A 61,410-nucleotide genomic window follows, 5' to 3' on the forward strand; every position below is an offset into this window, starting at 1 on the left:
CAATGAACGACTCCCAGCGTTCTCGTTCGGCCATTCGCTCACTGTACCACTCGTTCACGTCCCATAAAAGAGAAATGAGCTTCGCATCTAAGCTCTTAGCCGGTACCTCAGTTTCAGCATGCAGTTCACCCACGAGAGCGAGCATATCTGGTGCTTGCATATTTTAGTCGTTGCTTCGGTCTTTTGCCGGCTTTAAACGAAGCGCGACAAATTGCAAATTGAACAGAATATTGAGCTATCAATAGACACCATAGTGACGTAATCGTGGCACATCTTCCCAGCGTACGTGTTCGTGCACGAGTGGGCCCATTTTAGGTACGGCGTGTTCGACGAGTACGGCAATCGAGACGACAGCAAGTACCCCTTGACTTACTGCCACCGTGGAAAGGTGAGTAAAATAAGCTGTAGAGGCGTACCTTTACTACAAATGACTCCATTTTCGCGTAGTTGACAGCAGGCGTTATCTTGAGAGCAATGAAAACCTAGCACGCAAGTTTTGATGTAGCCTCACCCCTCCTATTCCTGTAGATGATTCCCACTCGCACAAATTTTAAAAAGCTTAAATTTCACTCCTAAATTTTTATTTTCGTAGCTAGTTCTAGAAATATTGTTCCTAGGTTTGTATTCTAAACTTTCAGGGCGTCCAAAGTGGACACAATTTACACCTAAGATTTCTGAAACAGCTGTATTATTACGTTGAGATGCTTATCAACTGGCCTGGGAGGTTTCAACCGCCGGCCAAGTAACCTAATGTATTTTTACAAAATTTAGACATCAGATCTTGCGACAACGCAACAGTTCAAAATGGATGACTCGATGTTTTCAAGTAGCAAGTTTTCGTAACTTTTAATAAAATTTTAAGTCCATAATAAACTCTTATATCCATCACTCTAGAACTTATATTCATTTTTGATTTCTGTACACTCTCCGATTTTTTTCCTCATGATACTGCGCAAAGCGGCCGAGTACGTGCTCAATATTCTTCTTTTTCCCGGTTCGTCGAGTCTCGTGCGATTTTATCGCCACCAGCTAAGCGTGCAGTGATGCATCTCGTTTTTAATTTAGGCATATTACCATTTATTTTATTTTCCTCCCCTTTTGAAATCACTCTGCCAGGTGAAGCTAAACTCCTGCTCGGACCGGATCACTTTCACGGCCCGCACTGCAGAGGGGGGCAGCTGCAGAGCGGACGAGAAGTGCCGCCTTTCCAAGGACTGCCTCGTCAGCTTTCACGGCCCGAGCGGAGACCGCATAAAGTCCTCCATCATGTTCATGCCTTACGCCGCCAATGTGAGTGCAGCTGTGGGCGCGCTGGTCGTTGGTCTACTTTAAAAGTGACACTAAGGACTGCGCCACTTATCTTGGCTTAGTCATGGCTTAGTCTTAGTCTTGGCGCCACTTATCTTGGCTCGATTTAAACTCGTGGCTTCTAAGCTTTACAAGCCATCTTTAGATGTGAATGGCGGTGTGTCTGAGCATTTGTGATCCTCTCCCAAAAGTCCTTGTCGACGGGCCGCAGCTTAATCGCGAAATCAGCCGGGGGTTATATGGCACCCATTTTTTCTTTTCACCCCTTTCTTGGTTATAGAAACCGCTCTTAAAGCGTATGTAGTGTCTTTTCCTCAGAATGCGGCAATAAGTCGCTACTGGCGAAGTTCGTTCTTTATTTCGACATATAGGCTTTATTTCGCCATATATTACCCTTTTATAACATAACTATATATGGTTGCACAGACACCGATCGCCATTGTTTCAGTTTCGCATTGTTTCGCAATTCATTCATTGATTACAACAACGCTGAGGCAGAACAAAAGAGGTTTGAGGCAGAAGACTGACAATCTTGATCACTTTCCTTTGTCCACAGGTGAGCCGATTTTGTGACAACAGAGATGGTATTCGACATCACAACCGATTTGCTCCTAACAAGCAGAACTCCATTTGCAAAGGGAAATCTACGTGGCAGGTGATCGCCTCAAATGCTGACTTTCAGATGTGAGTATGTTCTTAGTCTAATGCTTCGTGCACGCTCTCAGTTCCAATGTGATGGATGTTTAGCGCGGCTTGATGGCGCAGTAACTTTCCGTCGCTTCCGTATTACTGATATGCAAATTCGTAACCAGAGAGCAGCGAAGTTGCAGATCTGTGACGCATAGTTTAACCAAAAGCACCTAAGATACCGTTTGCCATGCGAATGTTTGTTGCTAACTGATCGTATTTATTACTGCTATATCATAGTTCGACGTTTTTCTAAACCACAATTGAGGCAGCATTGTTTGTCCCTTCCCACAAAAAGTCATGGCGCGATGTACCTGGTGAAGCGTTACCGCATCCAAGGGTTCTCTTGTTTTTGATAACCAATAGACAATTAAGCGTTATGGTCTTTGTTATCATAGGTTCAAAAAACATAGGTTAGTATAAACATTAAAGCTATGAATATCATCGCTATAAAATATCTACATAATATAGGATTCGATCAACCATTAATTTAAGGAACGGGTTTAAAAGGTTTTCGTTCTCATCTACAGGCTTCCCAGGCGTAACCTTTCCAAGCGCATCCAAGTGTCATTCAAGGAGGTGCAGCAAAGTAATGACCTCGCTCCGCGGGTCGTGCTTGTCCTGGACGTTTCGGGCAGCATGAATGTGAGAATTTCCATCCTATTTCTTAGCGAAGCGAGTTGTCATTCTGTAGCCCTAGCCTATTTTATCTATTTCTTTTCGGCCAGTCGGCGTGCATAAATTCAGGGGGCAAAGGAGGAGCATCATTTTTCCCCTTTAATATTTTATTGAAGCTAGCTCAAATATGATTGCGCTGCGGTGATTATTGATAGAACTCCTGTCGCTCGCCGGTTTCTTATTTTTTTACCCCATGTGGATATCGTCTGACGGTCGCTTTGAGACGTGCTTTTTAATGTTCTTTTGCAATTGTGACACCGCAAGTTTTCTTGTCACTTCTCTCCGAGATGAGCTGCGACACTTACAATTTAAAAACAAGCAGATATTGATATGACTGCTATGATATAGCTAAGTTATTGTTATGAGCAAATATTCGCACATCTTGCCACTGTATGCTTCCTACAGTCTATTTTGCAGTCTTCTGTCGTGTTACAACTTCGTATTGTATATCTGCTGCAGCGAAACGGTTCAGTCAAGACCCAACCAGCCATGCAAGGCACAGCTGGGACACTGCCTCGTGGGCGGTGTTCCGGAAGTGGGAGAAGCAATGCAAGGGGACTTGACGGATGCAACAACGACAGAAAAAGGACGGGTGTTCGTTGTCCGCGTCCGAGCAGAATCGACGTGAGCAAATAGCCTCTACATCCACTCTTCACCTTTCCATCACGCCCCCCCCCCGCTCCCAATGCCTTTGTTACCGTATTCAGTTCTCTGCCTTAAAATTGAAATTCCCGTAGTGATCTCCTCATCACTAGTTCGTCGCGCTCAGTAAGTGCCGGATCGGATTGAGTCAGTCTTCCTTTGCTGTAGTGCCTGGGCGCAAATTTCAGTCAAGTTTGTTACAAGTCGGACTAACAGCGAATACAAAAAACTGACAGCCGGTTTTTCACCCTTATGTAAGGTCACGCTTCCAAGAGCGCAGCAGCAACGGCCCGATATTTCGAGACCGTGCTTTCACCTTTCAGTTATACTTCCAGCATTTGGGTGACCGCGACTGCATTGATGCGTAGATGTCATGGCGGTCGCAGTGAACGTGTCTGGATAGCCTAGTGTTGCCCTAACTTCAATGTTTCAGCACCAAGGCCAACGTCACTGTGGAGTCTTTATCAAGTTGATTTATATCCCTACAGCTACAAGAGCGAAATCAGTGGCATATTTTTACAAACTGTTAGCGGAGCATGCTGTGAACGTCTGGCAAAAGATTACCGCAGACCGGTGCACACCTAATGAGAACCATAGTATACCTCTCTGCAAGATCCTTGCTCATTTTTCGGCGGCACTCTTTTTTTTTTTCTTCATTATAGGAGCACAGTAGCATCGAGTTTCTGAAAGAAGCAGCCACCCGATACGTTGCTGACATCGTGGACTGCTCCCGGCGGCTGGCCGTCGTTACATTCAGCTACGGAGCCAAGTTGGCCACACAGGCTGATGCCTGTGAATGCGACCACAAGAAAGGGGTTCGTGGACGCCATACAGAGGCTGTGCGCCAACGGGCCGACCTGCATCGGGTGTGGCGTCAGAAGAGCTCTGAAGGTACGTTCACCGCTTCGGCCTTGTGTTATTGTTCTGCGGCTGAACTACAGAGCACCGCTAAATGAATTACTGGTTAAACTAAGCTACGGCTTGCTAGAACACTTTGCGGGAAGAACCCTTCATGTGTTTCTTTCCTCCCTATCTTCGTTCTCTTAATTCCTCCATTTTCTCATTCTTTTCTCCTTCTATCTGTCATTTGTGCATCCGCTCAGATTGGCTTCTATCGATGTCAGAACTACAATGGAGTTCTTGTTTTTTTTTCACCGTGCAATGCCGCATTGGTTGTGGCCGCTGTAGAACTCCCGTCAGCCACTCAGAGGCAGCTTCCGCGCCTCTGCTGCTGTTTCATTGTCGCTTTGTTGGTTATCGTATTTCCGGCAATTGCGATTTGCCGGCGCTCGTGGGCATCGACTGGTCACAAAGCATTTTAAAGTTCAAACACCACTTCTCATGAATTGGGTCGCGGATTTTATCTCGTCCGTACATGAAGGTCAGAGTCAGACGTCCTCGATTTCTTACCGTTTCTTTGTTCCTCAGAGCAAGGACAACGAGCAAGTAGCGTACGCGATCACGGAGCGAGGTCCGGCGGTGTTGAACTGTCAGCCGCGGTTCAGTGGGGAGAACGTATTTATCCCCCCTATTACAACCCCACAGGACAGATTTCATATGTTCATCTTGCATCATCTGACTACATCCACTGCAGGACCGAAGCGTCTCCTTTATCCTTCCAATTACACATCTCTTCTGCCAGTTGCAGCCGACTCATACCCACAAACTTCCTAAACTCATCCGTCCTACTGACTTTCTGCCACCCCCTGCTACGTTGCCTTCCGTTGTAATCAACTTTACCCTTGACGCCAATCCGTTATTATTGCCTTCGAGTTACATGCCCTGCCGACGCCTATTTCTTTTTGATTTCGACTAGGATGTCATTACTAGCGTCGTTTGTACTCTAACCACTAATGATCTTGGAGTGCGTGCCAAATTCAGTTCACCACGTTCTTGTTCCTCTAGTTATATCACCGTAGCGGTCCAGAGCTGCGGTCTCTACCTTCTCTAAGCAGATGTATTTCTTGTCGAATTCTATTGCTTCTCTGCCTATCGTAAAGTGTTACCCTATTCCGCAGGTATTGAACATTACTTTAGATTTATTCACAATAATGTTTAACGCGACCATTTCTCTGTCTAGGCCCACGATCATGATTTGCAGTTTGGCCTCTGATTTATTTTGCGGGGCAGTGTCATCTCCAAACGGCTGTTACTAAGGTACTCGCCTTAGACTTTATCCCCAACTCCTCCGAATTCAGTTCTCTGGATACCTTTTCAAAACACCCAGTGAATAGTTCGTGAGGTATCTCGGCTTCTACTGTACACTCTAACTGTGCACTCCGCTCTAACGTCCACTCTACTGTACCCGTTTATAGCATTCATATGCTGAACAATAAATTGATTGTGCTTCGTTAAAGCAGAATATATGTTCTTGAGAGAGATCGGGAATTTAAGTTGTGCGAGGCAGCCGACCGGAACACCAGTATAGTTAACCTCCCCACCTGTCCTCTACCCCCTTCGGCGCACTCTCTCCCTCTAAAATCAATGCAGGATATATTGTTATTCTCGGGCCGCGAAGGTACGAGAATAAGTACAACTGTTTGGTGCTTTCAGTTGTTGACCACGGATACCGAGTCTCCGGAAGGCGCGGTCATCATCCTGATGAGTGATAGTCAAGAAAACCGGCATCCCAGCATCTCGGCCATGCTGCCACGAGTGGCCAGGTCAAAAGCGATCGTCACGACACTGGCGCTAGGCGTGCAGGCCGACGACAGGCTCGAAGACCTCGCAACCGCAACCAGGGGTAAAGCGTACGCCTTCCGCGACCTCGGGGGTGACCTTGCACTCGGAATTGAGACTGCCTTCATCGAAGCCTCCACGGCGCAGAGCGACCACGCTCCTCGGACTCTATTGGTACGCTAAGGTTTTGATATAAAGTCATATCTTATTGATATCATGACCCCAAATCTGGTTCCAGAAGCATGCAAGGCAACCTTGTCAAGGAAGAAAAAGATATGGTATGCCATATGGTATAAGGAGTTTAATTCCCAATGCGACAGAGGTTATAGGGGGCACCGTAGTGGAGGGCTCGTTATTAATTTCTACCAGATGAGGATCAATAACGTGCATTTGCATCGCACAGTACACAGGCGCCTTGCGTTTCACCTTCATGTAAACGCGGCCTCCGCGACCGGAATCGAACCAATTGGCAACGGCGGCTGGTAAAAAGGAAATACAAGTGGCATGGCAATCAAATCAGGTGATGTGAGATTATTAGATAGCCATCACATATTTATTTTTCACTGCGCCAGTCCCACAATCGGGAACGATGCTTCCGGAGTGATACCGTGATCAATGCAGTATGAGGTAATTTACGAAGTGTCGGAATTTGCTGCAGAAAAAGCACTTAATGTGCTTTTTCTTAATGTGCTTTTTCTGCGCACTGTAGCGTACGCTACAGTGCGCCAAAATGCACTTTTTATAGATCACCGGACAAGAATTTTTAGTTTCTGGTGGTGGTGTGAGATTTCTCGGTGCTATTATTCATGAAATCTGTGCGAAGTTACCACCCCATCACACTGTACGAATCACTTCATCGCATATGCCGTTCACTACTACTACTAAAATTACTTACTAAATTAACTGGAATTAAAGATTACTAAATTTTCTCTTTTCGCTATTCCACTCAACCATCTTATAGAAGAGGGACGTTATGCGGCACTAAAAACTGTTCCTTTTTGAACTGGCTTATATCTAGTTCCATGTTCTTTGTTTTCGTTCGCACTAAAGATAATGCAAGACGCACAAACCTTCCACTTGTCATCAACGAGGCAGTTCCTACTGGATGCTGATGTGGGAAATGGAACTTGGGTGTATGTGACACGTCCGAGTACTGAAAATCTCCCAATGGAAGCGTGGCTTGTTGACCCCGACAGAAACAAATGCGAAGCCTGCCGACACAGTGGACATGGGGCTCGCATCACCTTGTCGATTCCGAGTTTGGCGCAGGTAAGCTGCCTAATTGTGCTTTTTCTCTTTGTGTCGCGATCCAGGAGCTGCAAATACGTTCGACAAACGCAGTATAAAAGGCGGCAGTTTTGTTATTGAACTGAGCCGTATACACGGACACCTCTTCAGAGCTACACCGCAATTTACAAATCATTGTACGGACCGGTGGGGCATCCTAGACGTGTTATTGAATTATTGACGTGTTATTGACGTGTTATTTGTTATTGAATTGAGCCGTATACACGGACACCTCTTCAGAGCTACACCGCAATTTACAAATCATTGTACGGACCGGTGGGGCATCCTAGACGTGTCTGCAGTCGCCTAAATTTGTATACACTGCTCTTAATATTCAAATCACAGGCGGTACAAGAACTTTACCGCGCTTCATCCCCACGATGATCCCGATGTGTAGCAAGCGTGTAACAAATAGTTATTACAAATATCCTGACACTAATTTTGTAATCCATTACGCGGATCCATAGAATGCAGCATGCTTTCCATGTAGTTGCTTGTTTTGGTTTTGGGAGGTTTACCGTCCGAAAGCGACTTAGGCTGTGAGAGACGCCGTTGTGAAGAGCTCGGTCAATTGCCATGGAGGAAAAAAAACTAAGGAGGGAGCATGACGTCACGCTGCCAGCGTTCGCAAGCTGAGTGTTTTGAAGTCGTTTTCTCCCTCAGTTTTTCGCTCTCCGAGCCGGTCCTTTATGTTTTGATTCCGGTATGTTTTAGTGCGCGCGTATGCGCGACCCGCGGCGCGGGCGTCTACAGCAAGGAAGTTGATCTACAGTTACCGCGCTAATCGGCGCATGCGCGCGCGCAACGGGGCTAGACTTTACCGCACGCTATCACGTGGTGCGATCACGGGGGGGACACACTCTCTTTTTTTTTGCTATATCTTTACTTGTTAAGACTAGGCTTCAAGGTTGTCGCCGGACGCTCCCTCCTCAGTTTTTTTTCCTCCATGTCAATTGCGGCCACCTGGGGTTTTTTTAACGTGCACTGCCACCACACAGTACGCGCTTTCCTATTCGTGTCTTTCTGACCGAATAGCTGAGTGCTCTGCAGGCTCATTTCGCAGTGCTGGCTTTGTTTTCCGAAGGTTGGAGCGTGGGAGCTTCACATGAAGAGTTCCAGCTCAGCTGACATCAAGGTTTTAATCCAAGTCAACTCCAGGGTCAGGAAAGACAGCACTGAGCCGATCCGGGTCACTTGTGAAGTCGGAAGCATGATCGTGAGCAGACCTGAGGAAGCGATCATCTACGCGAAGGTCACCAAGGGGAAGAAGGCGGTTCTCGACGCCGTCGTTCTTGCCGAAGTTTACGGGCCGAACAAGCCACATAGATCTACACTTCGCCTCTACGACGACGGAAACGGTAAGAGCGATATCTGGAGTCTCAGCTGAACATTTCCTACTCGATTCGGTGTTACACCATTATACAGGCTCTGAATCTAAAGCGTTTGTGGCGGTAGTGAAGTTCCGTTTGAGTAAAACATTGCACGATTGGTTTGCCGTGGACAACTGCACCCAGATTATCTCCAGAGTGAGCACTTTGTCACCGTCGTCGTGTTAACGCAGTCACTTTTGTCTGCCCTCTCGTGGGAACAATTGCACGACCTGACAAGTTCTCAGCTACAACGGTGAAACAACTCGCGAGATTCCGCTGTCAACTTTTTCTCCGTTTGTCGTTTGTTATACACGACTACCAGAATAAACGTGAATGATCTTCCGACCTGCGTCTCGGTATTGTTTTTTCTGAACCTTAGATAAAGGCAATTATTTGTGATAATTCCAAAAATGCGAAATTTGAACTTATTGGGACTATTGCTCAAATACTGAATCGGTAAATCATACAATCAGACAGTCCCGCCCAAGAAGTCCAGTACATTCAGGCCAGTTCATTTGAATAATACAGTCGAGTTAGTCCTGTCCAGTAAATCCACTCATGTAAGCAAGTCCGGTAAGTCGGGTCTGCCTGGTCAGTAAGTCAGCCCCTGATTTTATTGCTTTCTTCACGCTACCAGAAACTTGTCCACAGCAGACATACGGTTATGCTCGTATTTCTCGTTTAAATTTTGTTTCTTTGAACGCCACGTATCGGAACAAGCAAGGTGGCCAAAATTAAACAAGTGTTCGATTTACGGCGTATTTATCTTTTCTCTCTGCCCTCTTTTCTATTCTACCCTTTCTTGTTCTTGCTTAGATTGTTAAAGGGACACTGAGGAGAAATTGAAGTTGGCTTGTACCGCCAGAATACCAGCTCCTGATTACAAAAACGCCACTCATACTGACAACAAAGCTATTGTAATGTAGAAAAGAGCAAGAACCAAATACAGGTATCGCCGCCACAGGCCAAACTCGCAATTACAAGCGTGATGACGTCATCGGACAAAACAGTGTTGCTAGAACCAATAGTTCTAGCAACACTAGGATACGAGATTTCACGAATCACTGAGGCGCAGCCAATACATGCGCAAATCTTCTTGACGTAGCCAGATGGCGCCACGTACCCCGCAGCTACGCGCGCGCCTGCAGCATCGGGACCAATCAGCGCCTGCTCACCGGCGGTAGGCCGGCTCCCGATATTACGCTAACGGCAACAAGGTACACGGTATGCTAAAGGTGTCTATTTGCGAGAACTTCGCTGACGACTTCGAGAACGGGATCCATCGTAACGCTGGCAAAACGCCGTTGCAAACGTAAACAAAGCGACGGTAGCGACGGCCGCAATAGCCGATAGATGCCTTCAACGTGCAGCTGGCTGTAGCTTTCTTTTCGGCTGCTGCTAGGCCGCACTGCTGGCCGCCAGAAATCACGTAGTCTGCGTTACGTCATGTTTCACGTCACTTAGTCGTGTGTCGTCATAAGAGAATCCCAAGTTTGAATCAGAGCGGCGGAAAAAACTTCGAATCCAAATTTCTTAGAAATAAATGCATCGTTCGCTGCCGGCCAAGTGGCAACAAAGCCATGAAATGCCGAACTATCGAATTTTGCTTCAAAAAAAAAATATATATATATATATATATATATTAAAAATATCTAGCTCTACTCACGGTCCCTTTCAGTCTGTGTGACCTGGGGATTAATAATGCTTACCGGTGAGTCAGTAAGCGGTCCTTTTCCTCACATAAATAGTACAGTAGTGACGAAGCTCGACATTATGACATTGGTGAAAACAGCGCGAAAGAAGAAGCCCGAAGGCGAAACGAGGAAGTGACAGGAAAGAGCCTGTCAGAATGGACCAACTAGCCCAGCGAAAAGTTCTGCTCGACATTACTTCAGTTCGTCTGGGCATAAATCTTTGCGAAGCCGGCTGCGTTTTAAAACAGGGGTTCGAGAATTGCTATCACTCATGATACTGAGTTACCGGGCTTTGTTTTCATTTTCTCGTTTAACTAGACCCCGATAACCATGCTGACGACGGCACCTACAGTGGCTATTTCACAAAGTTCACCGGCAGAGGAAGATACGCAGTCACGGCACACATCACGAACCAGAACGGCACTCGACTGGCCTACCCATCGGCTGGCTCCGGTAGCGTCTTGGGAACTACGATGTCTTTTGCGTCCAAGAGTGAGTTTTCTGTTACTAGTTTCGCTTCTACAGTTAACGGAGTACAGGCTGGAGCAGCAGTGGTGGGGGGGCGCTAGCGTCGGTGACGGGAGCGGTCGCATACCGCGTCGGCTCCGTGACAAATCGCAATCAATTGCGATACACCAACTTTTTCCCCTGCAAGCCTGGTATTATCGTCTCCAGGAACCTCAGCGGCACCCGTCTACACCACGTTTGTTAAGGTGGGGCCAATTTTCGACCACTTTTCGGTCATTTGAAGCTTTCGTCACGCCGCGGTGGTGCTAAGCCTAACGGTGCCGGGGCCTGCGATGGCCCCGGTCGGGGATCCCTCGGCTCTGGCGGCTCCAAATCAAGTCACCGGATACGACCCGCAGTCCTTGCAGATCGTAACAATGGATACCCATCAATCCGAGGATACGACTGAAGGCGAAGATCCTCTACCAACGGAGGACGACTACCTACAAGATATTGTCACGTTGTAGTGACGGCAGTCCAGCGGTCAAGAAGACACCAAGAAGTCTTGTAAACGAAGCTCTTTATTTGGGCTGACTTGCGCCCGCAAAAGAACTGAATCACTCGGCGGCGGCGTAAGCAACAAACATGTTCGTCAGTCGTCGAACTACGAATGTCCTCCGCTAGCGGCATCGCTCAATTTAAAGCCAGCAAGGAAACTTCCAGATAGCAGGACAAGATCATCTACAGTAATCTCGAAAAACCTAGATGCAGCCTTTCATGGCTGCGATCAATCGAGATTAGACTGGTCGCTTCTCGCGTCACGAACAAAAGTGATAACAACCCTTTCCTACAGCCTTGAGCGTGAACAAACACTACAATGATACGTGGCAATATGATCCGCGTCTGGCGCGGAAAGAAGAACGCGGCAGCGGCATCGAGGGACGCTGGTGCTGGTGCCACCCAGCAACAGGCACCGGCTAGCTCTGCGCATACGCAGGGCGGGAGTGCGCTGAACGCAGCCTCGAAGAGCTCCAAGCAACTCCGGTGGCGGCCGCAGAACACGCCGTTGTTGTGCTGAAACCAAGAATCGCGGTCGACCTCAAGGCAACGTTTGGTCCTGGACAAGCCGGCGCTGCAGTCCGCAGCATCCTCGGGGACGACGCAAATGCTGGACTTGCGGTGTGGCCCGTTTGGGACCAAAACGTCCTTGTATGTGCACTGAAATCAGTCGACGCCGCGGAGAAGCTACTCCGGGATATTGTGCTGCCGGTAGGGGAACGCGAGCTACCGTTCCGGGGACACCCTAAACTCTCCGGTGCGTTCTGTCGAGGCGTCGTGACTGTTTCGCCAGACGAAACGTCTGAAAGCGTTAAAAGAAAACTCAGTGCGGAACAAAATGTGGTGTCTGTGCGCAAGCTAGGGGGAACCCCGGTTGCGGTGATCACCTTCGCGGGGACCAAGGTGCCACGGACGGTGTTGTACAGCTACGAACGGCTCCCTGTTCGCCTGTACAAGAAAACAGTGCCAGCATGCCACCGCTGTGGCACAGTGGGCCATCGGGCCGATGCGTGCCCGCGACCGCAGCCGGGACGCTGCAAACGCTGTGGAGTCCAGGTTCCCGATGCCACTCCTGACGGGCCGGCGGAACATGACTGTGTTCCGAGCTGCCTCATCTGCGGAGGCGGCCACCCTACCGGAGCTCCTGGCTGTGCTGGGCGGTTCCGGAAAGCCATCAAACCGAGCTCCCCATCCGGATCGAAACCGAAGACAAAGACGGGGCCCAAGCAGGCTCCTCCGCCCAAGGCCAAGAAAGCGCCAGCCGATCAGGAAATCAAGGCCAAACCCGGCACATCGAAACCTGTCAAGTCCGCGACCCAGGCGGTGCCCCCGGTCCTCAACGCCAGGGACTTCCCGCCCTTGGCACCCGTCCAATCACAGGTGAGCAGTTGGAGTAGGGCAGTCTCTGGGCCACCTACCCGTCCCTGCCCTACCCGTCCCTCCCCTACCGAAACCGCCCTACAGCAGCAGGTAGAGGAGCTCAGGCGCCAGAACCAAATTCTAGCGCGCAAAATTCAGGAATTAGAGGCCAAACAGGCCGGGTCATCCGAACCAATGCAAGAAGCTGAGCCAGATGACGAGGATGACGGATCATCCGTAACATCTTGCCTCACTAGCGTCTCGCGGCAGAGCGGGGACACGGTAGTTGGATCAGCTGGTCGCGTCGCCGGCCTAGAGGCACTGCAGCGCCAAACCGAGCAACTGGAGGAGCAAGTGGCGGCCCTCCCGAATCAAATCATGTCAGCAGTCCGCGAGTCCTTCCAGGACATGTTCAAGGCAGCTTTAACACAAGCAATTCCCGACCTTATGGCCCAGGTCACTGACTCGGTCCTTAAAGCCGTGCAGCCCTGGGTCAGCACCCAAATTCAGAACGCCACTAGCTCCGATTCCCCTCACCTCAAACGTAAGACAGCCTCCCGCCAGGCAGCGAAGGAACACGGTTCAGGCTCGGCAGCTGTTGGGTCGGTGCGGCCTCTCGCTGGGGTTGCGCTGGCTCCCGGCCAGAGCTAGACCGCTCCCCCGTAAATAAATAGAACAACATGGCTAGCACATCTAATAGGAATGATAAAAACCTTGAAAAATTCCAAATCATTCAATGGAACTGCAGGGGTTTCAGGGCTTGGAAAAAACGGTCACACCTCCAGCTCTACCTGCAGTCCCTAGGTGACATGCCGGCACTCGTTGCCCTGCAGGAGCCCGGCATAGACGCTAAATTATCAGGCTACAGCACCTTTCAGGGGGGCCCCTCTACGTGCATCCTGGTGAATAAGGCTTACACCGGGGTTCAGGTCGACTTAGACTTGAGTACCGAGCAAGAATATACAATGGTCCGGGTACTGCCTCTCAGACGCCGCGACCCGTCAATACATATCCTCAACATATACTGCCCTCCGCATAAGCCGAGCGTAACTTTTAATGAAATCTTCCTTCGCGCGATAAAAATGGCAGCCAAAGAGCCTCTAGTGATCGTTGGAGACTTCAATGCTCCCAGCCTTCATTGGGGCTACCACTTCGAACAGGCAAGAGGACGTAAGCTGGCGGAGCTCATCTCCACCCTCAGCCTCACGTTGCTCACGGACCCGGCGTATCCCACCCGAGTGGGGAATTCGGTAACCTGCGACACGTGTCCAGACCTTTCTCTCGTCAAAAATGCTAGAGCGGCTGCTTGGGAGAACTTGGGAGATTCTCTAGGCAGCGATCACCTCCTTCTCCGGATTACACTTATGGCGAAGGCAGCGCGCAAAAAATGGGGTCAGGCCAAGCTGACCGATTGGCACAAATTCCGAAATCGCACTATCCCTCCCGTACTATTTTCCGGCGGCTACGCGGAGTGGGCTAACCACATATACAACATTCAGAAACAACACGTCACAACACTACAAACCACCGAAGAGATCCCCGCAGTGGACACCCACCTCCTGCATTTGTGGGAGGCGCGCCGGAGCTTAACTAAACGGTGGAAAAAGCAGAAAACTAACCGCAAATTACGCGACCGCATAGTCAAACTCACAGAGCAAGCTGCAGCGTATGCTGCCGAACTCTCAGATTCAAATTGGATAGCACGCTGCGACGCCGCAGCTCATCAGATGAGCTCGAAGGGGACGTGGCGTCTCTTTCGCAGTCTAATCGACCCCTCTCAAACGAGAGGGGAGACGCAAAAGCAGCTCCGGCGGGCTCTGCAAGGGTATCAAGGTACGACGGCGCAACTTGCGGACACTCTGTGCGACAGATATCTTTGTCGTACGGAGGACCCGCCTGGGCCTGAGTACATGTACTCTGGCAGGCCTAATGAAACACTTGATGCCCCTTTTGAGTTGCACGACCTTAAGGCGGCCTTAGCAAAAATGCGCCGGGGTACGGCTCCGGGACGGGATCACATAACAGTGAACCTGTTGGCGAACCTACCGGACTCAGCCTACCTCCATTTATTAGAATACATCAACCAGATCTGGGACGGGCGTCCACTCCCTCCCGAGTGGAAAACGTCACTTGTGACGTTTATCCCTAAAACAGGTAAGGCCCTGAATACGGACAACCTGAGGCCCATATCACTGACCTCATGTGCGGGCAAGCTTATGGAGACGATGGTTCGGGATCGCCTCTCTCCATACCTGGAGAGTAAGGGCTTCTTTGCAGTTACCATGTTCGGGTTTCGCCCCCACATGTCTGCACAGGATGTCCTTCTCCAGCTGCACAGGGATGTAATACGACCCACAACTATGCAACACAATGACAAAGCCATCCTCGCCCTTGATCTGAAAGGAGCTTTCGACAATGTTAAACACGGAAGCATCCTGGCCAACTTGAGTTCTACCGATTGTGGGGCTAGGGCCTACGCGTATGTAAGAGATTTCTTGACTAATCGCCAGGCCTTTCTTCGGATTGAGGGCGAGGAATACGGCCCTTACATGATGGGAACACGGGGTACCCCTCAGGGAGCGCTGTTATCACCGCTCCTGTTCAACATAGCTATGATGCGCCTCCCAAGCCAACTGGCCCGGGTGGAAGGCATTCAACACGCGTTGTATGCAGATGACATTACAATTTGGACCACTGAGGGGAGCCTTGGGGACATGGAGGCCCGCCTTCAGCAGGCCGCTTCCATAGTCGATGCGTATGCCATTGACTGTGGGCTCCAATGTGCTCCAGCGAAATCAGAGCTTTTGCATGTCAGAGCGAACCCAAAGGATAGGACAGCAATTCACATCTCTCTGTCAGGAGGTCCTATTAGAGAGGTGGAGGAGCTCCGTATTCTGGGCCTTTTCATTCACCACAGACTCAGACCGGACTCCACCATTCTGAAACTCAAGAGAGTAGGCGAACAGGTAGGGCGCATGATCCGCCGTGTTTCCAACAAGCGGGGCGGTCTGCGGGGCAGGGACGCGCTTCGGCTCGTCTATGCCTTCGTGACTAGCCGGATCCTCTACGCCGTGCCATATCTCCGCACTACTAAGCAAGACGAGGCGCGAATAGACGCCGTCATCCGCAAGGCAACTAAGCGAGCCCTGGATCTCCCGGTGGCTACCTCTAATGCCAAACTCAAGGCATTGGGGGTGCTAAACTCCTACCAGGAGCTGCGGGAGGCCCACCTCGTGAACCAATACACGCGGCTCATGCAGACGGCCCCTGGGCGCCGCCTGCTAAACCGCTTACACATCCAACACGACTGCACTCCAGAGGAGGCGGAGCGTATCCCAGTACTGTGGCGCCATATGCTCTGGGTATCCCCGCTCCCTCGTAACATGGACACCGACATGCACGTAAACAGGCGACAAGCGCGGGCTCGGGCTCTTGAGAGACAACACGGCTCCCGACCCGGTGTATATTATGTAGACGTAGCAGGCCCATCGCCCACGGGATTTTACACGGCCGCTGTCGTTCACCAGGAAATGCACGTTGATGGACTCTCTTTTCGAGCCCCGAATTCAATGCGAGCCGAGGAAGTAGCGATAGCGCTTGCTGCCGCCCACGCCAATTCGAGAATCATCATTACGGACTCCCGAAAAGCATGTGATCATTACTTGGCAGGGGAGATCTCCCCCTTAGCTGCTTGCATTCTAAGACGGACTGCCACTGATCCAACACCCAAAAGAATCATTTGGGCTCCTGGCCACCAGGGCTTACGAGGTAATGAGGCCGCTGACGCGGCTGCCCGAGCGCTTACTCACCGGGCTCCTCATCCCAGCTCTTCTGGCTCGGAGACTAACCAGCCGCTGCTGCGATTCAAGGAAATTATAACGCATTATAGCGACATCCACCGCCTTTTCCCGGCCCCTGCAAAGGGGCTGAGTAAGACGGAGGAGCGAACTTTAAGGCGCTTGCAGACAGGTACTCTACTCTGTCCTGCAATCTTAAAGCATTACGATCCTAACACGGATGGGCGATGCCCACACTGTGGGGAGACCTGTGATATCTTCCACATGGTGTGGGCATGTACTCGAAATCCCCACCTCCCCCCTTCCCCATCCCTTCCAGAGAGGCATGGGAGACTGCCCTTCTCAACTGCTCCTCGCTTGAGTCCCAAAGGGCTCTGGTGAAACGGGCTAGAGACGGGGCATTGTCATGCGGTGTCCCGGACTAGGGACGCCGACCATGTAGCGTGGCCACTCTGTGGCTCCCAAACTCTATTTCAGAAATTAAAAGTTTTCACCACCACCACCAGCAGTGGTGTACCTGTGCAATGTATTCGTGGTTTTAATATCGAACCACTGAAACTCAAAGGTCACACGTTCTGCCAAGAATGCGTTTCGTGGTATCGCAAATGCTGCGGTTAATCAAGTACTTGTTCTGTATGGCTTTGTGTGGGAAAAAAGCGGCTAGTAGTATTCCTTAGCATTCCTTAAATCACATTGATCGGTAGTAATGTGCGCTCCTGTTAGCTCAAAGAACGGGTTTCAGCTCACCGGCAATAAAGAAATCTGACAGTTGAGATATATGATGTATGAATATTTTATTCGCTCGAATCTTTTCCCGACTCAACTAACGTCATTTCATGTGCAGGTTCCCCACTTCCTGCATCTGAGCATCCGCTGGACGACTTCATAATGGTCGAAAAACTGAACATGGACGTCACAGGACATACTGCTACAACAACGGAAGAAGTCGCTGGTTTTCAAAGGGTCGCACTCGGAGGGGCTTTCCAACTCACTGAGGACATCAAAGAAGAGCAAGTGCCTCCAGGTGGCGTCGGCGACCTGGCCATTAAAGATGTGCGTCCTGGAGACAACGGCACGGTGCACGTTAAACTCTCTTGGACATGGCCTGGCGCTCACATGACCCACGGAACCGGTGAGCTTTGCGTGCCAGGCGCGCGATATACCCGTGCTATACTTGTTCGATTGTTTGCCTCCAGATCTGAAATGTTGCTTAATAAGTGGCTGATTTGTAATACTTTATATTCCAATATAGATTTCTTGCGTGCACTTTTACAGCAAAGCATAGGTTTTTATATATATCTAACAAGTTCCAGTCAGTTTCTAACATTACCACACTGTCATCAGCAGGCTGTGGTAGCAGAATGAGTAAGGATGTTTTGCATACTCATCCTGATCGTTCGCCACGGGCCTAAGATATGGCGTTTATTGCCGCTATTAAGCCAGATGCAAAATGCGAGTGTACGCCGCAATCGTCGCTAGAAAAGAGCTGTCTTGTCTCCTGGCGAAGAGTTCCTTCTGGAGTTTTCCTATAAAAGCGTCCTGCAGTTCCTCTTCAGTTGGGCAAAGCAGTTGGGCAAATAGGTGCACACAGCCTATGCAATTTTCTTATCCGGGCTTGCCTAAGATCTCGTGCCAATTATACAAGGCCTTTATACTATCACTAATAGATTAATATCTCGTAACTTCTTGACAGGGCGCGTTTTTAACTGCCATTTCTGGTCACTTCCACGGGATGAGCTCCGGCAACAAAACTTCTCTTGATCCCATAATGGCACTATAATTCTTCATGCAAGCTAAGGCATGTAACATCTTTGCAATCCCTACACGGACTTCAGTTCTTCCTCTTTTAATCTTATTGCCAGTGTAAGTAGCTTAACTAGATTTAGTTTCGTCTTTGACTGCTACACGTAAGGTCTTCTGGTAGGCATTCTAGCGAGCGTTCTTGCAATGTGATTGTATTCTCATCTTTCGAGCGCGCTTCTTGTCCTTACAGCTGCCTACATTGAAATCCGAGCCAGCAGGGATTACGACAGTTTGGAGACGGGCTTCGAGAATGAAACTGAAATCTGCAAAGGCGATGTCATGGACGGCGACCTAGAATCCCTTCCGCCTGGTAGCAAACACACTGTCACTGTATCCCTCCTCGACACTTTCTTCACGACTGCCAACGACAGTGCCCTCGGCAGACATGCATACCTTGCCGCCCGTGTCGGAAATGGCCATGGGCTCACATCGAACCTGTCGAACATTGTGATGGCTTCATACGAGGCACTTCCTGCAACAGGTTTTGTTACCGGAGATATCGTTGCTACACAAATTGCCTCTGCGATGAATACGACAGAAGCGACGTCACTAGAACCTCCAGTCTTAGAATCGGAAGGCGTTGATCGTCGTGTAAAAGACGGCGACATTCTCTTGCAAGTTCTCGTCCGGTTTTCGTTCTGGGTCTTTGTTGGCGTCGTGGTCGTGTTTGGAATGACGGGTTTATTAGGTGCCCTGCTCGGTTTTGCGCGCTGTAGAAATTCTATAACTAGAAACCAGCCCTTAAGCTAACGTCAGTGGAAACAATAGGCTTCGGTAAGACTCATGTCCTGCCCATTATTGACAAGATAGTTACTGACTCTGGAAAATCAGTGTTATGTCAAGGCATGGCCTGCTATTAAGTGTTTGACAGAAGCCCGTATGGTCTGGATGGTGCATTAGAAGAAATAAAGAAAAAAGAACAGCTCTGACCGAAGAGAGCAATGAAATGACGTTTCGGCTCTCCCGCCAAAGGCAAGGTTGTCACCGAAACGTTAATCATATTCTCCTTTTCGGTCAGCGCCGCTTGTCTCACTTTTAATATAATGTCATTGCGTAACATACATTCATTCTCCAGTCATAGTTTTATGAATCTACATTAGGTTTTTATCACCTTATCTCCTCCCTCTCTCCTACCAAATTATTTATTTGCAATTACTGTTGGCCCTGAGGCCGTTACAGTGGTAGGGCGTGACGCGTAAGTGATACGGTCACTTGCAATTATGTTCATTCTCATCTACACAATCACATTTCTTGTACTGTTCTATTTTCAATAAATGTTCACTTCGAAATTTACGCCGATTTGTGCTTATCTCTCATATGAAAGATCATCTTGGCCGCCGCGGTGGCTAAGCGGTTATGACACTCGGCTGCTGTCCCGAACGACGTGGGTTCGATCCCGACCGCGGAAATCTCGTTTCGATGCAGGCGAAATGCAGGAGCCACATGTACTGCGTGATGTCTAAGCACTTCAAAGGAACCCCAGGTGGTCGAAATTATCCGGAGCCCTCTACTACGGCGTCCTTCATGGTTTGAGTCGCTGCGGGACGTTAAACCCGATGAAAACGAAACGAAAGCAAAGTTTATCTTAAGAGCTCCACTAAACTACACAGGGATTCTTAAAAGTCGTTCCGTCTCCTAGCCACTGTGTTATGTCGGCCGCATTCAGCAATCTGTGGTTGAAACGAAAAAGCAGGTAGCGCTCCTCACAAGTCTATGAAACATTCTGGCATGCTCTTGACTAACACTTCGAAACGAGACTTTAGGGTGACTGTCTACCCCTGGAAACTAGGCATGCCGTTTACACCACCTCGACCCTTTCAACTCAGTTCGCCATCCGGCCTCTCCCTCTGCGATGGTATACGCTCTTCTGTCGCCTCTGGCTGGGAGTGGCGTTTAAAAATGCCTACTCCAATGGCACACTCCTGCGTGTCAGAACTGCGGGTGCGAAGAGATCATTAAGCACCTACTCTGATTGCCCTCGCTTTGAGCGTGTCTTCGTCGCTGCAACGCTCCGCCGCTTAGGGTCTCGTCCCCTTACAGCAGCCAGGATTATGGGTCCTTGGACTAAACCTTCAGCGCAGAGGACAGCTGTGAAGGCGCTTTTGAAATTCTTGACTCGGGATTGAGTCCAAGGTTTCGTGCCCAGAGTACCATTTATGTTAAGCCTACAGACACATGAAAGTGATCTACCTTCCTCTCACTCTTTTCTATCCCTCCCTTGTCACCCTTCCCGCATGTAGGGTAGCCTCCCTGCCTTTCCGGTCTTAAGTCACTTTGTCTTCGTCGAATGTTTAATCATTTCCTAACCTTGGTCAGCAGTTCGTTTTACCCTTCCCTCAGTTTAAGGACACACTCACCTGACGCTTTCAACAGGTATAAAAAAAACAGGATTACGGATTTTCGTAGCAAAAGAAGGGCTTTATACTGCCTTCTCCCTTGATATGATAAGGGAAGGTGGAAAACGCACCTCTTAAACATGTGCTACCGAATACAAACGTTTACAGTATGCAGACGTGGAAGGAAAAAATTGTCTAATGTCTGAAGGTGTGCTGGAACGAGAATGCTCCAACAACTTCTTAGCAAGCGGCTTTTTTTTTTTCAGAACAAGCATCACGGAAAACTTCGTGTCCGACAGTGCAATGTGATCAAAGATATCACATTCTTTTAGCCTTCCCAGTGCGCATACAGCGCACTCATCTTACCGAACGCAGCCGAACGCAGTAACTTGCGTACTTTGCCCCGGAAAATGCACATAATTAACCGAAAATCTAAGAAAAGATTATTGTTCTTCGGTGACTACTATCTCAGGTTACTGGCTCTGTGCCACGATAATTTTGACAATGATTGCAACATGCTACTCGTTGACACTTACCATCCGCCTCGTTCACCACCTCTTGTAAAGATTATGGAACAAGTGTTTTTTTTTTTTGTCGATAATACCTTATTTGGAAGGCAACAAAATTCACAATGGATTCCGCATATGTTCTCCACAGTAACCCAGCTTACGTAAATAACACACGAACTTGCAGCGGTAATTAACTTGCAATTTTAGAGCGCAGCTCTTAAGCTCCCATTCGTGGGTTAGGCCGCGTCGGCGTTGAAGGCGTAACCGAGTGCGAGGGAAGGGATGGGGGGGAGTGTAGCGCGAGACGTGCTCTCTCCCGCTGTCGCATCATAGCGCAGGGTCACGGCACTCCTCTCGAAGCGGCACGCGTGAGCAGACGTTTCAGAAAGTTCGAACCCTCTCGAGAACACAGCGGGAGGGAAACGCAGCTTAAAATGTGCTGCGATGCCTATTCCCTCTCTCAGCGCCGTAGCCCGCTTCTGGAAGTTTTGGAATTTGGTATTTAAGAGCGTGGGTGCGTGTTAGATTCTGCACGTGCAGCGGTGGTGGCTCGGCTCGAGCCAGTCGGCAGGCCCGTGCACTTTCCTTTTATGCGAAGCATATTACTCGCACAACCGAGCTCTTCCTTGCTGCGCCGCGCACGGCCGCGTAGCTAACACTTGACCTTCATCGGCGCACCACGTGATATGACGTCACAACAGCTTTGAAAGCTGGGGCCTCGTGTGCTCGCTTGCGGACGCGCAGCCTCCGACGGCGGCCTAACTCCCGCTCCTACCGCTAGGAGATACTGACGTCACGCAAAAGTCGACGGACTCGTTGAGTCAGTTGAGCAGCGAGATGTCGGCCAGGGAGAGGGCGGCTCGCCAGACCGCAAAACTATGCTTCGCATCCTAGGCTTGACCATAAGCTAAGCCAGGCCATTTTTCATCCTTCTCTCAGTGGCAACCAGCCATGCTGTTATGCGGTTCTTGGTAAGGCTTCGTCCAAGGAAGTAGACAGGCCCCAGATCTTTACTGGTACCTCGAGTGTTTTCACTCACACGTACGTGCTTTCGCACAATGGGGCAAGTAAGGCTTTCACCTTAATAATCTCGGGCAGTTCTTTCTGAAGAATGAGTGACTCAACAGGCGGAAATGCTTCGTCTGCCGCTGCTGCTAAACGAGCTGCCCGAGCAGCAGCTCAGCGCCACCGACGCCAGAATCCAAAGCTGCACGCCGCCGAAACTAGAGTTACTGTATATGCTACCTTTGCCGAAACAGCATCTAAGCGCCGCCGCCTGGAGTACCCTGGCGTTCGCGATGCCGAAGCCCAATCACTGCCGCCGTCGAGTCAGACAGGGCTGTGCTCAAATTTAGCGTTAGGGAGTATCGTAATTGTACCAAGAATTTTTTTTAGAGTCGCTCTTATTGCTTCGGCGCGTCAGTTCCTAATTTGAACGAAGCGTGGCATAAGGTCGAAAGCTTCGTCACCCATTTGGTCGCTCCAGTTCGACGTAGATAGAGGGTGGGTGTCCGATTGCGCTGGTACAACGCTGGACACACTAACGCGTATCGGAGGCGAGAATTCCGATTGTTTCAGCGCTTGTTTGCTGTTATCGGCCTGCATACCTGTGAAGTGTGGCGAGATATCCGAACGACAACTGCTATCATGAAGCGTAGGTGTCAGGTTTCGGCACCAAATGGACTTTTTTACTGGTGCACCAGATTTAAGGAAGCAGATATTTTGTCAGGGGGTAGGAACAGCAGTGAAGTAGTCAGGGGAGCATCGAAGGGGCTTCGAAAAGGAAACTCTTTATTGGGCGACGCTGTAGCTGCAGAAACCTGGACTCGGCTGTGGCGAATGCAAGAAGTGAGCTTGCCAGTCTTCGTAAAAGTAAAGGCGCCAAAAAAACCACACACATACATAAGACAAGATGACGGGACAGAGCACCTCACGGGGACGACACACACATAAAAGGGCCCACTGTACAAGAAATGTAGCTTAAGAGAACTTCTTGCTGGGCTAGTTGGTAATTCATTGTAAAGGTAAAGGCGCCAAAAAACCACACACACACACAAGACAAGAGAACGGGACAGGCGCTCTGTCCCGTTCTCTTGTCTTGTGTGTGTGTGTGTGTGTGGTTTTTTGGCGCCTTTACTTTTACAATGAATTACCAACTAGCCCAGCAAGAAGTTCTCTTGGCTGTCTTCGAAGATCAGAGCCTTGGCCGCTCTCGTCAGTGCCCAATTTAAAACTGGCGAAGAGCTTTCGGTTCTCGTGCGGTTCTCGTGCTCTCACGCCACAAGAAAGTGATTAAGGCATCGTGCGGTGGCTTTGAGCTTGAACAAACATTACATTGTGTCGCGGCAATAAATCCTCATTAAAAACAACGTACATTAAAATGTAGAGTTGTTTTTCATCAAATAAAAAAACAACTCATCACTCCAGCAGCCTGAGTTCTCCACTAAGTCTAACAGTGCTGACTGTGCTTTCACGTAGTCAACTTTTCAAGAAATATCAGTACCGGCTCTGTGAAGGAGTGTACGATGGGGGGCTAGTTGGTAATCCATGAACTAAGATCGAAAACCACGCAAAGGACGATACACAAGGAAGAAGTAGACAGGACGAGCGCGGACTTGCAACTGTTTATTGAAACACATCTTCCTTCCATCACCAACCCTACGCATGCGCAACAAGCAATCTCTATCTAATCGAGTTCAGGAACTTCAGTTCCTTCTTGTACAGATGGACCGAAGCCTCGCTTACACACTTTTCGGGCCCATATCTGTCATTCTACCAGGCTTCGATGACCTCACGTTTTTTTTTGGTCTTTGGCCCTTCCGATTATCTTTGTGCGCTCAAAGAGTGGTGTGCATTTATTGTCACACGAAATACAGTGTTTTGGCAAATGCATGCCGCTGTGAGAGCCCAACGAATTTTTATGTTCTTGCAGGCGCTTATTAATGAAGCATCCCGTTTGTCCCACGTAAACTGAGCCGCAACTAAGCGGGATTTCGTACACTACTCCCATTCTACAGGACACGAACTTGATTTTGTTGTTAACACCACAGCCTGCTTTTGTTCTTGATTAATTGTTCTTGATTCATTACTTCTTCCTTGTGTATCGTCCTTTGCGCGGTTTTCGCTCTTAGTTCACGGCTCTGTGAACAGCCTTTCAATTTGGTTCCTCTGTATAAGTCAGATTTTATGCTCCTGGTTGTTACAATGGCCCCCAAGTTTCTTGTGGCATTACTGGCAGTTCTGAATTAAAATCGTATTCCTTAATGCATGTATTTATGCGATAGCATTATAAGCCCCATAGCAGTCAAGGAGCGTCGTCGGTGATAAAATTCGCCCAGTGGCTGGAGGTAGGACGCCAGGCCGGATAAGTCCCATTGGCTGAAGGAAAGTGACGTCACCAGACTGGAGCATTCCTATTCCTGCACGCCTATCGTTCATGCCACGACGTCCTTTTTTTACGATTTTCAACCCCAAATTTCCCCTGGCCACTGTACCGTGCTTGAAATAACGGCCACCCAGCCCTTACAACCGGGTTCCTCCGCTCGTCTTCTATTTCGTACACTGTCGATGATGTCTAAATTAGGCGCAGGTACGTCACACCCATCGAATTTTTAGTGCTCACCCATGTTTTATTCAGCGGCATCTCACCTACGCGACCAAATTAGCGAACGTTTGAACAATGCCCAGCCTGGATGCAATTACACATGGAGCCCGTCGAGAAGTTGGCAGAACACTTTCAGTTCTGTGACGTCAATTCCGGCTTGAAGAAGTGACATCTCGTCGTCACTTTCGGTTTAGTGATTTCACATTTTATAAGGCGCGACATGACATAGCGTGCTTTTCATGACCACGCATCACACGTGACGATTAGTCACGCACCTCATCATACACACCGACCACGTGTGAAAGGAGAAAACACGAACGCCAGGAAAATGGTTCGACGGGCTCGTTTTGCTTCTTACAACGCTTTCCAAGCAGCACAGACAATTGGCCCTATGTTCTAAATGCATTGACAAATGTCGGTCCTACAAAGGACCAGAGTGAAAACATCCGTTTGCAATATTGGGTTGATTACCTGTGCTGCTTAGATTGGAATCGGCCCAGATTTGATGCACGCCGCCGAACGACCCGACAAGCTGCTTACGCAATCGCATAAACCGGATATCCACTCGACGGATTAATCAGTGGGCCTCTTCGATTAACCGCTCTCGGGCAGCCCGCTGGCGGCCCGAAAGTTCGTCTCTGACAGGAAAGCGCATCATGGTCACGTGGGCTGGCGGCCACCGGAACCAGCCGGGCGGCAATCACGGCGGCAAGCAAGTCGCGGATCACGGAGGGCAGATGCTCTCTCTAGCTTCGCGTTCTGCGTCTCATTGCAACGCACGCGTACGGTAGAAATAGGCTGCTTGGTATCGAAAACAACGACTTGCAGTTATTGAGGGCTGCGTGCCGCAGACTGCAGAACATGCAGCTGATCAAGCTCGCACTCGCGAGCGTGTGCCTTCGGTGCACTGTGTAAGCTTCAAGAAATCCTCAAAGGCATGCGATGAGCAATCGCAATCTAACGTGTTTCAGTCGACACCACATAAGACGGAAAAGCTGCCCGTGCGTTGTTTATCAGACGACAAGCTGTACTCTCGGATTATTGACTGGTATGACCGCCGACGATCGACCCTGGTGGACTCTGCTGTGGTCGTTGCGATTTCTACGCTCGTAACCTGCTTCCTGTAAGCTGTAAGCAGAAAAGAATCGGGATACGTTCGTTCAACTGTAGTCTGTCGGCCGCCGGCTTTTGCTGCGGGCAAGGAACGCATAATCTCGGCAAAAGCGCGCTTGTTAATTGAACGTCCACCTAGAACAAGCTAGTGCACTGTATAAATTTAGCTGCGTATCGTTTCTGTAATAATACAGCTTGATAGCAGAGAACTGGCACTGGAATGAAAAGCGCTACAATAAAGCCCTGCGTGTCGGCGCCTCACGTTCCGCGTGTGTTTGCATGACGATCAGCGCTAGAGCTCATTTTTATCTATTTTTTTAATTGAGCCAAACGCGAGGAGGTGCATGCCTGCGGTACTTCTCAGATATTTTGAGCTATGTGGCAGAAGGCCCGAGCATGAAGCTGTACAACAGTTGGCGACGACAGAATCAGCACTTGGTCGGCGCGACAATTCTGTATGGCCACATATATATGCCCGCAGAGATGTCTCGAGCAATGTGCTCGTGAGGGCTTTTAATAAAGGACATGTTTCAGTCAAGCGTTTTTCAAAGCATATCCACTTTTGCACTGCGCCAAACGCAATGAAGACCATACGCTCCCGTATCGCGCTCAACCAACACTTCGTAAAACACGTACATGCTTATATATGCGCGCGTCTGAATGCGTACTCGGAACTGGAATCCGGCTGCTCTCGTGAAAGGCCTCGAACACCATCGCAATGTCCGCCGGGCGCACGAAATTAACAGCCGAAATATTTTGTGAATCAGAAGTATGAGCAATTGTGCTTGCGAGGTGGTGAGACAGACGATCGAAATATGATCGCGCATACGCACGCAAAACATATCAATAAACAGCGAGAACTACCGCAAAAGATGCCATTGCAGGCGACACAGTCGATATGCACCGTGGCCTAGTCGAAACAAGCGCCTGCATCGTGCAAAACATCGCATGAACTACCGCGGTCCTTCTAGTCCATATAAAAATGGCCGCGCGAGCTTCCCGCTGTCGTACACCTCTCTGTCGTCTGCTAGCTGCCCGAGCGCTGCCAGCACAAAATCGTCCTGGCGAGTCTGGCCGCCGGCTGGCAGCCCGAAACCGCCCAGCCAGAGAAAAACGAACGCGTTCCGGGCAGCCACCGGAAGTGGGCGGAGCAACCCGAGAAAATCGAGCGCGCTCGGGCAGCCCGCAAGCAACCCGCGGGCTGCCAGAGGCGGATAATCGAAGAAGCCCAGTGACGTACCCGCACCGGTGACTCAGTGAATATGTCATTTGGCTATTGACCACAAGGATGCGGAATTGAATCCCATCTGCTGCGGCTCCGTTTTGAACGAAGCAAAATGCCAGAACATCTGCGTGATCTTCGATATCAGTGCACGCTGAAAGTGCACCCGTGTATACAGAAATTAGGTTTGGTTCGGTTCATGGGGTTTAACGTCCCAAAGCGACTAAGGCTATGAGAGACGACGTAGTGGAGGGCTCCGGAAATTTCGACCACCTGGGGTTCTTTAACGTGCGCTGACATCGCACAGTACACGGGCCTCGAGAATTTCTCCTCCAAAGAAATTCAACCGCCACGGCCGGGATCGAACCCGCGTCTTTCGGGTCAGCAGCCGAGCACCATAACCACTGAGCCACCGCGGCGGCTTATACAGAAATTAAGCCGGAACCCTCACTACGACGTCCCTAAAAACCTCTGCGCAGTTGTAAGTACTTACCATGAATCCGTGACGTCACGGAGTGTCAGCAGACCGTATGCCAGCTGTATGTATTCACTCGGAATATGAGATTAACAGACGATATTGGGCATGTAATTTTGTTGCCGAAGCGGAAGCAAAATACCACCGTGAGATATTATTCTGTGTACATATTTGTAAAATTTCTAAATTAGTTTTTGATGAAAGGAAATGGCGCAGTATCTGCCTCGCATATCTCAATGGACAGCGGAACCGCGCCGTAAGAGAAAAGAGGAGGGTGGGAGTGAAAGAAGAAAGAAAGATTGGTTTGGTTTGGTTTATTTGGGTTTAACGTCCCGAAGCAACTCAGGCTATGAGGGACGCCGTAGTGAAGGGCTCCGGAAATTTCGACCACCTGGGGTTCTTTAACGGAAGGAAGAAAGAGGTGCCGTAGTGGTGGTCTCCGGAATAATTTCGACCCCCTGGGGATTTTTAACGTGTACCGACATCGCACAGCACACGGGCGCCTTTTGCGCTCCGTCTCCATCGAAACGCGGCCGCCGCGGTCGGGTTCGAACCCGGGTACTCCGGCTCGGTAGACGAGTGCCTTAACATATTTGTGCTGGCAGGACAAAATTATGTTTGAGCCCATTTTCCGCGACTATCCTAATCCTTCTGTACCGGAACGCAGGACCAAGAATATATGTGTGTCACGCGCCCAATGTTTCCATTCGAAATTTGTGCTTTTTTCGTTGGCGGAATAAAGAGGTCCTGATTTTCTGGTCCGCATGAATTGAGTGGACAGGAATGAGTTGCCCCAGTTTCATCACGTGACTTGCTTGTATTTTAGCTAGTTCGTTATATACAAGATATGGTGAAAAAATAGTGCGAAGAGAATACGAAAGGCGGACAAAACGACGCAGACAAGTGCTTATGTTTTTGTGTTCTCTTCACGCAATTTTTCATCATTAACTTGAACCAGCTCTTTGTATATATAAGCTACACTTTCGTTCCTCCCATGCAAACGCAATTAACGTCGGTCAGGAAAAGGCAGGAAACACGTTTCATTTCACTCAATCAAGCTCTCTAGCTGTTTCTACCCTTTGCTAAGCGAAATATTATGCATTGCATGTGAATTGATCCTCTATGTCAGATTAGATCGTATGGCACGCCTTACGCAAGGCAAGGAAGTATCTGGTCCAAACCTCTTCGTATTCACAGCTGGCTTTCGAAGTGTACTGCACAGTCTGACAACGCAGTTCAATCTCAAACACAGTAAACTCTGGATGCAGCTATGCAGCAAGGCATTGACATCGACTGAATATTTAAACCCCCGGTCATCTTACCTAGGCATCCATGCATGCTTGCGTAGCGTGCTCGCGACCGTATATACTCATACAATCTTGTACATTTAATTTCTCTGCAGTTTACTGTGGACAAATGATGCAATCTTGTACAGTTCATTTCTCTACAGTTTCCGAGGGACAACGTAGTCCAATTATCTGTACAATGTGTCATAGCAACTACCGCAACTAGAAGCCTTGTTTTGTATACAATCTTTGCTTTTAAACCCCAAGGTGTTCCTCCTTACAACACAAACTTGCAAAGAAACCCCTAGAACGCAAATCTGCATTAAAACACATTGAGAGCACTCGTTAAAGGTCATTTTACCGAACTGCCGAAAGGGGATCAAAGGGAGGTTAACGCCCGCTAGAAATTGCGATGCAAGCGCTTTGAGCGCTATCACGTCCACGTGGTAGCAGCATGCTCGCTGACCGCAGTTACCAACAGTTACTTCCTTTGTCTACCTCATCCGGACACGCCCTTAATCAAGCTAATCATCTACGCTCTCATTATCTTGTTGTGTGCAGATATGAAAAGCAGGGTCAAAACTCAATAAGAGTTATCAACAAACCTAGTCACAAACAAAGTCCCCCTCTATAATATATAGGCGCATTGCCGAGTGAATTCACCTAATTTCGACTTCCGAATCATTTCTCACTGCGACACAGCGGCGGGTTATAACACAGCCGGAGACAGAAAGGAACGCCCCAGGTGTGTGTTAACGCAATATATTTCTTCTTTTGCTGCGTGTGAATCAAAATTTCGCTTGAAATAGTGTGGTACCCTGTGCTCAACTGCTCCGTAAGGTCTCCTCGAACGTATTTGTGCGAATACGTAGTGTGTCTGATATATCATACGCAGGAATCCGTATCCTCACATAACTCTCCCGTGTAATTTCCTTGATCATTCTGTGCTCTTTTTTATATATTTCCGCGAGATCGGCACAACACCGCATGTAGTTCCTGTGTGTCATACGTGCAGATGGTACAAATTCAGCATTCGTTTCATTCGAGCCCCTAGATGATATGCTGATTTGTGGAAATCCTCTTACGAAACCTTTCACGTGGTTATATAGAATAACGATGCTGCCTTGAGCTCTGCGGTTGTGGTAGCAATGGCGATGTTGCTAAACACATGGTTGCTTACAGTTGTGGTATAATCAGCTTTTAATCCCCGGTCGCATACACACACACGCGCGCACGCGCAGCGCACGCACACACACGCGCGCACACGCACACGCGCGCACACGCACGCACGCGCACACGTACAAACATGCACGCGCGCGCACACACACACACGCATGCGCACACACACACACAAACTTAGAAATCAAGGAGTTACTTAGTACTGGAACGTAGTACGCAATAGAGCATTTGCTGATCATGTTTCAGTTTCTGTCTTCGCAATTGGCAACTGGCATCCTTCCGTTGGCAAGAATGAGCTGGGCTGTGCATGCTGCCGTTGTCTTGGTCTGGCATCTAAGCCCAGGAGCTTCAGTGGAAATCGACACTGCGGATGGAGGTTACAAGAACTTGCTGGTTTCCATCAGCGAGGCGGTCCCTTACAATGAATCTTTAATTGAGAACATCAAGGTGAATGTGACAAAGCTGTTCATATACATCATTATTGCTTCGCTTAGTGGGGTGTGCCATGGGAAGATTTTGCAGCGCTTTGAACACCTCGGTTTCTTTTTACTTTGCAGCGACAGCTGTTAAATGTCCGTTACCTGGGTATAACGTAGCAGTAGTACTAGTCGGCGTAACCGGACGGTGGTAACTAGGGGGACGCAGGAGACGGGAAGTTGCCGTGGAAGGATAAGGGTATGGCGGGAGCGAAGGAAGGTGGCACGGTCCTCTTGCTGCGGCTGCTGGGAAACCGGAAGACTGAGGAGGCGGACTGGTCGAAGAACAAGCATCTTAGAATAACAAAAAATGGTGCTCAATAACCACAGATATAGGCGTGCCACTCTCGAACTTTTTGACACAGTGATGGCGAAATAAAAATATCTCAGATGAGACCGCGAATCTCGCATTACTTAGTGGTAACTATATCCTGCGATTTTTTTTTTCGTCAGCGGAAGGGGGCTTACCAGTGTGTCTTGGGAAGTACTGGCATATTGTAGAGAAGCAGTGATAGCGCTTCGGTAGAGTTGCACAAAAACAATGCTGAACCAGAAAGAATCTCGACTCGAGGTTTGGAGAAGGAAGAGTTAGGACTAAAGGCAGAGTAAAAATAGTTTGAGAATCAATAGGAAAGAAACCGTTATGGAAAGCTAACAATCATGACTTCAGAGCCATGGAGGAAGCGAAAAAAGGAAAAGAATGACTAAGCAACGAGAGAGCCCAGAGAAGCTTCCAGCACATCTGCACCGCTCATAAAAAGCACTGCTTTCAATAAACTTAATACCTTTCAGCTTTCTTGCTAGGTTAATGGCCGTAATATTTATGGGTCTATGGGGGTTTTTAGCGTCACCAAGCGACTCAGGCTATCAGGGAGGCCATACTGAAAGACTGCGGAAAGTTTGACCACCTGGGGTTCTTTAACGTGAACTGACATCGCACAGTACACGGACCTCTAGAATTGTGCCTCCATTGAAATTCGACCGCTGCCATAATAACTGAGCCACTGCGGTGATTTTACGCCGTAATAGCTAACGTCACTAACAGCTGCTTTGTTAGAGCGGAGGCTCTGGCTAACCGAGGAAGCAAGTAATAAAATATTGGCGGCACAAGTACTGCAGTAATTAAAAACCGTATTGGTTTAAACGTTCTGAACCAAAATATTTGCGTAAAACTGCAGGCTCTGTTCCGGTCCTCGTCCGAGTTCCTTCACAAGGCCACCAATGGACGCGTCTACTTCAAGCATGTCATCATCGAGCTTCCCAAGACGTGGCCCAAGATAGGAAGCGCCCGTCAGCGGTCGTCAGCCTCCTTCGAACCAAGTGACGTGCGCATTGACCTTCCAGGTGAACCATACGGAGACAGGCCCTTTACACAGCAACTCAGGCCTTGCGGTCTACAGGGCGACTTCATCCAGCTCACACCGACTTTCCTCGCCCAAATGGCCAACAAGACAGGGCGCCAGTCAGCCAACCTACAAGGCAAGTGCTTTTCATATGCTCGAATTTGTCGTCTATACTACATGTAGGAGAAACTCGTTTGCAATGCCAAGCGTTGGTGAATTTTTTTGCGTCCATGCTTCTTGGAGTTTACGCAGAAAATTTACGCTTCATTTAACGTACCTTCGCCTTACTAATTAGTAAATATACTGTGATCCACGCCCAAAACATTACAATAAAATTACGGTGAATTGCGTTGCTGCCTCCTCTGTGACATTCTCACTCCTTTGGACGCAAGGGATAAAATATATTGAATTGAGTGCGGTAAACTGACAATTGCGCTGTCCTGGCAGAAGCAAATTTTTCGTTAAACGGCACATCAGAGCTCTGCGCTTTAAATCCCCGCTGCACATAAAAGATATTTTCGCCTATTCTGCATAATGCTTCCGGTTTTAAGTACTGAATACTATCTAACAATGTTTTTTTTTTATTTCCGGCTAAAGTGACTTAATTGTGGGGCGACTAACGAAGGACCCTAAAAAAACTTTGATTTTAATTTCTATAGTGTGTTATACTTCATGGCAACACATAACGATCATGAGCCTTGAATATGATTCGCCTCACTGCACTGAAGAGACTGAAAAATGCGTATGCTTGGCGCATATCACGAACCTATCCTTTCCCTGAATACCCATTTTCGTCAAATGACGTTTCGGGTGAACGATGTCTGTGCCGGAAGGCACTTTCTACCAGGCAGATTATCATTGGTAATGTCCTCCTTTATTGTAGTGGGAGTCGGGGTAAGGCCCATGCTGAAAGGCACCGTATTAGCACAAATTATTCCATTCGCTCTAGCTGGCACTTTGAAGATAACCAATATACAGGGTGTTTCACCTAAGACTTTCTGCAATTTTTAAAAATAAGCTGTTTGAATTAGATGCGCCCTTTTTATGGCATAGCATGTCAGCGGTGTAGTACATGATAATGCAGCTAAGACGTGCTAACTAGCAGGCTTGTTAACCAATATTTAATAGTTAACTTTTAAACTATTACCGTTGGGCTCCTTAATTATCGAGAGGCATGTAGCACACCGTAAGTAATGTCCATATACGTTTTTTCAATTTCAAGAACGCGATTATCCTCGGCGCTGTGGCCCAACAAATTTTGGCTATCTCGACGAATTAGGTTCACTGGAGAGGTTGCTTTTCCTGCAAGCTTCTCAAACCGCATGTATTTTGGCGCGATGTAGGCGAAATTTGTTGGGCCACAGCGCCGAGGATAATCGCGTTCTCGAAATTCTAAAAATGAATATGGACATTACTTACGGTGGGCTACATGCCTCTCAATAATTAAGGGGCCCAACGGTAATAGTTTAAAAGTTAACTATTAAATATTGGTTAACAAGCTTCTGGTTAGCACGTCTTAGCTGCATTATGATGTACTACACCACTGACAATGCTACGCCAGAAAAAGCGTGCATCTAATTCAAATAACTTATTTTTAAAAATTGCAGAAAGTCTTAGGTGAAACACTCTGTATATTGGTATTTCACGTAAGCTCTCCTGCAAGATTTAAAATAGGGCTTTTTCGGCATAGCATTGTCAGTGGTGTAGCCCATTAGAATACAGCTAAGACGTGCTAACTTGTAGGCTCACTACCTAATACTGAATAGTTAACTTCCTAACTATTGCAGCTAGCCTCCTCATTTAATCAGAGGCATGAAACCCACTTTAAGTAATATCCTAATCAGTTTTTGGTATTTCTAAAACGCAGTTACTCTCGGCGGTGTAGCCCAAGAAATTCTGGTTTGGTTTGGTTTGGTTTGGTTTATTGGATTTTAACGTCCCAAAGCGACTCAGGCTGTGAGAGACGCCGTAGTGACTGGATCCGGAAATTTCGACCATCTGGGGTTCTTTAACGTGCACTGACGTCGCACAGTGCACGGGCCTCTAGAATTTCGCCTCCAACGAAATTCGACCGCCGCGGCCGGGATCGAACCCGCGTTTTCGGGTCAGCGGCCGAGCACCATAACCACTGAGCCACCGCGGCGGCCTAAGAAATTCTGGCTACATCGCGTGAAAAAAAATACGTGTACTTTCGAGAGGCTTGTAGACAAAGCAACCCCTCCGATCCACGAAAGCCCAAAATTTGTTGGGTAACAGCGTCGAGAGTAAATGAGTTTTCGAAATCCTAAAACCTGATATGGATAGTGCTTGCGGTGGGCTTAACACCTCTCAATAAATAAGAAAAATAACGGTAATAAATAAAAGTTAGCAACTAAATATTAGTTAACCAGCCTACATATTAGCATGTCTTAGCTGTATTCTGATGCGTTGCACCACTGACAATGCTATGCCGAAAAAAAGCGCTCTTTGGACTCAAGAGCCTTTTTTTTTTTAAATTGCATAATTTCTTAGGCGTAATACTTAGCATAAATACCAATATGCATCTCAATAACCTTAAAACATTTAATATTAGCAAGTAATATTCCCCTACCCTAGTAGATGCCTACATCACTAACTGGCCTGTTTGTTAGTACTCAGTGTAAATTGACACTATTATTTGGTTACACAACCATCAAACATTTCAAAAATTTCATGTATGACAAAAATGTCCTGTAATGCCACCTACTGCAGCAGGTAATCTTTTTTTTGGAATTGTTCGAAAGTTCTAATCGTTTTACTTCTCTCTCTGTGGAAAGTCTGCTTAAGACAAAATTTCGCTAGAGCCTTGCAGAAACCACATTTTCAGAGAAAAAACAGCACTGTTTTCCTTACATTGTAAGCTTCTGGCTGAAAATCGAACAAAACTTTCTTACAGCCTACGTATTCGTCCACCAGTGGGCACACTTTCGGTACGGCGTGTTTGATGAGTTTGGGAGCCCGGATGACGACAGGTACCCCTGGACATACTGTCACGACGGCAAGGTGACAATCAGTTGCATTCATAAACATAGAGCTTTTTGGATTAAATGAAATATTTACCCTTGTTTAATTCAAGTATCATAAGATATTACTGATAAAATCATGTGCATCCTGGGTGACGTGTATGAATGGAATTCCATGATTTCCGAGCTCTAGAGTCAGCCGCTGATCAAGCTTTGAAGGTGCTAGCAAGTTGAAAAGGGCGTGGTGTAGAACATAGCAGTATATTAAACAGGCCTGATTCTATGGCAGATTCTTTCCAAACTTTAATGTTGCCAAAACCTAAGAAAATAAGCAACTTCGGAAGGTGGGGTTGTTGAATTTTCAGTCAAGAACAAGAAAAAATAGACCAGCTGTTAAACACAAGACAGTTGAACTTGGAGCAAACTTACATGTACTAAAGCAGCAAACATAACGGTGAAAAAAAAAATTGCTTTCTCACTGCTCCTAGTAGAAAGAGTGTGAATGCTCGGGGGCAGTAAACGATGACATGTATAACGAGACCTGTTCTTAGCATCTTATCTGAAAGTGCACAAAAGCTAGTGCGACAAGAACTGCCTATTAGTTATTCTACCTAAACAACGATCCTTTGCAAAAAGTTAACATTGAGACTGAAACACAGCGGTAACTGCAGTGCTATTACGCTGCTCACATTCATTCAGGTGAAGCTGAACGCCTGCTCGGAGAGGATCGCATTTACCGCGCGCACAGCATCCGGAGGGAAGTGCTCTGTGGACAGGCACTGCCGCCTTGCCCGGGACTGCTCGGTCAGCTTGCACCAGCCCAGTACCGGCGACCCCGTCGAGTCATCCATCATGTTCATGCCTTACGTGGCAAATGTGAGTGCCCGTGCCATGGTAGTGGTACCACTTGCCGAAGGCACTGATGAAGCTAGGCTGCTAAAACTCGGGACACACCAAGCTCACGTGTCCGATAACCTCGGAGTTAATTACTCTGGGCAAGCAGCATGCCGAAATCGCGATAAGGCTCACTGCGCATGCGTTTGTGTGTGTGTGTGTGTGTGTGTGTGTGTGTGTGTGTGTGTGTGTGTGTGTGCAAGGGCGTCCGCAGAATTTTTTGCAGGGGGGGGCCCATTGGTTGTTGGCGCCGGAGGGGGGGGGGGGTATATTCGTAGCGAAAAGGCACTATTTGCGGAGTAAATTTATTTATTTATATATAAATAAAAAATAAGTAAAATACACACATGAAAGAAAATTACAAGCAGCAAATTAAAGCGCGGATTGTAGAGATACATTGGAGTTTATCAACAAAGAAACAATTAAAATTAATAAAAATGCAAAAAGATACTATCAATACTCGAAGTGCTCAGTCTTACTGCATACGGGTTCTCGACTCACCCGAATTGATGACCAGCACACAGCGCAATATGTTCACAAACACGCAACTACAGTCACTCAGTCAGTCTTCCTTGAACAGCAACTGTAGGCGCCTCGGATTTTTCTGGGCGAATTGCGTAGTTACACGGGTGATAAATTCATTTCTGTGCTTCATTACACGCTCTCAGTGCACAGTCATCATATATATTGATTGGAAAAATGGTTGAACTAGTACGTTGAAAACAAAAGATGACTATATATACAACGAAAACTTATTTACAAGATAAATGCACGCTCGCAGCTTCATACACCTCGCTCCATCTTGCTCGCGCATCCGCACAGTCGAGCAACCGCACACACACTGCTCGCCGCTCGTCGTTTTCTCGTCCGCTGTCTTGGTTGTTCTCACCTTCGTTGACAACCCGCCACTAAAAACACCGAAGCACAAACACAGAGGCGCGCACACGTGCAAGGGCTTACTTGCCACAATATCCACGAATGCGCACTTTTGGGGTGTAAGGAACGCCGCGCGACTTCCGAGGGGAAGGGACACCCGCAACTAATTCGGCCGGAAAATTTGTTTTTGTGCTTTTATGGGGTTCAGAGCCCCAAAACGACTCAGGCTATGAGGGACGGAGTAGTACAGAGTTTCGGATAATGTCGACCACCTGGGTCTCTTTACCATGCACTGACACGCACAGTACATGGGCGCTGTTGTGATTTGAGGCCCAGCCAGAGGTGACAGGCGAGCCAGGCAGGCGCCATCGGGCTGCGTTGACCAAAGGCGCTGGTTTTCGGAGAAGACGCAAGGAACGCTGGTGTGGGGGCGCCTCTGGAGACTGCGTCGCCGTGAACAAAAGCAGCTAATCCCCTTTGCCGAAGGTTCTGAAAGCGGCGCTTCTACCGCACCGAGCTCTCCCGTGGATCGGAGGAGACAGCGCGCGGCGGCGGCGCCAACTCTTCGCCCGCTTGCCCCTGAGCAGCCCGACAAAGCGGGGGTGGACACGGCTGATTTGTCCTTCCCCCCTCAAGAATTCATCGGTGGCCGGCGTACGAACGTATCATGATTATAGCGAGCGACCTGTGCCCTGTGCACTGTCTGCCTCCGTGTCGCTATCTCTCTAGAGATCAAAGAAACAGACACCCATCTCGAAGCACATGCTCGCCGGTGCCGCTGCATGTCTGCAACAGGTCGTCCTTCAGCAGAGCTGGCGGTGGCGTGGTTTGAAAACGGCGGAACGACGCGCGCCCGGACGCGGCATTTCGCAGATGTGACCAAGCGTCGAAGCGGGGCTGCTTTTACCCTTTTGGCTGAGCGCACCACCGCCCCTGGCGTGCGGCCATCACTCACGGTTCGAGTGAGTGATTTTCCAGGGGGGTGCAGCCGCCCCCCCTTGCCCCCCCCTCCGGACGCCCATGTGTGTGTGTGTGTGTGCGCGTGTGCGCGTGTGCGCGTGTGCGCGTGTGTGCGTGTGCGCGTGTGCGCGTGGGCGTGTGCGTGCGCGTGTGTGCGCGTGCGCGCGCGCGCGTGTGTATGTGCACGTGTGCGCGCGTGCGCGTGCGTACGTGCGCACATTATACCACGTGACAGGCTCTCGAAATAAAAAAAAAATTAAATGGCAGGCAGAAAATCTTGTAGTGATTTCAAAGCTACTCTCACGTCTCAAGTGTTGTGCCACTGCGATGGTTAGTAAAACGAACTGACCTAAAAAGTTATGCTTTATTTTAAGAATGATTGAGTACGTCAGTGTGCGAATAACAGTTTATTAATGTGAAAGCATTTCAAGGCTATGTCGGCGGATCGTGTCACCAAAACGTGTAACCAGAACGTGTCCACAGCAGTTGTGACGTCCTCAGTAGCGAGAGCGTCAAACGAGTGATTGAAATCGAATGAGGATGATGTGAGGATGCTGCGCAAAAAAATTGAGTCGATTGGATAATTATTTAATTAATTAGAGCTAAATATGTCGAAATAATGTCGAACTATTGCTGAAGTCGACATAGTGAGTCGACGGAAAAACAGCCGTGGACGACAAAATAGTGCAAAAATAGGCAAATGAGGAAAATAAAGTTTGAAATGAATTGAAATGCATTTGATGAGTGATAATTAATTGAACAAAAAGTTTCACTGACATAGATTATATTTAATTCATTATCAGCAAAAACCATTGGACGGTTGAATAGGCTGGACGGGGCTATAGTAAGTGGACGGGATTGGAACCACGGCGCCAAATTTGAAAAACCAAAATGGTTGATTGAGATAGAAGAAGGTGTAATCAGAGTTAATGAATCGATCGTTAATTAAAGCATAAGATAATTACGCTAACTCAGTAGTCAAATGAATTAACAAACAAAAACCAAATGCTAAAGAGAGGCAGAAAGAGGCGACGAGTGCCAAGGAGGCGTCAATGCTTTCGCATCCTCCCAATGCATGTCGCTGCAGTGATCTCTATTTTTTTTTTTACTTTGATAGCCATCTGAATGAAATGGTGATAACATGTCATCTTCCATGGAATATTTTCGCTCTATCTGCTATATCCAACAGGTGAGCCACTTTTGTGAGAAAAGTGGCGGCATCCGCCGTCACAATCCATTCTCTCCGAACAAACAGAACGACCTTTGCAGACAGAAGTCAACCTGGGAAGTGATCAGTGGGAACGCGGACTTTCAGATGTGAGTATCCCTTTTACTCTGCTTACTTGTCCCACGGCGTTCACATCAGAACATACGCTTGTGTTCCTTTAATCCACGAGATCAAGCTTGCTATGGGGCGCTTTAGCAGGGCATCAATACAAAATGATATTGACAACGCGTTGAAAAGCTATCGTTCTTTGTGGCGCGAATGGTCTGCTACCAGACTGCAGAGGGGACCAGTTTGTGCAATGATTTTGGGAAATTCAGAATGAGCTACAACGATACAACGCGAGACAGAGGTATGCATAGGAGAATAGCTGCACATACGACTGAACATTCATTAAAAGAAAGGCCTCCTAAAGGTGGATTCACACGACGGACCGCTTCACGGACCAATCGGTCACGTGATGTCTGACGCGCGGTCCCCCCGTCCGCGGCGAGCATTCACACGACGGGAGGAAGCAGCAGACGACAGCGCGGACGAGCCAGTCGGATTGTCGCATTGTCGGCGTAATCGTCTCTGTGCGTATCCCACAGAGCGGGAAAACTTTCCACAAGGGCAAGAAAAAACAAGGTTGCGTCATCTGTGAACCTAGAACCGTACGAACAAGACGCGCTTTGGCTGTTTGAAAGTTCGCCAAGTGGTTCCATCTTCGCAGCTGTCAACAGGACTATGCAGTTTTTCGCGCTCTCATGTACTTTGGTTCGACCAGAGGCTTGTATTGGATTTTGTAAGCTTGCTCGTTGCCAGACTAAACAGTTTAACCGCTACTGCTTTGAGAGTCACGGCCAAGGATCTCAAGCAATCCGAAGTGTGAAAAGGTCTCTCGGCCATATCACGAATCGCTGCTCGCGAGTGAAGCGGAGCAGCAGGAATCAGTGACGTAGGGTCACGTGATGCCCATCCGCGAGGGCACTTCGCGATTTGGTCCGTCGTGTGAATCCAGCTTAAGTAACGTTACTAGGCTTTTTCCAGTTTTTATGCGTGAGAGAATCTTACGTCGAAGTTTTTAAATCACAGTATTTCGCCGTTTAGAAACAAGACGATGCGCTCAAGGAGGAATATCCTTAGTTAGACGGCATCAAGGGTCATTAAACAATTTCTCGGATTCAGCTAGACTGAAGAAGTGTATGTAGCGGTCACTTTGGGCAAAAGGTCGGCGCCATGCTTTCGGTTACGGCTAAAAACGACTCCATCGACACTCACTCGGGGAAAAAAAGGCCGCCACCGTCTGGAAGACGTTGAAGTAACGAGCGTTATCTGTTTGGTTTATTAGAATTTACCATATTGGACGGTGATGTCATCATTGGCAGGCGGCAGAGTGCTATTGTAGATGGCGCTACAAGTCTCAATGTGAGATGTGCTGTTTTCTAGTTGCTGCCACAGATGGCGCTGTGATCTCAGGATGGTAGCAGACCCCACGAAATCTCGAAACGTGATGAGTAAGAGCTAACGCTCTTAAAGAAATACTTCTGCACGTCTAGCATAGGAAGAGAATGGCAAAACTTTCAATTTTGGAATTTTCGGAACAATTTCTCAGGAAAGTACAGTACGGTCCACTGTTAAAGGGAACATGCGATCGCGTGGCCCCCGCGCTTCATGAAGCCCTGCTACCTAGATGCGGCGTCAATATGCGGCATGAAGCGCATGCGTGGAGAGACCAGCCAATGTGCTTACTGCGCATGCGTCTTGTGCCGACAATTCCCACAAGTGCTCGGCGGCAGCGGGCCGCGAAGCGCGGAGGCCACGCGATCGCATGTTCCCTTTAACAGTGGACCGTACTGTACATATCGCCATAGAGGAAATAATGCGATTGGCTGGGAGTTATCAAGGCATCACCCTCTGACAGAAGAATGAAATTGTGGGCTAGTTTCAAGCAGTTTCTCTTGAATTCCTGTTTCGTATTTCAGGCTGCCAAATCCGGATCCGCTAAAACCCATTCATGTTTCCTTCGAGGAAGTCCAACAAAGGCAAGGCCTGCCACAGAGGGTGGTGCTTGTTTTAGACGTCTCAGGAAGCATGAACGTGAGTATTTACCTGTTGAGGCGGCTGGCAAATTTTCGCCAGACACTGTTAATTTTAGCACGCCGTAAACTAAACCCTGCCCTTCGCTTAGTTACATATGAAATGTACAAAATTTCACACACAGTATATTCCTCAGAGACGCCTAGCGGTGCTTCTTAAACAAAGCTATGTTTCAAACCCTGCTTACTTACGTGTCACTAAAGTTAGGAAAACATGCAGCAGTTGCATGCTTTTATTCAGTGAGGAAAATTGCCTGCCATTAACTTCAGCTTTCAGAGGTTTCCGTGCTTTGACTTTATATAACTGCTTGATAAAGTCGGGAAGTATTAAAACATCAAAAAGTATTTGTGCTCCCTTTTTCCTCACTTAGATAAACACTTTTTTTTTTTTTTTCAAATGAGCCAATAGCACTGCTTTTCTTGGTGGCTGCTAACGTTTCTTAAAAGTAACTATTCGCATAACCTGTTGCCACCTCAGTTTAATGCGCGGCATGTGGCGTTTAAATGTTCGACGGTGCGATGACAGTTCCTTTCAGAAACGCCTTGACTCTCGTGATGTCCCTGCTTTCCCCTTTGGAACACCATGAAGAAGAGCTTCGCGAGCTTTTGTTTCATCCTACACATCCGCGACATTTTGATTTGCGTATGTAAGTGCCAGTGATGTTGTCGAATGTTCAGCCAGTGCCGCTGATTAACTTGCCAACAAGGAAAAAGTCTCAACAGTTATTTCTTCAGTGCCATTTGCTCCATTTGCTTTTTAAGGCAAGCTGCGTATTTTTGTTTTCAACTACAATACGGAGCTGGCCTTAGGAGTAAATAGAGCCAATGACACAGAACTACTAATGCCATTTCATCGCGGTTCACAATGTTTGCCTTCCGTTACAAGAAGGCGTTCTTGAATAGCATTGTTTGCACCTCGCTAATTCATCAGCTCGCCTTCTTCTGCGTCCTGATTCACTAATTCACTCACCAACCCACCCCCTTCCTCCCACGAATCCTGTCCCATAACTTACTCACTCCCTCATTTTGTCATTGCCTTCATGCTGTCTTCTCGTTCAACTTTCCAGGAACACAACCGCATTAGGTTCTTGAAGATGGCAACAAAGACCTACGTAATGGCCATTGAAGACAGCTCGCATCGGCTGGCCATCATCACTTTCAGTGACAGAGCGACGGTGGTGCGCCCGCTCAGACTGGTGAACTCTACAACGATAGTATACTTTGTGGACTCCATCGAGCGCCTGTGGGCCCGAGGAGGCACGTGCATTGGATGTGGCCTCAGAGAGGCTCTCAAGGTGGGTCTAGGCACTGAGTCAAGCAGGCAGATATTTTCTTTTTCGGCCTGAATGATCCGGTTATGAAGAAAACATTCAAAAGGAAACATCTTGAAGCATCTTTTGACAGCGATAGGTTTCAGAACACGGGCATGTTTTTTTAACTTCGGGCCTCATTTAATGCTAATAAGGGAGCAGATTACTCAATGGCAGCCACCAAAGCGCAGCCATATGGCTACAGATGAAAGCTACACAACTTGCACAGAAACTTCGTTGTTAAATAAAAATTCGCCCTGTTCCGGGGTTCGGACGCAGGACTATCACTTTACCACAGCAGTCGCTCTACAAACTGAGCTAACGGGGACGACCAGCGTATGGTAGGGCGAGAGTGAATTGATCAATAACTCGAAATGGGAACACTAATGGTCCCTAAACATTTTTCCTCATTTCATGCTCTGTTTCCTGAGGGGGGAAAGGGGTCAGGGAATTTTTTATACTTCTTGGACTTCTCTGAGGCGATTAAATGGCACTCGATTCTCGCGAGCGCAAGGCAGATGAACTAAGCAATTGTACCTATGGCAAGTCAGCAGTGAATTATTGCATGCAAGCCTACCCCCATGTTGAAGTTTAATTATTTACGATTTTCTTTTCATTTCGACATTAGAGTAGGCGATAATTTTTCTCCATTTAGTTCAAGTAGAACACTGATCCGATCTTCTACACACATTGCCTAGAGCTGGTGACACAATTCGTGCTTTACTTTTCCACAAAATTTAAGTTATTTTATTGCGGGATAGTTGATACAGTTCAAGGATGCTGCTTCAGCGCGACGACACACAGCAGCCAGAAACACGTCCTCACGAAACAAATGCCCACCTCTAACAACGCTTTAAATGAAGTACCCGCATGCCTTATACCGCGCATCTTCAATAGTAGCACATCGAACTCCCCTGTAAACGTTGTGCGCTGTTATTGAGTAAAGCACAGTTCGAAGTTGACATTCGTTTGGTTTGCGCAGATCCCCTTTATTATGTCGGTGCGCCAAAACAATTCGTGCACGATGTAAAGGCTCAATTAGGCAGGGGTGGGTAGAGCTCTGGTTTTGGCGCATTTTCAGACTGACATACATGCACGACTCCTATTCGACTTTTACAGCTGTTGACGACGGCGACCGAGACGCCAGAGGGCGCCATCATCGTCCTCATGAGCGACGGTGCAGAGAGCAGGAACCCCCGCGTCAAGGACGTGCTGCCAGATGTCCTCAGTGCGAAGGTGACTGTCAGCACCATCGCGCTGGGAGCCACGGCAGATGAGAACCTCGAAAAGCTGGCCTCGCTCACGCGAGGCAAGACGTACGCGTTCCAGGACCTCTACGACAACGTGGCGCAGGGCATGGCAGCCGCCTTCGTTGAAGCTACTACGCCTCCGACCGAGCTGATGGCGCGAAGCCTGACAGTAAGAGCCAAAGAGTGCCTGTTATGAATGTGACACTTGTACGTAATCGAAGAGTGTGCCGAAACAGCAGAGGTAATCGGCCCAGTATTGTAAATGAGTGGTTTCCCTCTGCTCTCTTGTAGGACCGTCATTTGCCAGTGCGTTGCCGATATTGGTCCGATTACATGTGCTGGTTGAGGATGACTGGACATTTTTAACGCAGGGAGCAGCTGGACTAGATCTGTCCAGCGCTCAGCGATCACCCCTGTAGATGATCCTAGTCAGTAGCGGAAGCCTGAGTTCTTGGACAGATTCATGATGCGACGGACAGGGCATGAATACTTCTGAGCACTTTATTTAAATAACACAACGTGCCAAAACACAACGGTTAACAGCATCTAGTTGGAAGAACGATCACCAGGACAGCTTATTATTTCGCAAGCTTTTAACAGTTAATGCGTACGCCCCGTTCTTGGTGTGAAAATGGCGCCTTACGTACCATAGAAAAGTAGCCACGCACCTTAGCGCAGCACACTCTTGCATCTTCTTGTTCCGACAGCTGATGGATGTCCTCGAAGTATTGGACGGCACTCTAGCGAAGGCATTTCTAGTGGACGCCGATGTGGGCAACGAAACTGCCGTCTACGTGAGGACCAACAGCCTGCAGGCTATGCGGATGGAGGCGTGGCTCGAGGACCCTAGCGGTCAAAGATGCAAAGCCTGCCAGAAAGCAGCCGGTGGCGCCGACATCACGATCCATATTCCAAACCCAGCTGAGGTGAGGTAGTCGCGATTCGCTTCTTCCTCTCGAGTGTCCTTTGTGTTACTACCTCCGGTAGACATCCTTCCAGGCCCACCACTGTGGCACGGTAGTAGACTTGATTACTGAAACCAGTGGGAGCTGCTGAAGCGGGGCGAAATATAGCAGTGTCAATACGTGGTGCTTTGCACTACTGGGTATCGAACAGCATTATCAGCAGACATCCTATGTCAAAATTCCTAATGTATTCTGGTGCCCATATCTTCTCGTCATTGTTGACTTTTACTGACCTCTAGTTTCAGCTTCATTCGCACTAGAAAAGTACAGCCTCAAAGTGAAAACAAAAAACAAATGAAGAAATCCCAGGCTGATGTTATGAAAACATTGCGGGGGCTCTAATTATAATTATGCAATGTCAGTGCACTAGCATTAGGTTTTCGCCTCACTTTTAGTTGCTTTATTATATTGATGACTGATTCTTAGTCACTTTCTTCACGGCTGAGTCTTTCTATACACTTTTATTGATTATCGATTTTACAATAATTTTTGGGATTCTCCCTATAGCAGCTACTTTCCGGCCTCTCTCTCTTCTTCCTTACAAGTGGAGAGGGGAATTTTCTCTCCCCATTTTGCCACCTGCCACGAATGGCTGGTGCAATGCGGTGTGCGCAACACTACAGCGCTGCGAGGCCGCTTTTCCTCGCCGTTGGGGCTTATAGTGTTCACTCATTCAGAAAAAACCTAAATAACTACTCCCACCCATTAACTAGAATAATGCGATGCACACAGGTCCAAACAACCGGTTAATAAAGCACACAACAGTAACAGCAATATAAGACAGACACATTAATGCTTCACTTATATGGCTGCTCCTTTTATTTCGGAAGGTCGGCAGATGGACCCTACACTTGACAAGCCCCGGCGCGAGTAAGCTGGAGGTGAGCATTCAAGTTAAGTCTCGGGCCAGAAAAAAAAGCGTCACACCAGTCCAGGTTTCTTGCGAGATGAGTAGCATGCTGGTGGACAGGCCGGATACCGCCATCGTCTACGCCACGGTCACGAAGGGCGAGAAAGCGGTTATGAATGCCGCTGTGCTTGCCGAAGTTTACGGACCGAACATTCCACACGAATCTACACTGGAACTTCATGACGACGGCCACAGTAAGGCTTTTTCGAGATTTCTATTTGCGTGACAAATTGTCTGGGTGCCGACTGATGTTACGTAGGCGTAAATATGTAAACGAAAGTCACTACTGGGGCTTACCTCGAGGCCTTCATCTGGGCGACTTCTCAGTGCCATTGTAATAACTTTTATCATTTGGCATCGTTATAGTTTTACAACGATGACCAGTTGAGTATATATGAGCCTGTGGAATATGAAGGACTGCAGATGCAGCAACCCAGATGTCGTTAGAGTACTGGATACACTGGCAGGTTGTCCTCTATTTCGGAGGCGAAATTCTAGAGGCCCGTGTACTGTGCGATGTCAGTGCACGTTAATGAACCACAGGTGGTTGAAATTTCCGGAGCCCTTCACTACGGCGTACATCATAGCCTCAGTCGCTTTGGGACGTTAAACCCCATAAACCATAAACCAAACCATCTATTCCAGCCAGATTTCGTGTTTCACTTGCCGTGTACAGGGCCATCAACGTCTCCAAACATAGAGAAAAGCCTCGCCTGTTAAAGTTCTCGAGGTTACACCACAGAACGTTATGCCCGAAAACTTTTCCGAAAGCCCTCGCTCAGCTGACAGCAGTATACTTGACATGACGGACTTGTTATCTCCCAAGCAGTCCCGTTATGTTTTTTTCTTCCAATTTTTTGCATCTTATTCGCTTACAAGAACTGCCTCTTTATCTTGAAGCGTCATAATATTCTTATTCTTTTTAGGGGAGGATTTATTGATTGTTAGCCCCTCTAGGCACCTGCATTTCATCGGCTTCATAACAGTTGCGCTCACTATATGTCATCATCATTTACCAATACATGCGACCAGACCCTGACAACCATGCCGACGACGGTACGTACAGCGGCTACTTCACAAAATTTACTGGCAAAGGAAGGTACGTGGTCAAGGCCCACGTTTCACACCAGAAAACGACGCAACTGGCCTACGCAGTGGGCGGATCTGGATGCGGCTTTGACGCAGCCCTCCTCAGTGAAGCCGCAGGTGAGTTTACATTCTGTGAAGGTTCACCAGTGTTGGAACAGTGCTAGCATCCTTGTAATATACCCTATAAAAAGGGACTTATTATGGCACAATGATGCGACCCCTTAAAGCTGAGGAAAGTGACCTATAGTGGGTCAGCTTCGGTAGCCTTCGCCTGTTGCACTCTTATTACCCTGTGCGTTACATAAAACAATATTTTTTTACTAGATGTGTGTGCTGGTCCTGAAAAAAGCATGCTACTTCACTCAGGCACACCCACTACCGAGTACCATTGGATTAGCCTTCACTATTAGCGTTTATACTGTTGCGGGAAAGAATATATTTACAGATATTTACAAATAGACAAGAACAGCTGCGAGCGGCACCGAGAACACAGTCCGAACTTCGTTGTCCTCTTCTACTCTTCCCACTTGTGCCATCGCTCTTTGTCGTCGTCGTCTACCCGCATCAATACGAACTTTATAAGTCGGCATGCTACAAGTGAAACGACTCATGGCACACAGATAATACTGGAAACAAGTGGATATATAATTGATACGACGCCTTTCTCATTGTTGTGACGAAATTGGGAATCTACCGTGAAGTTCTCACTTGGGACATTGCGTTCTTCGAGATTTGTTATGAATGCTAGTCACAGAAAGAAACTTACTTTGCATTTCTATTGAGTTGGAAGCTTTCAGGCTTTAATCCCTTCTAAGTCTTTCCTTCTCCTTTTAACTTTTTATTTGTGCCACTTGACGAATAAAGGATATACAAGGTGCCCGGGTTGTAGACAAATCGATCTTCACTTCCAAATCCTTACTTCGTTCTCCCTTCTACATTCAGGTTTATTATCCGTGATTTGCATTGCCTTTTTGTTCCACTGCTAATGGCTGCGCCATCAAGTGCACTTGAACTTCTTTAAAACGATATAATTATTTGCACAGCGGTTCTAAAATTTGGTCTTGTAAAAGGAAACTGGTTATGCCGGCTCTGAGGGCACTTAACCAGAGCGTAAATAAATGCATGGACACCTTAAAAGACAGCGTCGGTGTGGGTGCACTCAAGTAAAGTCAGGTGCTGCTCTGTTAAGACTGACTTTCCTATTCATCGCTGTCTAAATGCACCAGCAGCTTCCAGTGCAACGAGCCTCAGCTCGTCATCCGAGTTCAAGCTGGATGACTTCCTCGTCGTCAATGTCACTGGAGTGGCCAATAAAGCAAACAAAAACGGGGTCGAGACTTTGGAGCCCTTCCAAAGAGTGGCATCTGGAGGCTCATTCCAAGTGACCACGCACATCTTGGAGAATCAGGTGCCTCCTGGGGACATCCGGGACCTGGCCGTGGCAGAGGTGCGTCCAGGAGAAAATGGCACTCTCCTGGTTCAGCTCACTTGGACGTGGAGTGGAGCTCATCTCACACACGGGAACGGTGAGCACTGATTTCGGTTGCATGTTGAGAAGAAAATGGATTACTTTGACCGATCCGCCCTCTCGCATCGGTAATCAAAAATTAGCGGCACAGAGCAAAGTACAAGGACTAAACGTACAAATAAATGCCCGTAAAACTTTCGTCCCTCACGTCTTTTATATCATATATAATGCCTAAACGATTTTATTATCTTTGGTTGTATTTTTACCCTAATAGTTGTAATCCAGGTCAAAAAGCGAAAGGTCACGATAACAGAAGGCACGATAACAGAAGGCGAGTTTCTTGCCGGCTGTACTTAACTTTATTTAGCAATACTTGACACAGTTTAACCGGAAGAGCTTGTCCTCTTGAAGAATCCGCAGTCGTCAGCAGAATTATAACTGCCGCTCACCAAGATCACCAAGTGCAACTTGTGCTTACTTTCGTCGTCAACGCAAATATACATGGTCTGTTCTGAAAGTAGTAGGACTCATTTTTTTAAACAAAACATATTCAAGAGAATAGTACAAACGATTACAATTTTTCAAGGTAGCATCCTTCCGCACCTTCACGCTGCTGCCAATGAGTTTCACAGTTTTCGTACGCCTCCAGGAACGCCTGGACCGGAATGCTGTTTAGCTCCCTCGACACGGCCTGTTGAACCACCTGCACCGATCCGTGATGTTTCCCCTCGAGCCTCGATTTTATTCTCGGGAATAGAAAAAGTCTGGCGGGGCCAAGTCGAGGCTGTAGGGGGGCTGAGGCAGCGTTGCCGCCTTGTGCGGGGCAAAAAATCGGGGTCCTCATTCACATCATGAAGAAGATCCTACCGGTCGGCCTTTTCCTCCTCTGACAACACTCCCGGCACCAACCTCGCGCACGCTTTCCTCATGGATAAGTTTTCTGTCACGATCTCAAAAACTTGAGTTTGAGGAATGCTCAAGTCATCAGCCATCATTCTGATACTCATTCTACGATCACTGTTAAGTAAACGTTTCACTCGCTACACATTTTCGCTGGTCTTGCTGGTCGAAGGCGCGTCTGGAGCGGTCGTCTTCCTCCACTCTTTCCTTACCTTCTCGGAAAAGCTTGTGCCACTCAAAAAACGCCTGATATACCCATGGAAGCGTCACCGTAGGCCTCCTTAATCATGTTGTGAGTCTCTTTGCCCGTATTACCAAGATTTACTCAAAATTTGATCGCGTATCGCTGATCCAGTAAACGCTCGACGATTCTGCGTGACGAGACGTTTCGACAGGGGTTTACAGTACAAGCGACCTCCTCTCTTCAACGGCCGAGAGCCGACTGCCGCTTTTCCCCAGCATTCCCAATATCCCCCTTCAACGATCCTGCATGCGCAGACTACCTCTCGTCCGCCCGTTCGCCCAGGAAAAAACCAGTCCTACTACTTTCAGAACGGACCCTGTATGAATGAAGCTTGCCTTTTAACACTCACCTAAATGAACTATGTTCAAATACTCTGAATTCTAAGTGCACGTATATTTTTTATTGCGATAGTGTGGAGGCATAAGGCCTGCCGGATTAGTGCCAAAGAATTAATCCTACTTACAGTTTTGGGCCCAGAGACAGAAACCCTTTAAGTACCAGCATTTTCTATGCCGCTCTGTGGTGCACGCAAGTGGTAAAGGCACGATCGATTCTTTTGAAACCATTAAGGCATTTTTTTTTTGTTATTGGGGCCCCAGTAATGCTATTTGTGGCTCATTGAAATTATAAATCTTTACTTATTAAAGACTTGTTCCTTGCAGCTACGTCCGTGGAGATTCGGGCAGGCATGGACTATGTCAAGATACAATCTGATTTTGAGAGCCAAATCAAAATCACTAAAGACAACATCATAGAAGGCAACCTGGACCCGCTTCCATCAGGTGCGCTTCATGAAGTTGTGTTATCACTGCCTAGCGGCTTTGCGACACGACGACAAGATGGCGCCTTGAGATGGGAAGCATATCTGGCGGCTCGCTTGACAAACAACGATGGTCTCAAGTCTAATACCTCGAATGTCGTGCAGCTGCTATACACCTTGTCTCCAGCCACCACTACCATGGCTTCCACCACCGAGATTAACACGCCAACAGTGACAGCTGTTGAGATAAGTACAACGAAAGAAGCTGCTACAACAGAAGCTCTCATCACTATTCCACCGACTGTAAATACGCAATCCACTGCTTCTCAGACGAGCACTACTACTGCAGAATCATTGACGAGTGACACAGCCACAACGGAATCTACAACTGATATTGGCACGCCGGAAGAAGCAAACACGACGAAAACTCCAAATACAATGCCACAGTCTACAGAGATTGCAGTGACGGAAACTCTCCGCTATTCTCTTGCGACTGCCAATGTCGGTACTACAACACAGACGTCCCCTTCAGAAGAAGCCACGTCTCAGAAGCCAGCTGTTGCCAGTATGACGGTTCCTTCCACCCCTTATTTGCAGTTTACTCCTGCTCCTCCCACAAGGAACAGAAATCTGGACGTTTTCTTGCCGCTGTCTACGTGGATCCCAGTTGGCGGAGCCATCGCTTTTGTCGCTGCTGCCATCTTGGCTGCAGTTGTAATGTGTGTGATCTCAAAAAATCGCAACACAAATCGTGCCTTCCTTCCTAGACCCGAGCAAAGCGAAGAGACTGGTGTGTAACCCATGAATGAATTCAGCTTAAACAATTAGTCACGCGCTAATAATGAATACATATTCTTTAGATTAGGCCGCCGCGGTGGCTCAGTGGTTATGGTGCTCGGCTGCTGGCCCGAAAGACGCGGATCCGATCCCGGCCGCGGCGGTTGAATTTTTTTTGGGGAGAAATTCTAGAGACCCGTGTACTGTGCAATGTCAGTGCACGTTAAAGAACCCCTGGTGGTCGAAATATCCGGAGCCCTCCACTACGGCGTCTCTCATAGCCTGAGTCGCTTTGGGACGTTAAACCCCATAAACCAAACCAAACCATCTTTAGATTAGTTTTGCTCGAATACATGTGCACTTGTGGTAAGGTATTATATCAACGTTTTTTTCTTTATAAGTGAAAAAAGTATGGATACTTGTTGCAATAAAAAGATTGTTCTCATCGCATTCTTTGTCGCTGCGTCCGCAGAAAACCCTGATTCTCCTCTCCCGCCCTTTGTTCTTGTTCATTATAACGCGACAGCGCAAAGGAGCTGGTGTCGCAGAAAAGCTGGCGTAGCCATCGGTGTTTTTTACCATGAGTGAAAAATTCACATAAAACTCCCAAAGGAGCAACCGAGGGGCAGGCGGGCCACCTTGGATATGAGACTTTGTGGCGTCATCCCAACCTGCCCACAGGATTGTGAGTAAGCTATCCACCGTGGCACATAGCAGTTAAGCAGTTAAATTAATGAACGGTCACGAGCGATTACTCGCGAAGAGCAACCGTGGTCGCACAAGCCCACAAGGGGCAGCGACCTCCATCGCACGTTAGTGGCGCATTGCTTAACCTTGTCTCCACTGCGGCAGGAGTGGTAAGAGGACTTCCTGGTATCTCTGAATGTAAAGTACAGAATGACCATTCTCGCATGTATGAGCAGGAACCCATTAACTCTATCGAGTCGTACACTTAAGGTGAAGCTTAAGTGCCGCCTCCAGTTTTTCTGTTGCTAATGCACATGAGATAAAGCAAATAAAACAGATAAAAATATGCCTGGAGGTAAAAAAGGCCGCTCTGCAAGGCTCCTTGCGTACACAGGGACAGATGTGTTCAAGGTGCAACCATGTAGACTGTTCTGTACGCAAGTTAGAAGCACCGTGTAGGAAGGTTTTTTTTTTTTTTACAAATGACACTTGTTTTCTTTTAAGCTTTCTCCTAACAACGGAGCCCCTTTATATCACTTTTCAGTCTTGGTTGCTGAATGGTTATAGTGTTCAGCAGCTGACCCGGTAGACACGTGTTCAATCCCAGCCGCGGCAGCCTCATTTCAATAGACGTGAAATGCTAAAGGCCCGTGTATTGTGCAATCTCCGCGCACGTTAAAGAACCCCAGGCGGTAGAAATTATCCGCAGCCCTCCACTTCAGCACCCTTCATGGCCTGAGTTGGACGTCATTTCTTTAATCTTGTTTTTAGGTTTCCAGTACATGTCCCTTTTCCGGCACTGCCTCTTTAAATGAAGACCTACATATTTTTGTGGCTTTCATCCGACATATTCATTTAGGATCCCGCCATCTCTGCTTAACGGACAGTGAGGGACAACAGCGAAAGACGCCGCTTTGTGCCGTCTTTCCAGCAGAGATAACAGACTTACCCAGCAATTTTGGACAAGAGCAAATTTTGAATGGGAAGTTGTTTATGAACGCCACTTTTTATATAACGTAAAATTTCGCTTTAACAATCAATATATTCTCAGACCCCAAACCCCCCCCCCCCCCCCTCCCCCAGGCTTGCATTGTTTTGCTATTAACGTTTTTGTTACCATCAATTCCCTGTAGGCTTTCTATGGCTGTCCCAACTACTCGATGCGAGCAATGAACAAATTTTAGGACAAAAATTTTGCGACGCATCGGAAAAATGGACAATTGCCTCAGTCATTTCTATAACAGTACCTTACAATATCTTAAAGTTGCCCAACAATTAGAATTGATGTCCAAAAGCCCTGGTATTGTTTGCATCAAAGAGTGAGCCTGAGCATCCTGGCACACTGAAACTCTTTTAAAAAGTCTAGAATAAAAGAATGCAATATGGTGCAATAATAATCTTATGCACTTCGCAGTTACTTGATTCTAGATCCTTACTACCCCATAATATCTTATCTGCTGCACAAAAGTTGGCAAGGTGCACATCGCCTCAATAATTCAGTTATGCTGGATCTGCGCTTAAGACTTCCTCGTTAGTTTAGGCTCAGAGTCAGAGACTCCGATGCCTGGCAGCTCACCGTCAATATATTACCTAAACTATGGCTTTAACAGAGCCAGCATAACTTTAAAAGTGTGCAAATTGTTTTTTTCAGATATCTGATGTAGTTTTGCTGCCGTCGGCATACCTCGCTGACGAAACACTACGAAGCGACAACGAAGTATCAGCACTGAGACTGCAAATACTTGTGCATTACTGCTGACATTGATTGTAGCTTCGTTTATCGATAACTCACTTTCAATATCGCCGATTATCATTTTTTCAGATGACTGGCATAGAGCTACGCTAATTAGTGAGTAGGCCATATTTGAATGCTGCTGACTTCAATATTGTAACACGAAGTAAATGAGTACGCTCATGTGTAGGTGCACAACCTTACACTCATGGCATGGACGTATTTTTGCATGAACTGCAAGTAAAAATGACCTTCCCCATGAAATCGGCAATGAACAAATTTTTGTATTCACTGCACGAAAAAATGACCTGCACCATGCACCATAAAATCGGCAATCATTAACCAGCTCTGCAATGTCTCCAGGTTGCATCGCATTATGCAGTTCGTCATGACAAATAAATTTGTAAGTCCCTTATTCGACTCATAACCCCATCCCACACGCAATGCTCTCTGCACTCTCGATCCCAGAAGTCTCCAAGCCACTCACCGCCCCCCCCCCCCCCCCCCAAGTATAATGGCAGCAACCGAACATATGATATCATGAATACTTTCTTTAAAGAGAATGCAACCCTGATTAACTCCTTCAGTTATAGAATATCCGGACGTTTGTTCTCTAACTGTCATGCAGTGATAAAACGAAGCGAATGTACACGGTTTCTGGTAACCGTATACTTGCGGTTAGTACTCTCTTCTCGCTTCAGTACTGGTTTCTCTTCTCTATATAGGATGCCTATTAAGGACTAAAATTTGTGTATGTGATGAGGGGAAAGGGGGGGGGGGGGGGAGAGGTGCTTACTTTCATGGTGTATTCATGCCTTCTTGATACCTTGTCTGATACTGTGGAGTCTGTTACTCTAGAAGTAGTCCTTACTTGAAGAAAATCCACAATAAAGGATTCGTGGTTGAGGCCACACCAATCTGAGGCATCAATTTACTGAGGAAAACACAGTAGGGTATGTATTCGAGTAATTGCTATTTTTGTTTCTGTCAAATAGCTGCGCTTCACGTTGATGCAAGATTTAAGCGGTCATTCAATGTAATTATCGCGCCCAGTGGACATGATTAAACGGGGTGAATGCTCTATTACGCTCAAACAACATCGCAGGACAACTGTGCCTGTTTATCAGAAACCAGGTGAGCACTTGTTCTCACCTATATTGTTCCGCATTAGCACTCTTCGCTTGATAAGCGAAATAAGCGAATGGAGCGAGATAAGTTACCGATAGCTGCCTACCATGCCACAACGCGTCTAATAGGAAATTGGTAGGTCTCGTACGTGTACGTACTGAAAATGGTGACGGTTAATCTATTATTTCGCGCTCATTTTATGCGGTACTGATCTCTGAGAGACTCGCACGGCCGGCAGTGGCGGAATCCTGAAAAAGAAGAACTGGCTGGCACGCGCTAGACAGAACGCTGGCTCGCAAAAAGGAGAACGCTTGTACCTCGGCGCACAACCAAAATTGCCCTTTCCCTACTTAGCGGGCCGATACCCGAACACGAGGAGATCCGGGTACTGGGGCTTTTCATTCATCATACGCGCAAGATATACACTACCCTAAACAAGCTACGTAAGGTGGGGGACCAGGTGGGTCGGATGCTCCGCCGGGTATCCAATAAAAGGGGGGGACTACGGTGCAAAGATGCCCTGCGGCTGGCCAATGCATTCGTAACCAGCCGGATTTTATATTCGGCTCCTTACCTTCACCTACGCAAATGCGATGAGAATGCCTTAGAAGTAGTTCTCCGCAAGATTTATAAGAGAGCGCTCGACCTCCCCATAACGACGTCCAACAAGCGTCTCCTCGGTCTGGGGATGACCAACACCTTTGAGGAGTTACGAGAAGCTCATCTTAACAATCAATACTTGCGCCTAAGCAAAACACCTGCGGGGAGCCGCCTTCTGACCCGGTTACACATATCCTACGCAACACATACAGAAGAACGGGTCCGCATCCCTGAAGCCTGGTGCTTTGCACTCCAGGTGCGACCCCTTCCGAAGAACATGACTGCAGACACCCATGTTGGTCGCTGTCTCGCGCGGGCGGAGGCTATTTCTCAACAATACGGCCATAAGCCAGGTGTCTTCTATGTGGATGCAGCCGGCCCACACCATGGGGGTTGGTACACGGCGGCCGTCATCCACCAAAACACTACAGTTCAGGGCCTTACTTTCCGTGCCCCAAATATTACATTTGCGGAAGAGATCGCCATTGCACTGGCCGCCGCAGATCCAGAGTCCCGAGTCATTATTACGGACTCCAGGGGCGCCTGCCGCAATATTGAGCAAGGGTATATTCCAGACCGTGCTTTCAAAATTATCCACGCATGCGAATACACAGGGTTTCCGACCCATCGTACCATCGTGTGGGCTCCGGCTCATGTGGGTCTTGAGGGGAACGAGGCAGCCGACGCTGCCGCCCGCGCGCTTACTCACCGGGCGTCGCCTCATCCGCAGCTTGATCCGGAATTTAATTTCAACCCGGCCATCACCTTTAAAGAGGTCACCTCTCTTTATCAAAATTTTCATGGTCTCTATCCCCCTCCCTGTAAAGGCCTCACCAGGGTGGAGGAGCGCTGGCTTCTCGGCCTCTATACCAATACTGTACTGTGCCCGGCAGTACTTAAGCACTTCAATTCTTCTTTCTCGGGCGCGTGCCCACACTGTGAGGAGGAGTTTTCGGACACCTACCACATGGTGTGGGCATGCCCTTCCAATCCTGCCTACCCACCCCACCTCCACCCCACTCGAGAGGACTGGGAAGCTGCCCTGCGCGGCTGCTCCGAACTCCATGCCCAACAGGCATTGGTAGCTAGAGCCCGGGCCGCTGCGGAAGCTACAGGGATCCCGGACTAGGGATCCCTCCTAGTGTTTGTAAGGGGCGGGCCCTTCCGGCTCGCCCCATCGACCTCTCACTGTAAATAGATATAAAAGTTTTCCTCCTCCTCCTCCTCCTCGGCCGGACGCTGCCGCCGATTCTCTGCCGCTATCATCTCCCCGGCAGCCTTCAAATAAACGTGGTCGTGGTCGCCTCCTGGGCGACCTCCTCATCGACGTATACAATACCATGTGGCAAGAGCGCATTTGCCTGTAGGCATTATTTAAAGTAAATGAAGCTGCTCTAGCTTCGAAAAAATGAAGCGTGATTGTGAGCTCTCAAAACCTTGCTTCAAAGCTGGTTGAAGTCGCAAATTTTATTGCTCACTGGTTGAAAGACGCACAACTTCTTTCTCTTTTTGTTTTTTTTGTTACTGCCGTTCGCTTCCTTTCTCGCATGCTGCATTTCTCACTGCCGGCAAATTGCTGAACCTCACATCTGCTCCTGGGACAACGTTCCATTCCGTAATTAAAACTGCCACCCGCTGTCGCAAAATTCCATTTGCCACCTATTCGAACATAATTACTCATAAAAATCGTTAATGCTGCTGCAAGTTACGATCATTTGGCGCCATACCTTTAAACACACACCACACCTTTATACTTCAAAAATCCTATTTCGGCAAATTCGTAGCGGGCTGTGCGGAACTGTCCTGTAGGGCAATACACAGTTTTGTTTGGGCGTGCGCAGCGAACTTGAGTACGCAACGAGCCGGGGACAAGTGAGCATGCATGCGGAGAACGCTCCACTTCTAGCTGCGTATCTGGCTGCGGGAGCCTTACGGGTTGTTTTCACAACATGACGCCACGCTGCTCATCCTCTTTAGATTTGATACCACGGCGGTGGCTTAGTCGTTTGAGCACCCTCCTCGCATGCAGGAGGTTCGGGGTTCGATCCCCAGTACCATCGGGTACCCACCGGTGATACAATGGGTACAAGCTTTCCCCCGGCCTGGTGTTCGGCTTAATTGGGATGAAATGCTTGGGTAATGGGTCGTTGACCCTACCTTGGATAGTCGAAAACACCTTGTGCCATGGCGCTCTTTGGCAGGAGTTCAGCTTGCTGTATAAACATTCATCATCATCATTATCAGGCTTAATACATGACGCTGCTAGGTCTTCGACGTGACAGCTCACTCTAAATGGTGGATTTCGCTTTTATTATTGAGTAAGCATAATACGGCTTATCGGCAACGGAAACCAGCGTGGGCGTTCGCCAGCAGCAATGGTATCAAAAATCCAAGATGGCGTCACCGTGGTATCAAAGAAACGTAAAATTTCGTCGGACGGTGCAGGGCATTACATCTACTTTCAGACTACGAGGCGAGTACGCAACGATAGGCAACAAAAGCGAGTTTCTCCTTGGCGAACAAAGGTGATTCTAGTACGTACATTGTCTTAGGCCATATGCTAAGGAGCAGCTGTGTCATTAGAAAGGAAGAGAAAAAATTAAAAAAGACATAACAATGAAATACAAAGCATGGTTCGGCATAAAAAGCACATAATACTTTTAATAGCCCTTCGTAATTTTTTCATCACACTCCGACCTCTACCCCAAATTATTTGCGACAACAATCATTTCCTTTTCAGACAATTTGGGGATTTTTCACGCTGTAATTATAAGTTTGGTTTATGGGGTTTAACTTCTCAAAGCGACTTACCTTAGTTGAATTTAGTTAGAACATTGTTTTCTTATAAGCAGAAAAGGCTCCCTAATCACATCGTGTTAACCTTCCCATTCTGTATGTGCTACTACTGCTCTTTTCTATCGCCAATAATAGGGTGCTGGAGATTACAGGAGGGCAATGTACAGGCGCCTACAGACTTAACCCGAGCCCCGCCGCGATGGCTCAGTGGTTACGGCGCTCGGCTGTTGTCCCGAAAGACGCGGGTTCGATCCCGGCTGCGGTGGCTGAATTTCGATGGAGGCGAAATTCTAGAGGCCCGTGTACTGTGCGATATCAGTGCACGCTAAAGAACCCCACGTGGTCAAAATTTCCGGAGCCCTTCACTACGGCGTCTCTCATAGCCTGAGTCGCTTTGGGACGTTAAACCCCAATAAACCAAATCAAACCAGACTTGACCCGGATGACAGAAAATGTAGCTTGGACTGCCGCCAGCGCCGCGAAGCGGTAGTCATCGGGTGCAAGATAATAATCTCGGTATGTTTACGGCGGCTGACAGTAGCTAGCGCGCAGCTCGCTTTGACTGCCTTTTCACCTGTGCTTGATCGCTGCGTAGGCAGCGCTTTCGTTACGGGGACGTTTCTCCGCATTTTGATAGTCGGTGCGGTCTAACACGACCGGGCAACGAGTTGCAGTTCTCTTATCGCGGCAACCCCGAAACTGCGCGCTACGCTACGTATGTATACCTCAGCTCGCGCGCCCTACTAGTTTTGCCCGAAGGCTGCCGATATAGCAGTATATTATGAACAGTGTGGTGGTGCACTACCTGAAGATTCGGTATATTTTTTTGTGAATTTGGGAGCGCACAACACTGCTCAAAATATCTATTCCATTAGATCGTCAGCTTTCAGACCAAATTAGCAAGGCGCGCGAACTGAGGCCGCTTAGGGCGCAATTTCGGGTTCCGGCAATAAGAAAAGCGCAGCGCGCTGCCTGAGCGTGCGAGCCGCGTCGGAGAGCAAAACGCTTAGAAGCGCCCACGTAACCAGAGCGCTATCTACGCAGCGATCAGGCACAGGCGAAAATGCAGCCACAGCGAGCTGCACACCAGCTATCATCAGCCGCCGCACGCATACCGACAGCATTATCTCGTCCGCGATGCTGTCGTTTTGAGGCGCTGGCGGCAGTCCGAGCCATGCTTTCCGTCATTCGTGTTCAATCTGTGGGCGCCTTTACACTGTGTAATTCTGTAAGTGAGGTCGGCTATAAAGAGGTGATGCCCGTCGTGACCGAAGAATCGAAGTGTCGACCTTTAGCTATGGATGAGTATCTAGTAGCACGTCTTCGGTGCTCTCAGGTACTCAGTGCATTTAGCGAAACGCCAGAAGGCCCCACGGTAGTCCTGATGAGCGACGGAGACCAGAGGGATGGGCATCAGTGAGATCGCACCGCGGCTAATCCAGGTGAAGGTCGTCGTCAACGCCCTAGCGTTGGGAGCCGAGGCTGAACTAGAACTCGAAAAGCACGCCTCTGACACGCGTGGGAAGTCGTACGCCTTCCAGGACCTTCACGGCAACATGGCGCTGGAGATGGAGGCCGCCTTCGTAGAAGCCACAACGTCTCTGTCAGAGTCAGACCTGGTTTTCTTAGACAAGAAGGTAAGCTCTGCCCTGTGCCTCTTAAGAGAACTTCTTGCTGGGCTAGTTGTTAATTCATTGTAAAGTAAAGGCGCCGAACCTCTCGTTGGCTCACTGTAAAGCGACAAGCCGTAACATTACAGCTGTCACTGAAAAGTGCCAGAACAGTGGTGATGGCTGTGTGACACTTTTAACAAACACTCATAGGTCAGGTGTTTAGAAGGCCCTGGAACAAACAGACGAAGGCGCGTTGTTGGCTCAGAGAAGTCAGATGGGCCATATTTGGGTTTGGGAGATGATACAAGGGGGGGACTGGCAGTCCACGCCGGATTGTGCAAGGCAGCGTTATAGATCTGTGTACGCGTGTTAATTTTTGGAGCGGTGGGGGGTTGCATTGTATTGGCACAAATAAAACTTGGCTGTAGTATGAATTACGTACCTTGAATTCTTTTCCGCCAGAGACGCAAGAAAAATTTATCTCTACGGGTGGGTGCGGCGGCGTTCCTTTCTATTGACGTTCATGCTCGTTTTGTTGTTTGCTATCTTGCGTTCGATGCCGCCAATTAATCGTTTTTCTTTTTATAGCTGGCAGCCAAGGACCCTATGAATATGTGGATGAAATCTGTACAAGACTACATGTAATATCGTATCATGGTAAAAAAAAATTGGCAGTGGGTTTAGCTCTGGTTAAACCTGGAGGATTGCGAAAGCAACGAGGAGAGAGAGAGAGGCAATGGAGAGCGCGCGGCAGCGGCCCCGGCACGCTAGCTATGCGCCGCTACTGCGCATGCGCAACTGGCGAACGCAGCGGCGGCACTTCTGTTATACTCCAACGTAACAGAGCCGCCCTTAGTCACCCGCGCAGCGACAGCAGCAGCGCGCCAGCTGTGCGCCATGTGGCGTTACTGCTCCTCGCACATGCGCAGTATGGCCTTTCGTCAGCTCCGCGGAAAGGCTCGGCGACTTGAGTAGTGTTGCTTTCGCAGCACAATAAATTTGTGTGCTTTTGCGCATGTGCAAGACTCGTAATCATGTAGTAGACACAACTTGGTATCTAGATAAGCTAAAAGTGAAGAAAATGAAAAGGCCTTCCTAAGATATCGGCAACCGTTACTCGATTTATATGCAATACCTCGACCCGATAGGTTATGAAAGAGAAGGGTCTGAATTGGGGTCACATTTTTATGTCCATTTGCAAGAAAATACGTAATATTTATAAAAGGCCACACTCAGGAAGCTTGTGACCCATCAAACTCCCAGTACAATGACGTAGAAGCAGAGTGCATGTGTATGCAGTTTCAGACATATGCCCCGTCGCGGTGGCTCAGTGGTTACGGCGCTCGGCTGCTGACCCGAAAGACGCTAGTTCGATCCCGGCCGAAATTCTAGAGGCCCGTCGAAATTCTAGGCGAAATTCTAGAGGCCCGTGTACTGTGCGATGTCAGCGCACGTTAAAGAATCCCAGGTGGTCGAAATTTCCGGAGCCCTTCACTACGGCGTACCTCATAGCCTGAGTCGCTTTGGGACGTTAAACCCCTACAAACCATAAACGAGTTTCCCACATACCACGGCACAAGTTGGATGCATGAGGTCATGAATACTTGGGCTAGTAAGAATTCATCACTCATAAATTCCAATTGGAAAGTATTCGCGACTGTAGTCACCAGTGCGGGTGGAGAGATGAACAAAACCGGAAATAGGAGGAGGCTAGCTCCCGGCGTAAGCGAAGTGGCGTTGTGAGCGCCACTGCCGGGCGGGCGAGGCAGACATTGTGACGTGGCACATACGCCACGAAGTGACGCGATTTGATGGATGTCACTGTGGGTGTTCTCCGCAGGAGCGTTGTTTTCGAATGGCGAGAGAAATGGCCCAAATTTTGTTGAGCCACAGCGGCGAGGTTAATCGCGTTTCCGAAGCTCTAAAAACTAATATGGTTGCTGCTAACAGCCGATTACAAATCTCTGATTGCAATCAGGTGCTTATCGGTTAAAAGGCGAACTGTTAGTATTAAGTCAATCGCTTTATTGTTAACATGACTCGCTTGTTTTCTGACGCCCGCAAACACTGGTATTACTATGCCGCAAGCAGTTCTTTACCTGAAAAACAACAATTTGAAAATTAGTGGCGATCTCCGCTGAAGCATCGCGTATAGCCGACGTTGGGTAGGAAGGACGCGACGCTGAAGTCACGTTACTTCATGTTTTTTCGCTTTCGCTGTCTGTCAAGTTAAGCTACCTGGCATCATCAGATCGAAATTTTTTTGCGAATAATTATTAAATTTAGTTCTTTTCTGCCTTTAATAAAAGGCTGGA

General features: G+C 48.1%; 1 protein-coding gene and 1 pseudogene across 2 annotated transcripts in view; both read left to right on the forward strand.

Moving 5' to 3' along the window:
* LOC149335046 (calcium-activated chloride channel regulator 3A-1-like) overlaps nucleotides 1–19,531 on the forward strand; it is a 20,947-nt pseudogene extending 1,416 nt beyond the window's left edge. The window contains exons 3-14 of the transcript XR_016283998.1: nucleotides 282–388; nucleotides 1,117–1,290; nucleotides 1,865–1,992; nucleotides 2,526–2,640; nucleotides 3,133–3,297; nucleotides 3,978–4,206; nucleotides 5,869–6,168; nucleotides 7,045–7,263; nucleotides 8,366–8,639; nucleotides 10,664–10,837; nucleotides 17,351–17,638; nucleotides 18,500–19,531. The product of XR_016283998.1 is annotated as a calcium-activated chloride channel regulator 3A-1-like (transcript). The remainder of the gene's footprint in view (nucleotides 1–281; nucleotides 389–1,116; nucleotides 1,291–1,864; nucleotides 1,993–2,525; nucleotides 2,641–3,132; nucleotides 3,298–3,977; nucleotides 4,207–5,868; nucleotides 6,169–7,044; nucleotides 7,264–8,365; nucleotides 8,640–10,663; nucleotides 10,838–17,350; nucleotides 17,639–18,499) is intronic.
* Nucleotides 19,532–30,324: 10,793 nt separating this feature from the next.
* Nucleotides 30,325–60,066, forward strand: LOC149335047 (calcium-activated chloride channel regulator 1-like). The gene is made up of 16 exons (XM_089553866.1): nucleotides 30,325–30,480; nucleotides 31,688–31,982; nucleotides 34,764–34,873; nucleotides 35,533–35,709; nucleotides 38,753–38,880; nucleotides 40,753–40,867; nucleotides 41,934–42,161; nucleotides 43,296–43,595; nucleotides 44,134–44,352; nucleotides 45,222–45,495; nucleotides 46,334–46,507; nucleotides 47,617–47,916; nucleotides 49,665–50,002; nucleotides 50,093–50,224; nucleotides 58,925–59,119; nucleotides 60,025–60,066. The coding sequence occupies exons 1-16, from the start codon at nucleotides 30,325–30,327 to the stop codon at nucleotides 60,064–60,066; spliced, it is 3,183 nt and encodes a 1,060-aa protein (XP_089409992.1).
* Nucleotides 60,067–61,410: the final 1,344 nt, after the last annotated feature.

This window comes from Amblyomma mixtum, chromosome 7, assembly GCF_055824585.1.
Source record: "Amblyomma mixtum isolate Tamu chromosome 7, ASM5582458v1, whole genome shotgun sequence".
NCBI lineage: Eukaryota > Metazoa > Arthropoda > Arachnida > Ixodida > Ixodidae > Amblyomma > Amblyomma mixtum.

Excerpts from the sequence above, each read along its gene's own strand:
- LOC149335047 (XM_089553866.1), top strand. The coding sequence starts at position 30,325 with ATGAGCTGGGCTGTGCATGCTGCCGTTGTCTTGGTCTGGCATCTAAGC. Across the intron at positions 31,983-34,763 it reads AGGGCGCCAGTCAGCCAACC|CAGCCTACGTATTCGTCCAC; the intron begins TACAAGGCAAGT and ends AAAACTTTCTTA. Across the intron at positions 47,917-49,664 it reads TCATCTCACACACGGGAACG|CTACGTCCGTGGAGATTCGG; the intron begins GTGAGCACTGAT and ends TGTTCCTTGCAG.